The 72089-nt window shown below is 32.7% G+C and overlaps 2 protein-coding genes and 1 long non-coding RNA gene across 4 annotated transcripts; 1 reads left to right on the top strand and 2 right to left on the bottom strand.

Moving 5' to 3' along the window:
• Positions 1 to 12485: 12485 nt before the first annotated feature.
• Positions 12486 to 15784, top strand: LOC102618969 (uncharacterized). Its single transcript, XR_372127.4, has 3 exons — positions 12486 to 12772; positions 13987 to 14033; positions 15578 to 15784. It is a non-coding gene; the product is annotated as an uncharacterized LOC102618969 (long non-coding RNA).
• Positions 15785 to 20473: 4689 nt separating this feature from the next.
• Positions 20474 to 23484, bottom strand: LOC107175369 (uncharacterized). Its single transcript, XM_052434920.1, has 4 exons — positions 23218 to 23484; positions 22626 to 23119; positions 20895 to 22488; positions 20474 to 20764 (listed from the first exon to the last, which is right to left on the bottom strand). Exons 1-4 carry the CDS (start codon positions 23482 to 23484, stop codon positions 20474 to 20476), a joined length of 2646 nt encoding a protein of 881 aa, XP_052290880.1.
• A 6016-nt stretch (positions 23485 to 29500) lies between these two features.
• LOC102619273 (uncharacterized) lies at positions 29501 to 34791 on the bottom strand. 2 transcript variants are annotated; one of them, XM_006491582.4, is made up of 4 exons: positions 34500 to 34782; positions 31531 to 31719; positions 30716 to 30934; positions 29501 to 30048 (listed from the first exon to the last, which is right to left on the bottom strand). In XM_006491582.4, the coding sequence occupies exons 1-4, from the start codon at positions 34701 to 34703 to the stop codon at positions 29707 to 29709; spliced, it is 954 nt and encodes a 317-aa protein (XP_006491645.1). In that variant the 5' UTR covers positions 34704 to 34782; the 3' UTR covers positions 29501 to 29706. The 2 variants fall into 2 exon arrangements, with proteins under 2 accessions (XP_006491645.1, XP_006491646.1); XM_006491583.4 differs by lacking the exon at positions 31531 to 31719 and having other exon boundaries at positions 34500 to 34791.
• Between the last annotated feature and the right edge of the window lie 37298 nt (positions 34792 to 72089).

Below are 72089 nucleotides of genomic sequence, written 5' to 3' on the forward strand. Positions count from 1 at the left end.
ATAATATATAGAAAAATAATTAAATAATCTTAACGCATGGCTTTCCTAAAATGGAAAAAATACATTAACCCTAAGCCTAATCTTTATTGGGCTTCTTGTCAATGTGCATCTCCCATAAGCTTGTCTTTGTTAATGGATTAGGGAAAATTGGACTTTTAAATTTATTATTGGTCCAATTTTAATTTTGAAAGAAAATAAATAAAATCTTCTTTTAATAAAAATTTTGGATCAAAAATAAATTTAATGTGTTAAATTTTATCTATGCATTTTAATCCATTAAGTCCAAATTCAATTGGGCCTAAAACTACGATTCATTAAGCCCAAAAATGTTTTTTTGACTTAAATGCATAAATTTAAAACTTAACTGTCAAAAGGAAAATACTATTGAACCATAGGGAACTCAATGATAAAAACCATTGAAAAACCTCAAAATCCATATTTTCCTCCCCAGCCGCCGTCGATACAAAGTCCAGCCTTCGTTCATGATTTTCTGACTTCGATTTAACTGCCGGCGCCTCACTAAAAAGTTCCCAAATGTCTCACGACGCCTTCCAACAGCAGCTTCCGTACGCAACCATCTTCGCTCGCGTTGCTAGGCACATTGCTTGCTGCTGCAGCTGCTGGCAGCGTTGCTTGCAGTGATGGTTGCTTGTAGCGTTTGTTGCAATGCGCGCAGCTGGCAACAAGGGCCGCACGCGCTGCTGCAGATTCCAGTAGGTTTCCACTATAATTTCCAGCAGTTTCCAGTAAGTTTTCGCAAGTTTCTAGCAGTTGTAGCGCGTGTTTCCAGCAGTCTCGTGCAAGTTTCTATAAGTTTCCAGTGATTTACAAATTTCCTAAGCCAATTTTGGCTTACAAAACTTCTATAACAGTCAACTAAATCAAGAGGGAAATATGATGATAAAAGACTACCCCTCTTGTTACAAATCCAAAGAAAAAATACAATAGAGAATCTAACAATGAATTAAGACAAAAACTAAGCATGCTTTATTTATATATTAAACAAATAATATATATCTGAATAAATTGTGCCACTCTAATTAGGGTTGGCAAAACCCCGGGCCGAGTCTGGGTATTGCAATGACCGGACCCTGCCTGGATGCAACTGGTCCGGGTCTGGGTTCGAGCCCGGGCCGGGTTTTAATCGAGTACCTGAATTTTATATTTTTTTTAATATTATATGTGTATATATTTTTTATTTTTTGGTAATTTTATAAGTTTTAAATTTATTTCAATAAAATTTGACATGAAAATATAAACTTTAAGTGTTTAAAAGTTTATATATGTATAATAAATTAGTCAAATAAATATAAATATTTAAAATAATATATATTTTATAATATTTTTTTAATAAAATCTGGATTATGGGTTTATCAAGTGATGCGCAAGACCAACCCAGCTTCATACCTGGGTCGGGTAATACCCGGCCCACAACGTCCGGGTACGGTCCGGGTCCGGACCGGACGGGTATTTTTGCCACCTCTAACTCTAATACATAAATATCAATATTGATTTCATACGAAATTCTTATATATTAATATGAGATGGCTCTGATACCAATTGTTAGAGGAAAATTAATTTTTCTTAAAATAAAACTTTTTAGGACCGATCTTATGCAATATATAGGAATACGTAATCCATAAAATCATACCTTGACAATCCAAGAAGATGAACAATCTTGACTTTTTCCGCTAAAGTGATTTAGACTCCCAGGTCATGATCTGTCACCACCACTCCTGTTAGATCACGATCCGCTACCAAATAATCTTCCAGGCTATGACTCAAGTTTGATTTGCACTTGACGTATGGGGGCCTTTATCACCACTAAAGCAACTAGCAAGAGAAATTTTTCCTCTCAATTTTAGAGAGAAAAATTATTTTTCTCTGATATGTATATTGCGGCTCTATCTTTTTTCTTTAGAGAAAATAAGCCTTTTATATCTCCCTTTAGTGAAAACTCTAGGTACCAAATAATAAAAATCAAAAGTCACGTTACTTGCTTTTTCTAGGGAGCCCACCTTGTAAAATAACATAAGGCCCCTTGCACACAAGCATATTAAATGGAGCCTCCCACTAAATGAAATATTTAAGCTTTTGACCCAAATAGCTAGTTATCTTGCTTATTAATCCGGTAGTGGTGCAGTCAATTAAATGAGCTAACCCGGGGATCATTTGGGTACATACAATACTGTCTACAATAATTAGGCCTGTAATTAAACTAGCACAATTATTTAATTCCAAATCTACTCCACTAAAAGATTGGAACTGACCTCCATAATTGTATGCTCGAATAATAATTCATCCCAAACCACATTGATTTCTTTACTACATAATCTTTTGTACCACATCGCTAATTAAATCGATATCTCAACTATCTAATCGATTTAATTACATCTTGTTCCTTGATACTTACTGGTTTTCTCTAATGATCATTTTCAACATACTAAATATGAGAATTCTATGATCAAGTGCCGAAAACCTATCAAGAGATGTATTGTACAAATTCTATATTGTTAATCTATAACTCCAATACTCATAATTGCTTCCACCAAGATTCCGGGTAATCTTGACTACAAGTATGTGTCGTGCCCATTGGTAACTCAAATGGAATAACTATTACAATCATGAAATCATAACTAACTCAAGATTAAGATTACAGTAAAATCAATGCCTATGAAAGTTAGTAAGTCTGATAATTATTATAAAGTTAATTAAATCTCATATGTGATCCTGTTCAATGTAGTCGTACTATTTAATAAATTAATACATAATTAAGACAAATCATTCAATGAATTTATTACAATCTAAACATAAATAGAGCGCCCAACTCTATTTATCAATTGCGAACTTAATTTATTTAATCATAAGATAACTTTTATTTATGTCTTCTATGAATCCATATGATGATCACATACATACATATAATATGATTAAATGGACCTTATTCAAAATATTTATGCAATTGAAAATATCTTAAATATTTTATTAATCAGAAAATAAATAAATTAATATGCTTTAAAGAGCATATAATCCCAACAGAACTACAAAACAAAAAAAAAGAAAAAAGAAGAAGAAAATGAAAAGAAAAAAAAGAGCACTCTACAACAATTCGAAAATAAATCAAAACAAGAATAATTACAGCACCAGCAACAATTTTGAGAGTTCACACACACACACAAAATTATGCAGCTCAGACAATTCTAGCAGCAAAAAAAGTATCACACACAAAAAAAAATCAACAACAATGCCACTGGAATTGTATCACACACACAAAAATCAGCAACAATGCTGTTGGAATTGTATCACACAGATAAATCAGCAACAATGTTGCTGGCATTGTATCACACACATACACACATACACAAATAAACAATAATGCTTCTGGAATTGTATAAACAATTCCAGAAGCAACAATTCCAGCAGTAAAAAAAAGTATCACACACTCAAACACAAATCCTAATCAGCCAAATTATCACACACACACACACACAAAAATCAGCAACAATGCTGCTGGAATTATATCAACAATTCCAACAGCAAAAAAAGGTATCACACACACTCAAACACAAATCCCAATCAGTCAAATTATCACACACACACACACACAAAAATAAGGAACAATGCTGTTAGAATTGTATCGCACACAAAAATCAGCAACAATTCCAACAGCAACCCTAATTACAACTCTAAAATAATCATTTCCTAATCAACCAAAATCCCAAACAACTAATTTCACAACTCTAAAATAATCATTACATTACCTTAGGTGCAAAACTATCTCGTTTGTTGTAGTTGTTGGCTGTTACGTGATGGCAGTGGGGAGTTGTGGCTGGTGCCTTGTGAGTAGATAACGAGGGCCGTTTGTGTTTGCTTTGTGAGTGCCGACTGTTGCCTGACTATTAGTCATGGCAACGGAGACCTCGCGTGATAGCTTATTGGTTGTGGTCTGTCGTCTGTGAGCGATGGCAATTGTGGCTGGAGAAGATTTTATGGGTGATGGCTAGCGTGATGGCAATTGTGGTGGCTGGAGAACTCGCGTGAGAGGTGACTCAAAACGGTTCATTTGGAAATTAGAAGGAAACAGATCAAAGCGAAACAACGTCGTTTTGGGGGGTTTTCGGGGTTTGACTCAGGGTGAATAGTAGCGCTATAAAATCTTAAAGGATTAATTAAAGTAGATTAATTATCTAAATTCAAGTGCACATACTAAATGATTACAATGTATCCATATGGAATGATCACATAGAATGATTGTAGTAAATGTTTACGATATTATTTACACTATATTTTTAGCACAACTTTTGATACTATTCACAACAAATGTTTATTAATACAAATCGCATATGCTCATCCGATATAGGATAACTCTATTCATAGTAGGAGTATAAATTTAATTTCTTTTTTTTCTAATTTGATTAGAACTTAATTTATATTTTTTCCTGTTTGAGTGATATTCCGTTACTTATGAGGAATCATAATTTTATTAGAAATAAGATAATCTTAACTAGTATAAATACGTTTATTATGCTTGTTTTTTTCACAAGCTTTTCATTAATAACATTCAATATTTTTGAATTAAGATATTTTCTCCTTTGTGAGAGTCCCCTTCTTGAGTTTTCAAAAAGTACGCTATAATGAAATCTAGTATCACTTTGATGCTGCGTCATCATCAATACAGTTATACAGAATTTGAATGTTTATCTCGTGATGCGAACCCAGAGTAAAACTTTGATATGCATGTTCAATTTAAAGTTTCAAATAACGAAGACTATTATAAAATGATTTAAGGTAAATATAAGCCTTAACCCAATAATTTAAGAAAAAAATTGAACCAAAGATAAATAAATCTTCACTTCATGTTTAGGAAAACACAAACCAAAGATTAACAAATCTTGACCTAAATACTTTTAATTGAACAGAAACCACAAGTATAAAAGAATGATATTGATGACACACTCAACACAGATAAGAATATGAGTGATAAGTAAAAATTGGAAAGTCATGAGAATACAGTTTTTGATAAGTTCATTAGTTCTCAAAAAAAGTAAAGTAAGAATTATCTTTCTATTCATATAACTATAATCATCTTCAATATTTATTTTGCAAAGCATGGTAGATTGAGTTTTTATAGGCTAATAAAAAACCAAGTTCCTAAAGTACACTTGAAAATATTGAAACAATCCTCTAAGTACAGGTTTAGTAAAGAAAATCTTTCAAATGACTAGACTAGTCAACCAACATTAATATTGGAAGAGAGGAGTAATAAGATATACTTTAATAAATACTTTATATACATACCAAGATAGAAACTTATGTACTTGTGTATGCTTGCCCACATACACACCATTTTTACCTCTTTTGCCTCAAAAAATATTCTCCAATAATCCATGTAATCTAATCTAATAAATATCCAAGACTACATAAATTTCCAACATATAAATAAATAAATTACAATATCAATAATAAAAGCTGAAACACATTTTTGTAACACAATTGGTTCGGGAACCCATTATGGATTATAAGTTAGTATCAATAATAAAAGTTTGTAACCAACTATCAATAACTAGTTGGAATTAGCTGAACCAGCCAAAAGGTGAAAATTTTATTCTTATTAATTTAATTTTTTTTCATATTATTATTTTAATACTTTGAAATCAATAACATAATCAAAGTAATTACGAGAGTGGGAGAAAAATATCTTTGATATGAATATTTTATTATTTGTCATATAACATGACTGAAAAGTGATTTATAACTCCTAAATATAAGAGTGTCTTGTTATAAAATAAGTTGGTGAGTCCGAGATTGACCCACAAGAAAAAGGTTTGATTTGTTAATTTCCTTTAAATTATCTACGAACTAGAAATATAATTCAAATACACTATTTAATTAAAGTGAAAATATGAAAATAAATTAGTTAGGGCTATGGATCTACTCTTAGTAGTACGTATAATCTAATAAATTTTTTTATCATTTTTATTTAAATTTATTGATTAATTACATAAATTATCGTTATTTTCTCATTAATTTTATTCTGAATTAAGTACTTAGTGTGTCAAAATTCAACTTGACTACAATAAGTTGAAATGTCATTTTACTGTACTCTATGCTAAGGTATTAAGAATTTATTGCGCCAAACTCCCTTATCTGTCTGTAATAAATCAAAATTTTAAAATATAACATATGGATAAAATTAAATAGAAAATAATTTAATTTATATAATTAAAAAATAATTTAGTTAAATCATATTTTTTAACTAAGAGTTTCACCTTATCCTAACTATTATTATTAGTTAAGCATAATTAAAATAAAATAATTTTTAAAATTAAAATTACAGATAATTAAAAATACAATAACTAAAATCGAAAATAAAGCTAAATTTAGTATGGAAATGATTTACAAAATATTAAAGAAGAGTATTTAGAAGAGATAAGGAGAAGAATTTGGAGAGAAAGAAGTGAAGAAAGGTGTAGAGAAATGGATGGTAGCTACATACATTTATACTAGCTCATGATCAATCCCCACCACACATGTATCATGTCTATACATTTGTTTCACTAACCAAACATAAATTTAACTCAATCCACTAAAGCATGCTTAACTTATTTCATTAACAACTCTCACACTTAACATCATAAATAAGTTTTACTTTCATAACAAAAGGCGTGGGTCTACCTCGATGACCTTTGGAATCCATATGTGACATTCATTTATCTATTTGGAGCCGTGAATTACGTGAAATTATTATTTTATCTAATAAACATAAAAAATACAGAAAATCAAATATTTAAAAGCATAATTAATAATTCATAATATATTACATCAATACAAATATAAATTATAATAAAAGCATAATATAACATTTTCACCCTTAGTAAATATACAATTTTTAACATTAATCATCATACTTACCCACATGTAGTTTTATTTATTGTATGTTTTTTTTAGGGCATGTTGGGTAGGGTTCGCATAAAAGATCGGGTCAGTTCAATCTTCTACATGAGGTCATAGACAAGGGCTTAAGGAAAAAAAAAGTCATGCCAAGCCCAACCCTTTATTTTTAAAAAAAATAAACTTATAAATTAAAACCTAAATAATAAAAAGAAAAATTTAAATCCTTAATTTATAAATCAATAATGATTCAAAAAACTTAAAATTATAATATTAAGCTCCCTCTTAAGCCTTAAATATGTAATTTTTATAAAATTATAGTACTAAAAATTAAATATGTAATTTTTTTTGCTTCATTTTCTTTCTTTATTATTTTATTTTGAAATAATCATTTGTTTTAATCATTATTGATTATAATAAATTTTTTATAATTAACTCATTAAAAATTTATGACCATTTAAAAAATAATAAAAAATATGTGAAGCCTAGGCCCGACCCTTATACTAACATGTACTTGCCTACAATTTACCATTTTTAATAGTGATGTCAATGGGGTGGGTTCAGGGCAGGGATCATAATCCTCGTACCTGAACTTGATTTAGAAGCAATTCTCCAAACCCGCCCCATACCCAAAAAATTATAATGGGGAATAGTTTGGGTATGTCCCCGAAAATCTCCGAATTGAGGGGGGATTAAAGCGGGGACCCGATCCCCATTTCTTTAAAAAATAATTTCTAAATATTTCAATTCCTTTTTTTTAAAATAATAATTCTAACAACCTCCATATTTAGAAATAAAATTACAAATGATCAAATTTCATATTAGAAATAAAATTACAAGTGATCAAAATTTTAACAACTTCCACATAAATAAAAACATAATAATTCTAAACCTTCAACATAATTACAAATGATCAAATTTTATATGACAAATTAAAATAATTTTAAGTCTTCAACATAAACTTATAGCTATCACCATTGATGCACGTTCTAAGATTCTTCATATACCTATAACAACATAAACAAAAAATAAATAAATAAATAAATACATGTTTTAACAATTCAACTTAATAAATACTTGACAAAATAATATAAATTAAAACTATATACCTCTATCTTTTAAGTGTATCATAAAAAAATGAAAAATGAAAAATGAAAATATAAGACAGTAGAAAAATGAAAAAGTAGGGAAAATCTTGTACAAGAATGCTTATGGGTGACCCCATTTATTTTCTTTTAGTTCAAGCTGGTCTATGTTAAAAAGTTTCCACATTGGTTGGTCTATGGATGAGCATCTATCCAACAGTTTCCCCCTTTTCCCTGTTAAGAATATGTTATAATTACTATTTATTATGTGAAATAGTTTGATGGAACTCTAATGTCTAATATGTTAAAAATCAGATTGCATAGCTTAATTTCCAACCTCATGATTTTCTCCAACTTGTCTATTACTTCTGCAGCAAAAGAATAGGATATAGAAACAAAGGATTCCAAAATTTCAAGAAAACCAAACATAGTCGCATCAAGTATCAATCAACTCCAGGTTCTAAAACTCAAAATCATGTGTGTGTATGTGTGTATGCTATATTCATATTTAAAAAAAAAGTAGCAAATCAATAATGATTTATTTTAATATAATATTAAGGACATATGGTAAAATCTTCCATTTGAAGTAAACAAAAAATGCAAGTGACAGTGGCAGTGTAACATGTTAAGGCAGAAACAGAGAACAATTATCAAGGAAATGAGATTTTATAAATTTGAATTGAGGAACTTGAATAGAGATGTAAAGTCAGCAAATTAAGAAGGAAAAAGAAACAAAAACTAAAACAAGACTAAAAAGTATGGAGCCCAACTGATCTTTAATTCTTCTTTTCACCTTCAACTTTCTTCTTAAGATGATTGATTGTATAGGTGATAAAATATTCCAGATAGCAACACCCATAAATAAAATGTGGCCAACAATTGCATTGCATTGTGATAACCTTGAATCCATTGAGACCCTTCTCCGAAAATCGCAATAGGAAACAAATACAACAACGAGATTATAGTAATCCATCCGTACAAATTCAATCCATTAATCCAACCAACAGGTAAGTGCGACTACTTGCACTAGATAAATCGAAGCTAGTCCCCAAAGGAAGTGCTAAAAATGACAGTCAAATGCAACTCAATGACTCATTACTGATAAACAAACATACGCACAAAGACACCATGCCAAAGCGTCATCTTACAGATTGAAAATATTTTTTAGATTGTATTATCAATCTTAATTTCTTTCAATTAGGTTAATGTAACTTCATATATTTATCTCTCATGCGACCCAATGAAATCTCACCTTTATTAGGCCCAAAGCATGGTTTTCGGTAACTCAAATCATGGCTGCAGCCTCCGTTTCAGTGAGCTCTGCATGGCTGCAGTTTGTGCTTCAGGCTATGTGACTGAGAATGAAAACACACAAAATGTAAAATTGACTCAAATCAATGAAACCAGATGCAATTTGAAAGAAAGAAAGAAATAAATAAAATACGAAAAGCTAAAACCTTGCAGTAGGAGAACCAATAGCGTGGCTGAGTGTTGGTCGGTGACGATGAACAGTGGCGACTAACTAGCTGTTAGCGACGGCGGCGGCGACTGACGAGCTGTTAGGGTTTCTTTTGGGGGAACGATCGATTCAATCCAAATGAATTGAGGAATAATTTTTTTTTGTTTTTATTTTTGGGTCGGGTTAGGGGGCCTGAAAAAATCCCCAAATCCAAACCTGAAATGTTTTTGCGGCTTAGACCCATACCTGAAACGGACCTGAATTCATTTTAATATTTTTCTTGGGCCCCATACCTGCCCTAAATTAATCGGGGCCCCGTGGGTATTGCTGCCAACTCTAATTTCTAATGCTAGGCTGTGAGAAAAAAAGAATAGGATAGGATTATTTGACTAAATTATATTTTGCTCAAAATAAGCTAAAAAAGTAGTAAATTGAAGAAACAAAAATTATAAACTATGTAATTGTGATTGTCTTGGATTGGGTGTGCAACTCTCTTAGATTCACACTCAATACATCACCATGGGTTTAATATTCCTTTTTAGTTTCAACTAAGTTATGAGGAGTATTTCTACTCCTCATAATCTTCAGTCTAGTAAACATGGTATCAAGCACTCATTGTGTCAAAGGGTAATGATCTTCTGCTAAATGCGATGTAAAGAGCATGTTGTGCTAGATGATAATAATCATTCTATTGAAAAAATGACAAGACCATCCACTAAATAGCTTAGATGCATTCTCTGTCGACAATGAGTCAAGATGACCCACAAAATATTAGAGGAAAGTTTTCTCTTTAATAAATATGGCGCTAAGTGCTCATCGTGCCAAACAGTAATGATCTTTCACTAGGGAGCCAATAAACCGTGCAAAATCTAATTAAGATACACTGTCTGTCGACAATTAGTCAAAAGAACCACTTAAATTAGAGAGATAGAGTAAATAAACTTACCAAATTAAGCTCATGGACCATGTTGAGGCTTCACCTTCAATATAAGCTTGAAGTTAAATTAGCTACTCATTTTTTAACTAGGGAAAAAATGAAATTTTTATTAAAATACATGGAAAATATAAGATGGAGAGAGAATTACAGAAAATGAAGCTAAAAAATGAATTAAGATTTGTTAAATTGGGGGTGGGGGAGTCTCTTATTTATATATACAATGGATAAATCATGGGCGTCGAATGAAAACAACTCAGACGCTCAGGATTGCACCGCGTGGCAAGTTTTGATTGGCTGGAACACATCATCAATCAACGCCACATTAGTATTTCAGTTTAATAATATGTTGTCACATCGTCGGTCAATGCCACGTCATTGTACTATATATGTGAACAATATCGTATATGTGAACAGTACCGTACATGTAAACAATACCACAGACCCTAAGGTCACTACTACAAAAAAGAAAAATAATGACCCATATGTTATGATAGTTTTTATTAACAATCATCATTAAAAATAAGGAAATTATCATTGCACCACCTTTATTTTGCCTTATGTTCATCTAACACCACCACAAAATTCTAACATGTTCTTTGCACCACCTTTCTTTTTAAATTTGTATCAATTAGCCACTTTTGCACTAACACCGTTAAATAATTTAAACAGGATGATAATTTTACCTCTAAATAAATTGAAAGACCATTTTATTTTATAAAAGCTATGAAAAATAAAAAAATTATAATTATAAAAATACCCCTAAATTTAATAAAAAATAAATCCCAAACAAAGGTGTTCAGCTGATTTTTATTAAATTTTGATTTTGTAAAATTTTAATAATTATTTTTATTAAAATTTATAATTTTTCAAAATTTTAATTAAAAACTGAATTTATTTATTAAAATTTATAATTTTGCAAAATTTTATTAAAATACCTAAATTTATTGATTAAAAAAACCCAAAACTTTAATAATTTAGGATATTTTTATTAAATCCCAAAATTTGCAATTGTTTTTATAATTATAATTTTTATTAAAAATAAAAATTCTAATTTTGGGATTTATTTTTTATTAAATTTAGGGTATTTTTATAATTATAATTTTTTTTTATTTTTCAAAGTTTTTATAAAATAAAATTATTTTTTAAATTTATTTAGAGGTAAAATTGTCATTTCGTTTAAATTATTTAACGGTGTTAGTACAAAAGTGGCTAATTGATACAAATTTAAAAAGAAATATGGTGCAGAGAACATGTTAGAATTTTGTGATGGTTGGATGAATATAAAGCAAAAGAGAAGTGGTATAATGATAATTTTCCTTAAAAATATTTGATGACGTTTATTATAAAAAGGTCATAATAGATAATATTTACAACGACGGTTCTATTATATAACCGTTATTAAATATCATTCTTACTTTTAATGATGGTTATTTATAAAAACAGTCATTCAAAGTTTAAAATTTATAATGACGGTTCTATTATATGATCGTCATTAAATGTGAACTAAAATATAGTTTTACTTTTAGTGACGATTATTTGTAAAAAAAACATTAAAAGTTCAAGGTTTATAATGACGATTCTATGATATAACCGTCATTAAAAGTCAAGCTATTACTTTTAATGACGGTTATATCACAGAATCGTCATTAAAAGTCACTACTACAAAAGTACAAAACAATGACTCTTATGTTATGACGGTTTTTCTTAACAGCTATCATTAAAAGTATTTGTTGGCCGTTACAATATGAACCGTCATAATATCTAACTTTCACAATGACGATTCTATTATATAACGGTCATTAAATATCAAACTAAATATAGTCTTAATTTTAATAACAATTATGTATAAAAACAGTCATGGAAAATAATCTAATATTTATAATGACGGTTCTATTATATAACAATCATTAGGTGTCAAGCTAAAATGTAATCTTACTTCTAATGACAGTTATGTGTAAAAATTGTCATTGAAAATAATCTGACATTTATAATGATGGTTATATTATATAAGGGTCATTAACTGTAAAAGAATTAAACAGCAACATTTAAATTAAAAAAAAAAAGATTTCTCTTGAAACAAGAAATGACATTGTTTAGAATAAAAACAAAATAAAAACGCAACCCTCTTCAGTCTTCACTCATCATTTTTTCCCCTATGTCTCGTCACTCTCTGTCTCTCGTCATTCTCACACTCACAAAGCCCTTCTCACTTTAAATCCTCACACAAGCACCGAACTATTACCGACATTCTCTCATTTATTGCTGTCACCATCAAATTCAAAAATGTCTCTCATTTATACGAAGTACCCACCAGATGTGTGTGCTGCCACCATCGAATTCAAAAGCCTAATTAAGACTCACTCACCACATATAGAGCAACCAATCATTCGAATAATACAGGTAAATCATGTTTTAGTATGGTGTTTGATGTCAATTTTAACGTTCTTGTCAAATTCAAACCCTAGACATGTATAGACTAGATGTGTTCTTGTCAAATTCGAATCATAGACATGTACAACCTAGATGTGTTGTCAAATTCGAACCCTAGACATTTACAGACTAGATGTTTTCTTGTCAAATTCGAACCCTATACATGTAAAACTTGAAAATCTTACATGTGTTCTTGTTAATTTGGATCTATTTTATTGGTTTTTCATGTTTATTTATTTGAACTTCTAATGATTTAAATACCTGCTTGTGACCATACCTAAAGCCATGATTGGCAGAACATTGTGAAACTCAAGTAAAGGAATTATATGGTCTTGTGTTGGAGCAAGTATTACCAAAACATGTGGATTGCTCATTTTTCTGTTTAATTCTTTTTTCTATCACAGAGTTTTTGCAACTATAAATATTACTAAAAGGATTACAGGAAGGGCAACTCAAGCCAAAGCTTGGTTTCCAATCTTCTTTCTATATGCTTTTATTATTATTGTTGCTGTTGTTGTTTTCTTGGTTATGTAACTCTTTTGTTTGTTCTTTCTTTTTTTTTGTTTTGCAATAATTAAATTTCTTTTGGCTAATGTTCTTGACTTTTGTTGGTTTAGCAAGCTGGATGCTAAATATTTTTAATTTGTTAATGAAATGTAGGTGTCAATGTTATTATATGATATTGCCCAGCATTATGCAATCTACCATACTGATTCTTTAATTTTTTTTTTTAGGTTATAGTCTAAAATCAAATTCTTTCATTCTAAAAAATCAAACCAAAAGACAGAAATAACTTATATATATCTAGATTGATATTAGAGTTAGAACAATTTGTAAAGACTTTAGTAGTGTATATATATACTATGCCTTTAGTGGTATATATAGTATGCCTTTACAATCATAGCCATCCCAACATACGAAACAAAGAGCTTGAAAATTTTGTTGGAGTCCCCATGGCCAGTTTCTTTGATGCAAACCATTATCTTTATATTGTCCATCAATCTTGATCAATAGTTTTTCGATTTTTTTTCATCTTGCATTGACTGGAATCATATGTAAAGGTTCGTACATAGTTAACTAACGGAGTATAAAAGTACTCCTCCTTTAACATATACGCATATAATTACTATAATTTTATTGTTAAATTTGATTTAGATTGTAAAGATTTTTGCTAATTTTATCAGGACAGGTGTTGGGATATTGATTGGTGTTGTAGTTCAAGCACTTGCCAGTAAGTTGAATTTCTTTGGCTTTTGTTTTCTCATTTTGAAACAATTTAGTGTTATTTCAATTTTTTTTTTCATATTCTTAGAATTTCTCAATGGACTGCCGATTTTTGAATCATGTAAATTATTCTTGTTCATGACAATAATATTGTGTAATTTTAATCCTTTAGTTCAAATCTTTTTGGTTTCTGCAAGTGTAAGGTATAACTCATCTAGTCATAATTCATTGCATATTGATTGGTAGACCTTCAGGACTTACCTTTTCCCACCTTTGTAACTGGCTTACTACACTCCTTTTGTTAATGCTAATTTGATTGATTTTTAGCTTATGATATTCCAAGTTTTCTCTAGTCTCCAAGTATGGATTTTAAGGATTAAGTCCTATATACATTCTTTTAACAACATTTTAAATATTTAATCAGAGTATGAATCATCAGCTTGCCATTGAAACTTTTATATGTGTTCATACATATTTAGAAGGACTAACAGTTAAAAAATGATTGAGATTGCACATAAGGTGGTAGGAATTTTCTGTATGATCTATCCTATCTTTAAAACAAGCAACTTAAATATACAAATAAAGTCTCAATGACACTTTGGTATTTGAGATTATTTCCCTCTTTTGTTATGCAAGTAAGATTGACAATTTTTTTTTATTTATTCTTCTGCATAATAAATGAACAAGTTTGTTGGTCCCATGTCTTAAATAAAGTGTCTATAAACATAAAACTGAGGTTGAACCAAACCTTTGCATACTTGGTAGAAAAACAGCACTTGGGAGTTTGTTGGTCATATTTCACTACTGTTTATGCAGAAAAACAACACCTAAAATGTTGTTGGTGCTTTTTAGCTATTGTTAATCAGTAAAAACATTACCTAGAACTTTCCAAGGGGTGTTTTGCAGTTGTTTTGTAACTAAAACTACACTTGGAAATTTTGGGTGCTGTCTTGCTATAATTTTACTGCTAAAAGTGCCCCTATCAAGTGTTGTTTAAATGTTGTTTTGAACCTTCTTTTGTTGTTTTTGTTATGTCTAAACTCAATCCATTTTTTTCTTTGGTAATTAGTAGGTCCAGCTTTTGCAAAGTAATATCCAAGCTTACTGATAATTCTTTGGTTAAGAGGTAGCAATCTAAATTGTAGGCACTAATTATTATTTTCCAGTGCGTAATTGATAGGTAGTGGGTGTCATATGGATGATGTAGTTAAATCCTTTTTTATTATCTCTATTTTGGAAAATGTATTGTCATTTACTATCATATAGTTATTTTGTATTTTTATTTATTAACATATACTAGTTCGAGCAATGGGGAATGAAAGAATTATTAAAATATTTGTTTGATAAGCTAGAAAGTGATAGAAAATTAGAAGGAAAATGTAACTAACAAAGAAAAAATAGTAACTAAAAAATTTTATAGGTGTTATTTTGTAGCTGAAACAACGCCTTAGAATTTTCAGGTGCTGTTTCCTCTTTTTCTACTTTTTATTTCTATAATTTTTTTCCTATTATGCACATACTAATTCCCCCCCTCCCTTTTGTAATTAACAGATTTTTATAAGACAGCATCTAAGCACGTTAATTCTTTGGTTACGAGGCAGTAAATTTCAGGCTTGAAATGGTAGAGTTATGGAAATTTTGATGTAGAAACTAATTTGTACTCTATTGTAGGTTAATGACATTAATGTTTTTTTTGTAAAGTTATCATTTGTACATGAGACACTTAAGTGAATTTAATAGGAAATTGCAATTGAAACAGAGGCTTCAAATGGTTCTTAAATTACAAATTATTATTATTATTATTATTATTATTATTATAAAACTGTCATTAAAGGTACCATTTTAATGATGGTTCTTTAAAAAATTGTCATTAGAGGTACATTTTAATGACGGTTCGTTAAAAAATTATCATTAAAATGGTATCTTTAATGACAATTTTATGCAAAAACAAATCGTCATTAAACCTTATGTAGATACTGTAAATAATGACTGTTTAGTAAAATAACCATCATTATTAATACACTTTAATGACGGTTAATAAACCATCATATGATAGTTTCAAAACCGTCATCTTATATTATTTAAAACTGTCATTGTTGACCATTTTTGTAGTAGTGGCTTTTCAGCTGTTCCAAGTTAAAAAAGGGTATCCATTTTGCCATTTGATCACTCGTTAATTGTAAATTAATCAAAATACCCCTAAAATACATAAAATTCTTAAATTACAATAAAACAAACACAATTAAAGTACAAGATACTTAAATACATTAAAATAGAGATGTTAGTGAGAGTTAGAATACAAAATGATGATTTTACCCTTCCTAAATATACATTCTTCAACACTCAACAAGTGTCAATTTGTGGTGGTTGGCTGGCAATGGCTCGACAAGAAGCAATGATGTCTTTGTACGTGGCTAGTTTGCTGGTGGTTGGCAGGCGGTGATGCAAGCGGCTGTAGATTCACTCAGTTTTGACTTAGGGTTTGTAAGTTTGTTTTTGTGTTTTGAGATTGAGAGATGTCCCGACTCCTGTGTGAGAGTGAGTGTGAGTGTGAGTGTGAGTGTGAGTGTGAATGTGTGAATTGTGATGAATATGTGTGTTATATCGTTACGACATGTGCGACTGTTTTGTGCTCTCTTTTTTTTTTTTTTAAGTTTTAGGGTCAGGTTAGGTCAGGACTGGATTCTGACCCAAATTTGATCGGACCCTAATTTTTTGTCCCTAACTTGACCGATGACCTGAGAGTCAAAGCTTGAAAAATTCAGACCAGGTCAATCGGGCCAAAATTCAGGCCCCATCCTTTTGCCATCTCTAGCAATGAAACAACAACTAGGTTTAGCTTATTTTTAATGGATTAGGGGCTAAATTACGGAATGGATTTGTAATGGTTTAGCTTATCACATTCACATTAATTGGTTTTCTTCGATCTAAATGAATAAGTTACGACCACTAGGTAATGTATTTAGTGGAAATGGGAGAAATTAGATTTAGCTTATTTGTTATTTACATTATTTATTTGGGTGAGACTATTTGAATCAATCAAATATTTCTCTACATCTATTTATTATATGTACCTATTACAAAAAATAATTCATTTAAATTTTTACTCTAAAAACTTCCAAAACCCTAAATTAGCCTTAACAAAATATCATTTTTTTTTATTTTGATAATGTTTTATAAAAGGCCATTTATATTGCCGTCTTTATCTCCATCTCTATTAGCAGCCATAAAATATTTTTCGAAAAATACCAAACTTAATCTTTCTTCATTTTCTTTTCACAAATTCCAACCTTAGCGAAATTCTCAGATGAAATCTGAAGAAAAACCACCACTTACAGTTTAGAAATTAAGAAATATTTTATTAATGAAGAAAAGTTCTACAATTGGTTTTTTTAATTTAAAGTAGATTTTTTTTTTCCTTAGAAAGTTCTACTTCCCAAATTGTCTAAAAAATCAAATTATTTTTTACATCAAATTCTCATCAATTGGGTTTCTGAAATTTTTTTTCCTATCTCTCGAAATATGGATGATTAGATAATAAAAGTAGGCTGATTTCTACGAGTCCTAGATTCTTTAAACATGTATTGATTTGTTACCCTTTAAATTCAAACATATATGGTTAAATGAGTAGCTAATCGTTATGTAAATTTAAAAGATAGTTTGAATATATGATAAATATGTGTAAATATCATGTCTTTTGTAATAATTTAATAAAAGGATTTTGTCGTAATATAATTTTTTTAATTTTAAAATAGGTTTAAAAAAATGTATGGCTTCAAATAATCTTATTTTATTTCTTTTTAATGTGATGATTTTGTCCCAATCCGAATTGGGTGCAACACCAATCGAAATCTGATAATCTCTCGTCGAATCGGCTAAAATGGCTAGCCCTTTACGTGATAGTAAGATTTACAAAAAGAGCAATCAAACGACAAATCCATACTAAAGTTTGAGTGTCTATTTTTGAAATCTTGGTGGTCTACATCTGATTTGTAAATTAAGACAAACTTTAAGATCTTAAAATCCTGAAAATTGTGGCCCATCTAAACGTGGCTGTCAATACAACTAGCAAATCACGCTCAAAATAAAAAGAAATGGGACAGCTTCTTTTTTAATGAATTTAAGAATATGTGGTATGACTCATTGGTTATTGTAAAAAATTTTAAACGTGATTGAAGGTTGGTGCCACAGAGAAAATGATTTTGATGATTTGATCTAGGGATGGCAACATTTCTGTGGGGCCTAAACTCGCGGGCTCCCGATCAATTCAGGTTGGCTATGAGTTCTCGAAAAACTTTAAAATTAAAAGTGAGTTTATTTCGGGAATAAACTCAAACTCCAAGTATATTTTGGGTTTGTATTTGGGGATTTTATCAGGTCCCTGAACCTGAATCCAAATTCGAAATATATATATATATATATATATTAAAATGTATTTTAATTTAACCAATAATTATAAAAACTCAAACAACAAAAAAATAACAAAACCCTAGATCTAAACTTACGGTCTCTCTCAAAACGCTAGACTCTACCCATCGCCACCTCCATGTCTTCACCGGAGCTTCCCTTTCCCGGCTTCCAATACGAGAATGGTGAACTGTTATGGGCTCCGATGTGGTCGCCATTATGTTGAGTTGAGTTGACTCGGCAACTTGGAGCCTTGAAGAAGCGAATAAGTAAGTGAGGAAAAGAATAGAACAAGGAGGAGAAGAAGAAAAGAATGTGTCGGCAACCTCACATGGCTTGATACACAAAAATAAAGAGCATTGTTCAAATTTTTTTATTCAATTTTTTAAATTTCTTTAATAATTGGCGCTTTATAGATTTGGCAATGACAAGATTGTTTCTTCTTTAAGGCAAAGAGAGTTGCATTCTTTTTAAGGCAAAGAGAGAGTTGAGAGAAATGTGAAGAAGATTTCTCTAATAATTGGTGAGAGATTGAGACCAATCAATTTTTTTTCTTTTTTTTTAATTTTTTTGTTTGGTTATGTCCAGGTTTTGAAAATTGGATCGTTTGTCACTTTATTTTCAAACTTTTTTATTATTAATGTTTTAAAAAAAATTAAATGGAGATCATATTTTATTATGGGAAATTATCATTCGTCCACCCTAAGATTACATCGTTATCAAAATTACTACAAAACTTTGACAGTGTATCAGCCGTCCACCCTTAGATGACAAAACATATCTCCCAACCACCATTCCGTCAACTGCTGTTTACAACTTAACAGAATTGAAACAAAATGACGATATTGCCATTAAGCATGAAATTAATGTTAAAAAGGCAAAACTGCCCTAAAGATGAAACAATGCCAAATGTAGCCGTTGGACTCAACAACGGTAACAATTTTGGCTATATAATGAGCCAAAAACAGCAGCCTCATTGAACAACAACAACAACACACACCTCATTCCTCAACAACAACAACAACAACACACACCTCATTGAAAGAAAGCAAAAATTAGCTACTCCTCAACAACAACAAATCGGCACACACACCTCATTGAAAGAAACAAAAAAATTGCTACTCATTAACAACAATAAATCAGCAGCACATTTCCTTGAAAATGGCCTCCAGTGAAGCATCGAGTTCTGGTGTCAGTGGATTTAAAAGATATAAAAAAGTGAAATGTCAGCCAAAATATTGCAAGTGTGGCGTGCAAGCAGTGGCCATGGTGTCAACTACATTGCAAAATCCTAATGCAGTGTTTTGGTCATGCAGGTGGAAGCATTGTGGAGTGAAGCACTGTGATTTTTGGGAATGGTTCACTACAGAATCTCTTATATATCCTACTACTAATGATGAGATGGCATACGAGCAAAACCTGAAGCTAAATGATGATGTGGTGAAAATAAAAAAGAGGCTGAAACTCATTGAAGGAAGGCTTAAATATATCTTAATTCTGCTGGTGTGTGTATTTGTAACTGTTTTTATGAGAAAGTAATATGGCTTGTAATAAAGTTTCAACAGTAATGGTTTAGCTCATGTAATGTTCCTAACAAAATATATCCTTAACAATACTGTTGTCAATAATCAATTGAAACAGTGATAGTGTAATTAATTAACATCCAAACCGTGCAAATAACATATCTTCTTCAGTTCAATAAAAATCCAAAACATGGTTTAGCTCATGCAAGAGCATAGTGAAATAACATAACCAACATAAGAGTTTAGAAATCTGAAATTGACAAAATTCAATAACATAACCAACATAAGTGTTTAAGAAATTGAAATTGATGACATGTTTCCCAACAAATTGAGTATCAAACTCATTTTAAAGCACCTGTTACAGTTGACGACTATGATGGATTCTGGAATTGGTTAGCTTGGGATGTGTTGACATCTGTTTTCCTTTTCCTTCCTAAATTACAAAAGAAAAAATTAATCAAACTCTTATGTATGCATTATGAACTGTGAATTATATATTAAAACAAATTAATGAAACTCAACCTCTTTTACTGGTTGTTCCAGCAACTGCAGTAGTACTTTTATTTTTTCTTTTCTTTGATCCAATATTGGAACCCTCGCCTGGCCCACTTGCTTGTACTGTCTGCTGAGATGGTTGGCCTGAAAGACTTGCTGGCTGGCCTGAAAGACTTGTTGGCTGGCTTGAAAAACTTGCAGGCTCGGCTGAAGGAGTTGGTAGTTGGCTTGAAAAACTTGCTGGCTGGGCTGAAGGAGTTGCTGGTTGGCTTGAAAAACTTGCTGGCTCAGCTGAAGCATTTCCATCTGAGAACTGTAAACAATATAAATAGTCAAGTTAAGCATTTGCATACTGCTGATCAGCATGCTTAGTTAGCGTGACCTTTAGAAAAATGCAATGACTATTATGTTAAATAATAATGAAAACAATATAAACAACATACTTGAGAATTAGTACTCCTTGCTCGTGCTGCCCGTGCAACAGAAGGCCTCAATGGACAAGATCTTACATTGTGGTTAGAGCCACCACAAACTGAACAATTGACAAAGAATCTCCTGCTGCGTTTCTGAGGTTCAGTTGCTGCTCTCTTCCTACATTTCTTTGGCCTCCCAATCTTTTTTTGCACAATTGGGGGATCAATTAGTGGCCTTTCACCACGGTCCCATGTACGCTCATCCGGAATTGGACTAAACATAACCGAGTACGTATTAATGTAAGCTTGCTTGGTGAAGCAAAATGGTATGTACTCCTCAATTTCGTGTCTCGCATAACCTATGCAAGCCATGGCGTGAGAGCAAGGTAAACCGGCAATTTCCCAATACCCACAGTCACACGTTCTGTCCTCTAATTTCACAACAAACTTCCTAGCTGGATAATAAGATTTATCCATGACTTGAAAATTCAAGTCTCCCGAAGGGTGCACGGTCATTTTCTCTCCTTTCTTGTAAGATGTATCCAGCTCTTTATAAATCCTCGGAGTAACAGATTTTGCCCAAGCTTTTGCTTCATTTTTTCTCTTTGTGAATCTTTTCATAAGTCTACACCTAATCTCCTCAAGCATCGATAGCACAGGCCTATCTCTGTAAGGCAAAATCCAGCTGTTGAAACACTCAGATGCATTATTGTTAGTTCTCTCAACTTTACAATTTCTGTCATATGCATGCATCGACCAAGTGTACCCTTGCAGTTCTCTTTCCAGCCAATTATAAGCCGCTATCTTTTCTTCTTTAATCAATGCCATTGCCTCATTAAAGTCGTGCCTGTTACTGCTCTTGGCTGCCCTCCAAAAAAGATTCCGCAACTTGGCACCAGCATGGTCTTTAGCAAAGTTAGCATACACATGCCTACAACATGCCCTATGATAGGCAGAAGGCCATGTGTTTGGAATCGCATTCAACAGTCCCTTTTGCCTGTCACTAATGAATGTGACCTGCCTTCCATCATCTAAATAGTTGTGCAAATGTTCAAGAAACCAGGTCCATGTTTCAGTATTTTCAATTTCGCACACACATATAGCCAATGGGACAATCCCTTTGTTAGCATCTGTAGCAATAGCAGCCAATAACACTCCTCCATATTTCCCCTTCAGGTGGCAGCCATCAATTCCAATGAAGGGTCGGCAACCATTGAGGAAAGCATTTTTTTGTGCAGGAAATGCGACAAAGAATCTTTGAAATAAACATTTCTCGGGATAACTCGCTGTATCGCATAATACCTTGCAAATAGCACCTGGATCAGCCTGATGAATGGCTGCAGCATACTGAAATAGCTTCTCATAGCCCTTAGAATGATCACCGTACACCAAAACCCTTGCTTTTTCTCTAGCCCTATACATTGTTAGCTTCTCAATCTTCAATCTAAATTTTTCCTGCATATAAGTCCTAAGAAGAGATATCTTGACATTAGCATCAATAGCAACATGCCCTTTTATCATTTCAGCAATCCATGTAGAAGTAACCTTCACAGATTTCTTAGTAAGCCTGCACTCATGCTTTTTGTGGTATCCTCGCAACCAAAATCCATTTCGGTCATTCAATCTCGCACCATTAACAAACCATGGACAACCAGGCTATTTACAAGTTGCATAATATCTCCTCGGTTCACTATATTTGATGTTAATATTGAACCCTTTCCTAACCATCACCTCATGCAGCACTTCTCTGAAATGACCTACATCCCTGAACACATCACCACCCTAAGCCTATGTACTCCATCACCATCTAACTTATACTCATGCTTTTCTAAATAATTTCTAAACTGCACACTGCCTAAATTCATGTCCTCATCTGAAGAATTAACAGCCATTTGGAACTCCCTAGTATCATCATCCAAAAAAATATCTGCATCGCTATCACTGTCATGTTGGTTTCCCCTACTGCCATCACTGTCATCACTGTCCTCTACAGGCGCGGTATCATCAACAGACACAGTAGGTGGTGGTTGCTCACCATCACCCTCTTTGCCATCATCATCATCATTACTGCCAACCCCTTTGTCTGACCATTCTGATAGCAAATCATCTTCAACAAGCACAGTAGGTTCCTCACCATCACCCTCATCATCATCACCACTGTCTAATCTCTTGCCTGACCAATTTGATAACAAGTCATCTTCATCTTTAGTTGGATGTCTAACTTTGGAAGTACTCTGATGCTCTGCTCTATTAATCTGATCATTCAATGTAGTTATAGCTTCTGAAGGCAGATGTATCCCTAAGTTGATTGCAGTAATGGAGAATCTGGATATTGAGGGTATAACACTGGTACCACTTCAACTTCAAATGTGTTTAAACCCATTGAGTTATGAATCCCGAATAATCTGTTTAACCCAAAATCAGAATCCACCACAACCTTCGCTTTGTTATCTGGATTCATAACAGTTAACAAGATTTGTCCAGCTTCGTTTAACCCATGTACTCCTGTTATCTTTAATGCTTCAACCCTTATTTTATCAACAGAACAACTTTCAGGGTAAATCAAACCTACACAACGTTTTTCTCCTTTGAAATGAATCACTAACTCCATTGGAGACATGCTGTCATATCAAATGCAAAAAAGAATAACCTAATTAAATCCAAACTCAAGCTTTTTTAAAAACTAAAATAGGAAATTAATGAGATTCTACAGCAAAAAGGACTTCAATTGACATACAAAACTTTCCTCACTATTTCGTTAGTTTCTACAGTCTAGGGTTTCTAACATTAGTTAAAAAATGAGAAATTCAAATAATTTCTCACAAGTTCTTACATATATTGATTAAATAATAGATGCATTGCAAGAAACAAGTATCATATATGAACATACCTAACAACCCGATCCTTGACTTGTTGTCTTCAAGCGTTATCAGCTTACGCTTTGATTCAACCTCCACAGATGTCAGTTACACTTGTTTGATGGTTAAATATTGAATGTATTTGGTGAAAAGAGAACAGAAATAAGTAGGAATGGCTGGTATGCGTGCAAGTTATCTCTCGATGAAGGAACAAATTTGGTGCGTGGCTGCAGCTGCAATGAACTTTTTGATGGTGAGGAACAAACGTCGTCGTTCTTTTTTTCCCCCTAAAACGACGTCATTTTGCATGGATGAAACGACATGTCATCCCATAAAACGACGTGTCGTCCAATAAAACATTCAGTCGTTTGGTAAATGGCTGACATGTCATTTTTTTCCCATAGCTGCTTCTATCTTAAAAGACCATATTACCCTTATGACGTCAGCGCTTGTAAACGGCAGTTGACGGAATGGTGGTTGGGAGATATGTTTTGTCATCTAAGGGTGGACGGCTGATACACTGTCAAAGTTTTTTAGTAATTTTGATAACGATGTAATCTTAGGGTGGACGAATGATAATTTCCCTTTTATTATTAATGTTTTTTAAAAAATTAAATGGAGATCATGTCCCCGATCAAATCTCTGCTCAATTTAGGGGTTTTCGAGAACATACATGAACTATCATCAACTAACATTTTTTCAAATATAGGACGAGTTCGGGGATTGATTTCAAGACGGATTCAGGCTTGGGGTCATGGTCCCCGCCCCGAACCTGCCCTATTTTGATCACTACTTTGATCACTTGGGGGGTCCAATGCAAGGAGCAAAAGTAGTAGAAAGGGTTTCCTTTGAAGAAGACCAGTTCTGCCAAAAATAATTGCGTATCCTTCAAATGGCCGTGGTCCTATTTCGAAGTTTCGTGAGCTATTGTGTTTTAAAATTTATTTATTGAACCTTTCAGAAAAAAAAAAGAAAAGAAAAGAAAAAGTTCATTTATTGAAGCTAAATTGAATCGAGTGGGTCCAGTTAGGAATGGCAGTAAAATTCGGGTTCGGCTCGCATCCGCATCCGCAAGGATCCAGAAAATCCGGATCCGCATTTTTAAAAATGCGGATCTGGATTTGAAAAACTCAAATCTGCACGGATCCAGATGCGGATCTGGAAAATTGGATATACAGATATGTTTTTTTTTTTAAATCAAAAAGTATATTAACTTAAATAAAAAAAGCCTAATCCCTAATCGTTTCTACTTTCTATTAGTCTCGGTATCTACTCTCTCATTGCCTCTCTTCCTTCACTCAACTTTCCCACACACTCACCTCACCAGTAGCCCGCAGCCGTAAGCCTCGCTTTCGACTAGTGGCCGACTCGCTGTGATGCCGTCTTCCTCGCAGCTTGCGAAAGCCTCGCCTGATCTGTTGTTCAAGCTCGCCTCGCCTAATCTATCGTTGAAGCTCGCCTGATCTGTCGAAGCTCGCCTCGCCTGATCTGTCGTTGAAGCTTCACCGTCCAAGGCTTGCAGTGGTCATCGAAGGGTTGCTGTGACGCTACCATCCAAGCCTCACTATCCAAGAAATTAATTTATCGGTAATGATTTTGTTCCCTTATTTCAATTACTTTTCTAATTTTTCTATTAAATACATGGCTTTTTCATGGCTTTTAATTTTTCTATTAAATCACTTATTTTATTTATTCATATATTATTATATTTTTATATTTTTGTACTAACATAGCACTTAATAATTATTTTTTATCTTTTCATTGTTAGATCGTGAGCTGCTTAAATGATTTGTAGAATAAATTATGAATGCTGAAGGAGTGGAGGATCTTGACGATTGACGATATCGTGGCATGACGTTTTGGATTGGAAGCTTGGAAGCTTGGAGCCTGGGAATCTACATGGATTTGTAATGTTTTTTATTTGTGGAGTTTAATGGCTGTGTACTTGAATTTAGTTGTGTTTTTTATTTGTGGATTTTTGCACTTGACTTTAATTATTTTTTATGTTTGATTTATGTTGTGATATTTTTATTTTGTCGATTTATAATGATGTACGTTATTTATGTTAAATTGTTACTCGTGGATTTTTATTTGGGGATTTTAATGGTTGTGCATTTGAATTTAGTTATTTTTTTTATTTATGAATTTTAATAGTTATGCACTTAGAATTTAGTTATTTTTTATGTTTGATTTATGTTGTGATATTTTTATTTGTAGATTTATGTTGATGTTATATGTTATTTATGTTAGATTATAATTGAATTTTATTTGATGTTATTAATTAAATTTTGAATTTTTAAATTATATTTTTAATTATTTAAATTTAAATTTTGTGGATCTAGATATTTAAAATATCTGCCCGGATCCGGTGCGAATTTTACTCGTATCCGGATCTGTAAAAAAATTTACAGATCTGAATATGAAAATGACAATTCAGATCCAGATTTTGCCAACCCTAGGTCCAGCCCAATATGACGAGCATTTACATTTGATAATTTGAATAATATTAATTTTGTAATAAGAAAATAAAGAACACACACTCAATGCAATATAATTTTTTCTTATTGTAAAATTACTTTTTGAATAATATATATTTATTCTCACCTGAACACCCAGACAACATATTTTATCCACATCTCAAATACTGACCGTTGGATATAATATGGAGCTGAGATTCATTTGACATTGTTTTATTCTTTTCAAAAGCGAACACTTGCCCAATGCCCGTTTTAACAATTTAACTAATATTACTTTGCTATTAACAGAAGACAACTTCCCATTACGTCTTGTCTCTTTTAATTACCCGACTTCCGATTCTTATTTCTTGTGTTTGTTATCTTTTCTTTTTTGCAGGTGCTCTTAAAAATTAAATACAAGGTTTTAAAGCAAACCAAAAGTAGGTGACATATTGTCATTCCTAACATTATCACATTATTCATTAAAAAAGAATAATTATTTAAGTTGAAAAATAATCACTTTATGTTCTGTTTGGTATTGAGGTGTTGTACCTTTTAAACTATAACTGTTGTCGAAAAAAAGTTATAACTATAAAATAAAAATTAATAATATGTAGTAAATATAAATTTAAAATAATATTTTTGATAAAATTATTAACAATATAATAGATTTTCTATTATACAAGTGAAAAATTATATCAATATATTTTCCAAAATATAGCAATTAATATTTAATAAACACTTTAGTATTGTACTTTTTAAGATACAATTGCCTAACCTCAGTTTCAAACGCACCTTTACTATAACAAGAAAAGAACAATTGAGACAGGCGCAACAAGACTGCAAAGTTAGGTTAATTCATAGATTGAAAATAAAGCTCCTTATCAAATAGTATTATTTTAAGGACTCTACTACCTTGCAACATTTGCAAGATACTACCTATTTTGTTTTTTTTTTTGTAATTTCAATATTTGACCATTGGATTCAATGAAAAGATAGTTTCAAAGGTAGATATTTGTCTATTTGAATATTAACATTATACTCCTTGATGTTTAACAAAAACTCAAAAAAGTTAACGAGTTAAAACTTTTAGTACATAAGTCTGAATTTTTCCAAATTTATGCTGTTTAATTAGTAGTGATTCTTAAAAAATAAATTTTATTTTAATATTATATATTTTATTTAAAAGAATTAATTTTGAATATCATTTATTTTATTAAAAATAAATATTATTTAATATTATTTATTCTCATTTTATTTTAATTTATTTAGTGATAGGCTTGTTATTATATTTAATCTTTCAAAAAACTAAAAAAATTTAAATAAAATAAAATAATCAGTAGTGAGCATTAAAAAAATTAATATAAGAATTTTTTATTTTTGGTTTATTTAATGTTATTTGGTTATCGACTTATTATTATATTTTTCTTTAAAAAACTTAAATAATATAAATAAAATAAAATAATTAGTAGTGAGTCTTAAAAAAATAAATATAATTTTTAATTAATATTATTTATTTTATTTAAAAGCATAAAATTTTAATATTATTTATTTTATTAAAAATAAATATCGTTTAATATTATTTATTTGATTTGATTTAACATTATATAGTCATAGGCTTATTATTACACTTATTCTTTCATAAAACTAAATAATGTTAAATAAAATAAAATAATCAGTAATGAGTCTCAAAAAAATTAATATTATTTTTAATATTATTTATTTGATTTGATTTAATATTATTTAGTCAAACCTTATTATTATATTTATTTATTCAAAATTAGATAATATTAAATAAAATAGAATAAACAATAGTGAGTCCTAAAAAATAAATATTATTTTTAATATTATTTATTTTATTTGAAAGAATAAATTTTTAATATTGTTATAAAAAATATTATTTAATGTTTTATAGTCATAGGCTTATTATTATATTTATTCTTTTGGAAAGTTAAATAATATAAATGAAATAAAATTACATTTTAGAAGGTCATCAACCAAAGCACATAAACTTATTAACAAATGTAAATTAAAAAAGTAAATAATATTAAATGAAATAAAATTATATTTTAAAAGCCCTTCTAAATTATATTAAATAAAATAAAATTATATTTTAAAAGGTCACCAGCCAAAGCACATAACATTTTCAATAAACTGTAAATAAAAATGAAATTAAGAGGTTCAATGAAATTTAACATTACAAAAGATAAAAATTAGTGGTACTATGCAATTGGTGCAAGGTAAATGGATCGTTATTTTAAATAGTTATAATGGGCAAGTTCTTTTAATAATAAAATAATATTAGTTAAATTATTAAAATGGGCAAGCGTCCAGCTATCTATATTTGAAAAGATTAAAATAAAACCAAATGAATCTCAACCCATATTGCATCCAACGATTACTATTAAAAGTAAAAACTAAATGAACTGATCTTCCCCATCGATTTCTTCATCACTGCTTTTTCAAAATCTCAATATCCTCGTCATTTCATTCTTCCAATGACTTCAAATTTCTTCTCTTTTTACTCAATTCCAATTGACCCATTTGAGTTTTTAAAGATCGGAACCGAACCGTGGGGGTTAAAGATCGGTTCTTTTGCGGCTTTTAAGGCTTCCTTTTAATGTTTGGATCTGGATAGGAGGGGTTTCAACGATTGGGCCACACCGACGCTGTGTGATCGCTGATGAGTTGAGAGGTGGCGAAGGGGCCGATGAAGAGGGAAAGGGAGAGCCACAGGAGAAGGGATTGGAAGGGCTCGCTGCTTTCGAAGAAGAAGAAAGCGAAAGAAATGAGAAACGAAGAGACTGAAGGTGAATAAGCGAGAAAGTTTTGTGAGTTTTTTATGGATGTTGATGCCTGACTGGAGTCTAGAGATCCTTCTCCAGCACTTCTCTATAGTTGCCGGTGAAGAAAACTCTTTTCTAATTAGCTTTCGAATGTATTGAGCAAAGATCACCTGATTGATTTACTAAAATCAGATGGATCATGAACGCATTGTTTTTTATGCTCTTAATATTAATAAAATTACAAAGTTTGTGATAAACAAAAAAAAAAAAAAATTACGGCAACATCGTCAAGAAATGGTGACAAAATAGAAATCAGTGTGAATTTGTAATCATCTGCTTGTTTTACTTCTTTTTTCACCCTTCATTTAAGTTGTAGTTTTTGAAAAGTGGAAATCCCAAATGGTGATTTGTGAATATTAGTTCTTTTTTGCTTGAATCAAATGATGAAGAATCCAGTGAGGGAAAGATCAGTTTTCTGTTTAAAAGCAGCTTTACTTTTTATATTAAAAATTGTAAAAGTATGCATGTGGGCCCTATGTCGGAATCAATTTTTGAAATAAACATATAAGTTGCCGTTGGATTCGATCCAATGGCTACATATTGTCTGCCGGATTATAACCTACTGGATTGGAAAACTGCCCTCTGTGTGTGTGTGTGTGTATATATGTATGTATGTATGTATCTCTTAATGAGAAGCTAGAACAACATATCTGGCCTCAAAGACAGTCACTTATACATAGAATTAAGACAAAAATATAATCATCAGTATCGAGGCATTGTACAAGGAATGTATGGCAATGGAAGAAATTAGATTGCCTGACCAACAATACGAGCTCCCGAGCACGCACCCGATGATGAACAACTGCAGGAAATTGTCGATGGAAAAATGAGCTACACTGAAGATTGCTGAGCTTATGACAACTGCATTTCGCCAGCTCATGGTGGAAGCAAGAGATGTCAATAAAAACCCTCTGTAAACAGCTTCCTCCAGTAGGGGAGCGATGATGCAATTAACAAGGACGATAGCAGTTGCTGATATGTCGCTGCTAAGAAGGATCTCCCTCACTAGTGGATTATTCGCAGCCTAAAAGCATAATGAAAAAGGAAAATAAAGAAATCACTACCACCAGCTCTGAAACATTAGTTTTACGGAGTCAAGTTTTGAATAATCAACATATCCAACAGGAGAGTAAATATGAGTTGTATGCAACTAAAAGTTCTTCAGTGTTACATGATTAAAATAATTATTTGATGCAAATAATTAGAGTAAATAACAGAGTTGGTTACTTCCCAGGAAACATTTACTAAATTGAGAGTTCTCTTCTCACATGCATGCAATGTATAATTCATTCTGAATTCCATGGAAAATGTTATGAGTTGTTTCAGATGCCAAGCAAAAGATAAGCAATCACTCAGATTTCCAGTAAGACCCCTTTTTCAGTTATTTATAACTCAATAGATGGCTTAATTGCGTTATGTAGCCTTTTCAGTAACAACTTCTCTTTCGCCATGGACCGATATCAGAGCCAATGATGGGCAATTTACTCTCATCACAATCATGATTCAGTTTCACGGCGAAAAGATGGCGCAAGTGAACATTAATTTGGACTCCTAGCTAAAACAAAGGAGTTTCAAACTTCATATTTTGTACAAGAATATTAAAAGCACTAAAGAGGGAAAGAAAAAGAGAGAGAGCAAGAGTGAAGACACAGAGAGACAGTGAGAGAGAGAAGATAACTTCGTTAACAAACCTTAGCCCCAAATAGTCTGTCAGCAACAAGGGATGCAAGGAACACCAATGATGTAAGAACCGCAAAACCCAGTGCAGATGCCAGCAGCCAGTTCCTCTCTGCTGGTGACTTGATAGTTTTGAAGAAGTTCACAAGGTCGTATTCAGGCTTAATGGTCCTGCTTAGTAGAAATAGGGCTGCACTGAGTTCTAATACCTGGAACAAAAGCAGGGAAAGTGCCTGCACTGAAGAAATATCAACATCAGTGGAGCAGGTGCATAATTTTTTTATTGTTAACCTTACTAATCTGCAATAAAAATGATCTCTAACTTTTGCTTTGTTAATGGACCACTGGTACTTTCAAGCCTAAGTTGGCACACCACAAATCAAACAATGCATATAAAATATTTTTTATCCTAAAGAAATGCCAATGAAAATGACATCCATAAAGTAATGCATAGAGAAAGGACTCAGAGAGCTCAGTTTTAAGACTCAAATGATAACAAAGGAAGAAAAATAAAAAGAAATCATGAAGACCACGGAGTAAAAAAAGATTCCCAAAAACAAGATAAGGTTGAGTCCATGAAAACATCAATTGTTTACTCAATAAAACTCAGCAGCTACATTTGCAAAAATTCTGGGTTAGTACCCTTACATCCAGGCCGAAGCTACCCAAAACAGATCCCATTTATATAGTCTACTTGCGCCAAAGAAAAGAAAATGCATCAGAGATATAGGATACAATGGGAATCCCTCTAGCACAATGAGTGACAGGCTCTCTTCCTATTTTTCATCATTAAATATTAAATATAATAAAGTCCAAAAACTACACTCACTTGAGTCTGAAGATCAAGAACAGGTTGATGCAATGTATAGGCAACAATAGACAAGCCCCCATAACCTAAAGGAATGTGCAAATTGAACATATAGAAGATCATCGTGCTCCATACATTCTCGCTCTCCCATGGAATGTCTGATGCCAACACCGAAAAATCATCTTTAACCATAGAGAGCAAATCAGTTTTCTGCAATTTAAATAAAAGAAAAAGCACAAAAGAGGGAAAATAAATTTAAAAAACTACTTTTGACATAATCATGTGTCCTGTTTACACAAACTAATAAAATCCCAATTGTCCTTGTATGATAATAATCCATCAATGTTGGGAATTTTCTATAATTCTAAACCCTAACTTGCATTAACTTTAATCTCTAAGATTATAGAATATCGTGATTTTCACATCACCATAATTGAGAGAAGACATACCTTTATCCCCAGCAAGTTTTCTTAATCAAATTTCACAGCAAGAATTAAAGGTTAGCAAAATTGATCTCTCTCTCTTGACCCCTTTAGAGTGACTCATTCTCCGATGGAAAGAAAATTAACATGATATCTCTCTTATTCTCCACTTTCCTTATTCTCCAACTTCCTTTCAAAGTAGGCAATTAGTTTTCCCAATTAATCAATAGGATTTCAACCCATTATTTATTTTAAGATTTCTCTATAATACTGTATGAGTTGTTACAATATTAATAATGGAATTGTTATGGAATATTAGATTTAACTGTTTTAATCTCTACCATTTATTTAGTATAGTGGATAAAATTAATTAATAAAAGAATAACAGGTAACCTTTAAGCTGCAAGTAAATAGATTTTTTTAATTTTAATTAATCAATAAAAGAAAGTTTCTATTATGTTAGGATAAATATTTAAATAATTGATAAAAGAAATTTTCTATTATGTTAGGATAAATATTAGAGTCTTCACCCTTAATTTAATTTTAATGGATAAGTAATTATGTAATTAGTAGTTTGCAAGTTGTGGTATTTCTTCATCCTTTAAATTATTTTTTATCTAATAAATTCATAATTTTTTTTAAGTCACCAAAAAAATAAAAAATAAAATAATTTTTTAAAAATTATTATGTATTATCTATAACTTTACAATTTCACATTTTCTTATTTTACATTTAGTATTTTATATATATATGTATGTGTGTGTGTGTATGCATGTATGTATAGCATTAAAATAAATGTGATTAACACGTAATGTTATTTCAATAATATTTTACATAAAGTTATTTCATAATGCCTTATAATAATTTGTATTGTATGAATTTAATTATAGAACCATTAATACTTAAACAATAATGATCATAGAAGGCAGAGTAGTAAATTATTTGATCTATGATACTATATGAGTCACAACAAATATTTTATTCAATGACTGTAATTGAAAAATATATGTGTGTATATAACTACATGATGGCTTGGATATATACTTTTACAGTTAGATTATTTCAACTTAAATTTTTAACGGCAAATATAAATTATTAATTTCATGCAATTTAGTGGTAGATGATATAATATCATAAAAAGTTTTTTTTTAACTTTCGGTATCAACCATTAGATTGTGAGAGTAAAAATTTAAGTTAATATCCCAAACCATGTTTTTACAATGAAAATATAAAAATATTTAAAGAATGTTTTTCTTATTCTTCCCTATGTAAATATTATTGGAGGTAATATTTTATTTATTGCCACCATTAACTATCATAATAAGAGTAATGACTCTTAGTAACATAAAATTCTACAATTACAATAAAAGGATATCAATAAAATAATTGTCATGATTCATAAACTAAAACTAGTTACAAATATATGTTAGATTTAACTTTTATAATAAAGTGATATTTGAACATAAAATGAAAATACATATAATTGTGAAACTTAAATTTTATAAGGCTTCAATAATTTTCTACCATATAAGAATAGTAATTGCAACACAAACCATAATTTCATGGAATAGGTATACTAAATTGGTGTTAAAAATAATATATACCTTCCGATCCACAACAAAATGCTCCTTAATAGTATACTAAATAATGGGTTTTTTAATATCCGATATGAAATCTACTAAACATGACTGATCAAGTATTTTTTAAGTTACAAATAATCTCACCATGAGTTTATTGATGTAATTTACGACATTCACTTAAATATATGTACTTAGTCATGTCGTTTATTGGTGTTACACCATATATAGATTTTATAATTACAACTTATTTATTTGATTTGTCTTAGATAAACTACTAAATATTATATCTTACACTTAATAGATTTTGAAACATTTATGTTAATATTATATCTTACACTTAATAGATTTTGAAACATTTATGTTAAAAATAAAAAAATGATCACATTACAAATTTAAAGAAGGAATGAAAATAACTTTTAAATAAAACATACTATTTTATAAAAATTCTCTACTCCCTTCAATTCTTAACAAACCACTTATAATTATTTTTAAATTATTTAAATTTTTTAAATACAAATATTGTGTACTATTAATTAAGTCTAGTGATACATAATTAAAATATTATTGATGCTGTAAATAAATTACAATATTATAGAGAGACCCTTTATTTTATTATTTAAACCTCAATTATAACCCATTCAATAATGTAGCATGTGGTCATTAATAAAATACGCCAACAATATCAAGCTGATAATGCAAATTAAACCACTATACATTTTGTATAAAAGTTAAAAATTATATATTTTTCATTTCTACTGTTGAGTTTATTAAAAAAAAAGCAAAAACCCTTCATTGCCACAATTTGATATAAAACGCATATAACTGAACTAAACAAATTAAACCCGCTAAGCATTCGATCAGTATGCTACATTTACAAAACTAATTATCAAAAATTCAAACTTGGACCAGTTTGAAAAATCGTTGCTGCTCAGTTCAATCAACATACAAAGACAGAAATAAAATTTGGACTTCATTTAAGAGAACATACCTTGACTGGTTTTTCTGTAATGTTATTTCTGGGTAAATGACACTTGGGAGAAGCTTTAAAGCTAAAACTGGAGTTGAATATGGAGGAACACAGAGCATTCTTCCGAGATAGCAATGGAAGAGATAGTGGTTCGAAGAAATTGCCGTCAAATTTAGTGGATAGAGGATGTAATGGGCTAACGGTTAGCGAACGCGATCGATTCATCTTCGCCGTGCCCTCTTTTCGCCTTTAAGTTTGTTAAGGGGCCGTCTGTTGTACAACGCTATATCTCGTACAGCCGCTTGTTCTTATTCGTTTATATTGCGGATGTAACCGGCCACCGAAATCAACTGTAAACAAGGCTATTGCTAAAGGTGATTATTGCTACCCTCAATTTAAGTAAATGTCAAAAGAATCAATTCGAACTAGAACAGTACCAAAAGAACCCCTCAATTTAACTTGAAAATATACATTATTTTTAAGAATATGAAACTATATGTAAAATAAACAGGACTTCTATCCTAACGAGAATAATATTAAATATAGTTAATAAATAAAATTGATCATAAATTAACTAAATTATCTTTTATATTACATTATAATTTTATCCATTTTTTAATAGTACCATGCACTCTAAATATTAGACCTATATTATTTGTATACTAGACAAATATAAAGAATCTAATGTTTGATATTTTTAAATAATATTCATGAAAAATTTATTATGCAAATTAATTCTTACAAACTTTTGTGAAATTAATTACTATATTTATCCTTTTATGCAGTATTATTTCTACAGTTACATTTATTCATTATTTTCAAGTCATAATAATTTCTATAAATACTTATAATAGACATTTATGTTTGTAATATACATATTTGATCTATTACTGTTAGTGGTATCATGATTAATGATATTATAACCTTAAACTTTATTTTTACATCTTTAATAACCATAATTGTTAGCAATATTTATTTGATTAAACTGAACTCAATTATAATACTTATTATAAATATTAAACATTTTATTATCGGAATGTATATATGCTCTATTTGTGACATTATTTTTTAATAATAGTAATAAAGGTAGGATGTGGGAGAGCTAAATATATTTTTTGACTAATATCTGCTACAGGAGTTCAACTTGGTTACTTAGTTAAACAAATAGTCTAGAAGCCACTCGGATGCCTCATTGGTGTTGAGTAATATTACTACTTATAATTCCAATTTTTATTCTTGTTATTTTGTAAATGATGAGGGAAACGAGAAGAAACGCACATTTAGTTTGGCGAAATGATCCCAAACACCATCCTCTATTTTCATAAATGATCATGTATATCTCTTTTGGACAATTATATCACTTTATTATAGTGACCTAGGTTATTTCATCCATGTATAATTTTTCAAAAATATATGAGTGACACATGTAATTTTTCTTTTTTAAATTAGGTTTTGAATGTTAGGATCCTAGGTCATTGAAAAAATGCTTGTGATAATATCAAATTAATTTATAATAATATAAGTAAATTTAAATGGATATGAATTATTTTTCAATTAGGCCAGCGAAATTAGTGCCTAAATAAAAATTTTTTAAAATCTTATTTTTATTTTTAATCTATTTAAAATTAAAGATTTTTTTAATTTTTTATTCAAAAGTACAAAGTTGTCAATTTTATTTTCACGCTCTAACAATTGCTCAGCCCTCACTCAGTCACTCTCATTCTCTTAAATCCTTATTGACCACCAGTTGAGTAGTTGTCACCATTCTAAGCATAACTGTCAAGTCATCTGACGCTCACACACATTAAACCTTCACTAGCCAAGCAATAACTGTCTCTCTCTATTCCAACGCTGCTAGGTTATTTATGCAAAAATTGAGCTGTCTACTACTTGAGAGTTTTATATTCACTCTTTTTTTTCTTCAACGGCATGTAATATATATAGTTTTATCTATTCAACAACTATGCATATGAAATTTCATTTTATTTTATTTGTAATATATATATATCCAATCTAGGATCCTGGACTTTATTAAAGTTTGAAAAAGCTATTAAACAACACGATTCAATGGCTTTTCCTGTCGTTACACTATTAAACCACACAATTTAATAGCTTTTCCAAACTTTAACAAGTCCAAGGTCCAATACTTTAACAAATCCAAGGTCCTATATTGGAACACACACACATATATCTATTGTAAATTGAAATCTCAAATATTTTCTATTTGATCAAATGTCTATATCAGATCTTATATTTCTATTTTACAGTGGTTCAAAATTGAATTTGTTGTGCAAAATGTTAGAATTATATGTCTTGCTTTGTTAATTTCATTTGTATTAAGTCCAATAATTTTATGACTATTAGTATGTAATTTCCTTGCATAGGAGGCATGTGTTTTAGCAGGTAAGAGGATATTTGGTGTATTGATTGTTTGAGGAAGAAATGGAAGACTAATAGAAGAATGCCACATTTGTCAATGAAACTTAGAAAAAGAAGAGTTACCAAGAGGAAATTAACTTGCACTTGGTATATCAAACATTCAAATAGAAAATGGCTTCCAGCATATCTACAGCAGAAAGACCAAAAAATTATCCAAACCAACAAGCACGTGAATAGTCATTATGATCAAAAGGAATGTTATTTCCTCAGTTGAAAATTGTTAAGTAATGGAGAATGTATATTTGTATAAGGTAAAATTGTCATTTTATGCTCCAAGTCTCAATAATATTTTCACTTTTATGTGGAAAACCTTAGAAGGAGCATAAAAGGTTATTTGGCATTGTTCACGTATATGGTATTATTCACATATATGATACTATTCACAAGCACGACACTGTTCACATATACGGTATGATGACATGGCATTGACCGATGATGTGGCATTGACTGATTATGTGGCGTTGACTGATGATGTGGCGTTGACCGTTGATGTACCAGGATGCTATTGGACCAAAATACTGATGTGGCATTGACCGATGACGTGGTAGCATCTTATTGGTCCGAAATGCTGAAGTGTTTCAACTAATCATCTGATGTCCATGATTTATTCATTGTATCTATAAATAGAGGGATCCCTCCTAATTTGACACCCATGAATCCATTTTTGAGCTCCATTTTGTATAATTCTCTCTTCATCTTGTATTTTCTATGTATTTTAATATAATTATCAATTTACCCCTAATTTAATTATGAGTGGCTAATTTAGTTTCAAGCTTAGGTTGAAGGTGAGCCTCAATATGATCTATGGGCTTAATTAGGTTTTCTTTTGCTCTCTGATTTATATGGATGTTTTGAATCATTGTCTACAAATAGTGTATCCTATCTAGATTTTGCAAGGTATACTAGCTCCCTAGTGAAGGATCGTTCTTGTCTGGCACAGTGAACATTTAACACCATATTAATTAGAGAGAAAATTCCCTTATAGTATTTTGTGGGCCGTCTTGATTCAGTGTCGATAGAGAGTGTATCTACGCTATTTAGTGGATGGTCTTTGTTAACATCCATTGGTTAATTGAAGCCAAAGTACAGTTAGCAGGGGAATTACCTCCTAAATTTGTTGCCTACATGTCTGGTTGTGGGAAAGGAAATTATACAAAGAAACAAAGAGCTGCACGACTTCTAGTTTCTTGTCATAAATGTGTTAGAATGCAAAAAAAAAACATACACTCTGGGAATGGTGTTCGATAATAGGGAAGATAAGATTAAATTCATTAGGGATGACTTGAATAAAGAGTCATTGGATGATATCATTTTGTCTCTTGAAACGCATCCTAGTAGGTATGTATAGAGAGCAATTTCCCAATTATAGCCATTGTTCTAGAAAGAATGTGCACGATACAGTTTTGGGAATCTGACTATAAACAATCATGTTTGTCAGTTTCTAAGAAATCCGGATGGGAAGCATATCATCGACCCATATGGGGTGTTCAAACCGTTTCTAGACGTAAAACCAGAGGAAGATGTGAGCCACAATCACAACTACTAGTACATATCCTTTTGATTTACTATTTGCTTTATTGCTTCTAATAGTGTGATTTCTATCTAATCATTGCTTCTTCTTTTTTACTGTTTGCTTTTGAATAATTGAGCCACAAGCTTTATTTGTGCTCCTACTGCTAATAAGTTACTTGATCTTTTAGAAGCTTATAGACCATAGCCAAATCCCAAGACTCTTACATTGGATTGGTTGACTGATGACAATATTAATAGTAGTAAGAAGTATAAATTAGATTTATCTCTCCGTTTGTAAATATTTTCTATTGCAGTGTTCAAGTGATGTCTTCTAAACTCTACTTCTTTCCTTTAAGACATTAAGGACAATGTCTCGTTTTGGTTGGGGGGATGGAATAATTGACAAATGTGGAATAAATAATAGTTGTCTTGTATTCTTATTAACCCTTTCCAAAGATGGCTTAGTAAAGAAAAGCTTCTTTTCAAAAGATAGCTGAGTAGAGAAATGCATATTTTCAGTCTTGGTAATGTTTTACTATCTATTTTTGAATTTTTGAGTCGAAGATGGCTGAATATGGAGTTTGGTTACTCTAGAAACGCATCTTCTTAGTCTTGATGTTTAGTAAAAAAAAGAATTAAAAAAAACTAAAAAAATTGTTGAATTTTTTTCGATATTATTAACTAACCCTTTTTATCTACCTTGGCCATCTTGAGAGATTTAACAGACCAGTCTAGACACACATACATGACAAGTGATAGTGGTGGTAAGTTGAGATTTTGTAATACTTAATCCTTTCATTTTATTCGTGAGCAACAACTAACGGTAGTGATCATTATACCCAAAAAAAATAATAATAATAAGTGACACTCTCACTTAGTAATTGGGTCTCCTGCCTCAATAAGCAGGGAGTATTCGCATCAAACGGTGAGAGATGATCAAAATTGAGAGAACTATTACTTAGTAACTGAGCCTCCTACCTTAGTAAGCAGAGTGTGTTCACGTCAAACGATGAGAGTTTGATTTGTTTAACTCAACTTTTTCTTAGTAATCGGGCCTCTTGCCTCAGTAAGCATATAGTGATTGCGTAAAACGGAGGGAGTTGTCATTTTATACTCCAAGTTTCACTAACATTTTCACTTTTACGTGGTTAAATCTTCTAAGCTTTTATTAGGTGTGTTTTAATATAATTTAAGTATTTTATGTATTTAAGGAATATTTTAGCCATTTTACGACTAACGAGAAGTCGTACAATGAAACATATGATATTTTTTAACTCAGGACGGTTGAAAACCTTAAGAGAACCATAAAAGGGACATATACGGTACTGTTCACATATACAGTATGATGACGTGACATTGACCGATGATGTGGCAACATCCTATTGGACCAATGATGTGGCATTGACTGATTATGTGGTGTTGACCGATGATGTTGCAGGATGCTATTGGACCAAAATACTGATGTGGCGTTGACTGATGACGTGACAATATTTTATTAGACTGAAATGCTAATGTGGTGCTGACTGATGATGTGCTCCAACCAATCAAACCTTACTATATAGTGCAATCCTGAGCGTCTAAATTGTTTTCATCCAATGGCTATGATTCATCCATTATATCTATAAATAGAGGGCTCCCCCTATTTTTATACCCTTGAATCTATTTTTGAGCTCCATTTTTTGTAATTCTCTCTCTATCTTGTATTTTCTATATATTTTAATAAATTATCATTTTACCCCTAGTTTAATTGTGAGTGGCTAATTTAGTTTCAAGCTTGGGTTAAAGGTGAAGTCTAGGTTTATTTTATTTTCCTCTCTGATTTATGTGGTTTTTTGACTCATTGTTGAAAGACAGTATATTATGTCTAGATATTGCATGGTATACTAGCTCCTTAATAATGAATCATAACTGTCTGGCACAATGAGCACTTAGCACCATATTAATTGAAGAGAAAATTCCCCCTAGTATTTTGTGGGTCGTCTTAACTCAATGTCGACAGAGAGTGTATCCAATCTATTTAGTCGATGGTCTTGCCACGTTATTGAGAGAAGGATTATTATCGTCTAGCACTGCATGTTCTTGACACCACACTTAGTAGAAGATCATTCCCTCTGGTACATCGAGTGCTTGATACCATATTTATTAGAGTGAGGATTATGAGGAGCGGAAATACCCTTGATGAATTAATTGGAACTAAAAAAGAAATATTAAGCCCATGGTGAATGTTGGGCGTGGATCCAGAGACTCAAGTGTTTCATTTGCATTGATTTCATCTTTAATTTATTCTTGCCTTTTTATTTTAAATCTTAAGATAAAAAAAATTACTTCCAACCAACTCACATTACACCTAGAAAATTAACCATATGCATAATTTAATTTATCTCCTTGTGGGATCGACACTCGTCACCACAAAATCTATTTTACAATAGATTCGTGTGCTTGCGAGTATAATAAAATTTACACAATAAAAATAAAAAAGCCAATGAGAAAGTGACCTGTCAAAAAAGTGGAAGCAACAAATTGCCATGCTTATAGAAGCCGTTGACGGAGTCAAGACCATTTGGCCCCATTTGACATGTCAACTAATGCATGGCTTCTTTTACAGAGGTAGTTGAACTACCCTGCTAGATTATAGTACATGAATAATACGATGTACTACAAACTTAATGGCTTTAACGATCCTTCATTAAAGCACGTCTTCGTAGCATCTCGGATAACCGTCAGAGGCAAATCCATGGATGGGAATGACCATAAGCATAAATGGACAAGAGTATCCTTACTCGGGGAGGAAAAGTGCCAGTAGAATAATGTCAGGTGGTATGGTGATAAAAATACCCCAAGTGCGCTCTGTATATAAACGCTCAAGTATTCTCTTTCTAACCAAGCAATACACAAAAAAAAAAAAAAAACCGAAGGCTAGTCTTCAACTTGGAGCTAACGCCATTGTTGAGGGTTAGCAAGCTCTTAACACCCTAGAACAATTCTAAAACTAACTTGAGTATCAGAGTATAGTCGCTAGCCATTGCTGGCTCCACTCAAATCACTTCCCTTTAGACCCACAATCTTTCTAGCAAACTCACTATTCTTATTCTTTCTCGAGCTCATGGAAGGTTGAAACAAGTAGCACACCTCAATTATGCTAGGCACAAAACCCCATCACTTATAATTTTTTTGTGTTTAGCTAGATTTGCCACTTACCCAAAATCTAGTTGAAACAATTTGCACCATCTGGGTGGGAAGCACAAAAGAGGCCTCCACAACAGTTTCTAAACTAGTTCCTAAGTGTGCTTTCACAAAGATGGCACTAGAAACACCCTTCAATGATATAATTTAGATGTGGAAAGAATTGAATAATGAAGCAGTGAGTTTGTTGATGATTCAACAAGAAAAATAGCTACACTTGACAAGAGTAAGTCATCTAAGTAGTCTACTAATATCCAATAAGGTAAAGAGCCCATTTCTCAATGGTACTTTGAAGACCTTGCCCATGCGATTCTCACGGTAGTGGATTCTTGGGTATAAGAGTAGAAAGTCCCTCCCATTGCTCAAGATACTTTGCCAATGCTAGATGACAAATATCATCCAGCGATCGAAAGTACCTAAAGAAAGCAAGCCAAAGAACGAGTTGTTAGGTGCACACTTCAAGTTTCATTCTGCAGGCTCTAGAGATGAACGCTATTGACATAGTAGTTAAGGTATCAAGTGTGATAAGTGCATATTTTCTCTATAATTTACTATTAATTTCTCCATTTTTCTTCTTCTTTTGATTTTAAATATTCTCATTATTTTAATTAATTTTCATTTTAGTTAATTTATTATATTATATTTTATTATGTTAATTTGTATCTGTATTTTTACATTTTCTTATTTTAGGTATATTTTAGAATCAAAGAGAAATTAAATCAAAACATTCAAGAAGAAATTTGCTTAATAGATAAAGAATTGAAGAACTATTGTTAATTTCCTTACACATGCACGCCTACAAGGAAATCTGCACATAAAGAAATCATAACAGAGGGCCAAGCAAAATCACCTAATTGCCGAATTAATCTTGCACATGGAAAAAAACGGAAAGCAATTAAGACTAAAAGTGGCTAGCATGTGATCAATTAATGGCTTTATTTGGCTTGTACATGTGGGCAAATAATTAGGTTATATTTGGGGAGTCATCTTACAGTGCAGCGCTGTATCTTATACAGCCGCTGCCAAAAACTAGAACAATCGGTATTTTACCGGTTGTTCATTAAATAATTTTTAAAATTTGTTTTTAATGCTTAAAAAAATATAGTAAAATGAAAAAATATGAAAATTTTAAATCTAAAACATAAAAAATCAATTAAATGAGAAAAATATTTTAATTTTTTTAACATAAATAAATGTTAAGAAATTATAAAAATAATTATATTCCAATTTTTTTGGTTAAATACCAATTTAATGGGTGGATGTTTCAAGTTTATTTTGTATGTCTCTAATTTCGGTTAGTCTTTCTCATTCATTGGTTCATTTATTTCAATTTTTCAATCCACTAGTTTTGTGTTTAATGTTCCAACTAAATTCATTAAATACTAATATTTTCGGTTAAATTACAAGTAAATTTCATTTCTCGTAGGATGAGTTCCTAATTTTGGTTAAGCTTTCTCTCTTATTGGTATAAGGGTTTCAGCTAATAATTTCACTAGTTTGGTGTTGAATGTTCCCATTATCTAGGTAAGATTTCAATTATTTGGGTTAAGTACCAAATTACTTTGTAGCGTTTAATTTTTGGTTGGATTTGTATCAAATTTTGGTTAAACTTTCTCAACTTAATGTTAATATATTTCAACTTTTCAATCCATTAGTTTGTGTTTATTATTCCTACTAAAATCGTTAAAAATCAATATTTTGGGTTAAATTCCAAGTAAGTTTCATTTCTCATCGGAATAGTTCCTTATTTTGGTTAAGCTTTCTCCATTATGGATTCATATATTTCAACTAATAATTCTAGTGATTTTGTGTTGAATCTTCCTATTATTGAGGTAAGATTTCAATAATGTGGGTTAGATACCGATTTTACTTTGAAAATTTTATTTTTGGTTCTATTGGTTCCTGATTTGGTTAATCTTTCTCAACTATAGCTTTATTTGTTTCAACTTTTCAATCCACTAGTTTTGTGTTTAGTATTCCTACTAAAATCGTTAAATACCAATGTTTTGGGTTAAATTCCAAGTATATATTATTTCTCATTGGATAATTTTCCTGATTTTGGTTAAATTTTCTCTCATATAGGTTCATTTATTTCAACTAATAATTCCACTAGTTTTATGTTGAGTGTTCCTATTATCTAGTTAAGATTCCTATAATTTGGGTTAAATACTAAATATACTTTGTAAGATTTTATTTTTGGTTGGACTAATCCCTAATTTTGGTTAATCTTTCTCAATTATAGGTTAATATATTTCAGCTTTTCGATCCGTGAGTTTTGTGTTTAATATTTCTATTAAATTCGTTAAGTATCAATATTTTGGGTTAAATTATAAGTAAATTTTATTTCTCGTTGGACTAATCCCTACTTTTGGTTAAACTTTCTCCTTTATTGGTACATGAGTTTCAACTAATAATTTTACTAGTATTGTATTGAATATTCTGATTATTTATGTAAGATTTTAATAAATTGGGTTAGATACCAAATTTACTTTTTAGATTTTATATATGGTTAGATAAGTTTCATATTTTGGTTAAACTTTCTCACTTATGGGTTCAATTACTTCAATTAATTAGTTCACTACTTGTGTGTTTCAAGTTCTCAGTGCCTACTTTATGTTTCAACATTATTGGTTAAATTCCAAGTTGATATTATAAAATTCAAAGGTATCTTTATTACAAAAAACAAATAATATTATTAAGGTGAATCTCATTTTACTCCTCTTATTTCAGTAAATATCAACTTACAACAATATATTAAAATTTCACTATTGTAACCCCTATTCAATTTTCTATAAACTACAATCAACATTGTAAGTTAAAAGATTAGGAACTTACCTAATCTAATTATGTTGGAACATTTTGTTTTTCTTTTTAATTTTCTTGACTTCATGAGATTTCTTAAACTCAACTTATTTATACTTGAGCTTTTGATCATTATAGATATGCCTATTTTATTAATTCAAATTAATTGTACTCATTTTCTTTCCAAAATAAATTCTTTGATATCTCATCACTTCAACCAAAATTTCATTTTTAACAATTGCATATGCAATTTGTACAGCTCAAATTTTTATTTTTCAAATGTTTAAGATAAAACAATTATTTTTATTTATTATATGATTATCAAAGGAATAGTGAAAATTAATTTTTATATGGAAATTTTAAGATTTGCAAATTAGCATTTACTTTGAATCAAATTCAACTAATTCACCATTTATTTATCTTTAATTAATGCTTTAAGCACAGTAAATGCATTTCAAACTAAACAATATTTTGTATAAAAAAACACATTAGGAAATTAATGCAATCAAGAAAAAAGAAAAATATATTAAAACATTAATTTTGCTTCCTCAATTAAGTATTAAAAGGAAATTTTCTCTTACAGATAAATTCAACATAATGTTGACTACAATTTTAAAACTATTATTTGTTTCTCCAAATTGCAATAGTTTTTTATGAGTCATAAAAATTAAATTTATTTAACATTATACTTATATAGTTGGATAGGTAATTTATACCTTAAATGATGTTGCCTTATTTTCAATTATTATATTTTAGTGATAGTTTATTTCATTGTATACTAATAGTGTAATAAATTTGTAATAATTGATTATACATCATATTTTTCATTGATTACTACTCAAATTATATAATATCTATTTTATAAGTGAGTATTACTCAAATTAATATATTATACTTTAAAATTTTAATTATTATACTTAAATCATATAATCACATATGCAATTAAGTGTAAATAATGAAAATGTCACTTCCCAAGGCTTGGGAAAATGATCATGTAGATCCCTGAGTTACACTAAAACCCCTTTTAACTATAATGCTTTTTGACTTTATTAATTCAAAAAAATTGACTCTAAAGTTTTATAATAAGTAGAAATATAATATTAAAATAAATGTAACAATATATACATTTTAAAATAATTAATATATAAAAAATATTTTAGTACTTTACAATCTTATATTATATTAAACTAAATTTTTTTAATAAATAGAAACATAATATTAAAATAAATATTTAAAAATTTAAATTATTTTCAATATTGTATACAAAATTTGAATACTATTAATACATGAGATATATTTTATTAATTGTAAAATCTATTTAACCTAAAGATTTATTTAAAATTTTCTAACAAATATTATTATATAATTAAAATAAATATCATAATTTACATTTTAAAAATTATTTTATATATTAAAAAATATTTTAATATTATTAATTTATTAGACAAATTAAACTATTTAAATTATATTTGTACTTATTAAAAATCTAAAAGTCAATTTTTTTGAATCAATAAATCCAAATTGTATTATAGTCAAGGGGTCTTAGGGTCCATGGGTGAAAACATGGGGTTTTATATGATCATTTTTTCAAATCTCGGGGGTGTAGGTATCTTTTTCCCTAAATTATTTAATTCTCGGTGCTGCACTAAAATTATAGTTTTCTAGTTACATTGTTAATTTAGTTAAGGGTGCAATACAATGTCAATAACAATTATTGTAATAATACCTAAAAAATTATGCTTGATATTATTAAAAATTTAATTTTTAACAAATTGTACCTTGTTGACTTGATTGAGTGGTTTTCAAGTGGGGTTAAAAAATAAAATCAAATTATACACACTTTACAAAAACACATTCAATTGGACTATATATATAAACATTATTAAAACTTTTATTATTATAGAAAATAAAATCATATAGACTATACAAGACATTTCATTAAAAATATATAATTTCGTAAAAAATATCATAAGCTGAATTTAGTTTAATCATAATAATAATTACTATAATGACAATTATTAACAATATAAAAAAACAAAGATTATCCTTTGTTGTTTAGAAAAATTAAAAACCCTCTCATGTTTTAAAATAAGTTCAAATTCTACTGCAACTCTAACTGTGTTAGCTTTATATATCATTGTACTATTTGATACATGGTTTTGATGTTAGCCATAAAATTTAAATATTTTTAGAGTATAAATAAAGTGAAATGACTTATATAACCCTAATGATTAAATAAATTTAATAATAAATTATCGAGAAAAATTACTTCACACACACACACACACACTGTGGATATATATAACCAAATGTTATTCCAATTTAAATGGATAATTTACAACTATTAGGGATATTTACGACATTTTCCCACTTATAATTTTTCTCTATAATTTACAATTTATTATAAAATAAAATTTGATCATTAAGGATATATAAGTTATTTTACTTAATTTGTATTTTCAAAATATTTAAATTTTATAGCTAACAGTAAGATTAGGGGTAGAATAGTAAAATGATATATAAAGCTAACGTTATTATAACTTTTTGGGGGGGGGGCAGTAGGAGGTAATTCTCATTTTCTCTTAACTATCATTAATTATAGTACTAGTAATAATTCAAGATCAAATATGTTACATGCGATAATTTAATAATGTAGCAAAATAAAAAATTAAACAAAGTATGCAATAATTTAATTAATTTGTGATAAATTTGTATGAAGTAATTTGTGTAAGAGAAACTTTGTGAGTATAATCCAAATATCAAATATATGGTACATTATATATGCCTTGTATACAGTACAAATTTATACCATTAATATTAGTCACTATTTCAACTGATATTGAGAATACCAATATTTGATGATTAATAAGGATATTTGGTACTATGAATAATTATAATTATTTGAAAACTATCCAATAGTTAAATGGAAAATAAGAAAAAAATATACTTAGTTTACACTAATATAAATATTATTCTCACTAATATAGACATTACATGTTTCAAAGTAATTTTTTCAGCCATAAGAAAATGCAAATTTTTCATGCTGAGGAGGGTGTCTGTTGAGTGTTAGAAAATGCATATTTATAAAGGAGAAAACCGTCATTTTACATTTCAAGTCTTACTAACAACCCTTACTTTTATGTATTTAACCTTCTTGTGATTTAATTACATGTGTTTTATTTTAATTAAGTATTTTATGTATTTTAGGGGCATTATAGTCATTTCACAATAAAGGAGAAATCAGACGGCAAAACGGACATCACTTTTGAACTCAAGACGGTCAAAAACCTTAAGAGGAGCATAAAAGGAAAAATGGCACTATTCACGTGTACGGTACTATTCACATGTACGGTACTGTATACGTTACTGTTCACGACACTGTTCACATAGACGGATGATGATGTGGCATTGACCGATGATGTGGCATTGACTGATGAGGTGTCACGATCCTGTTGGACTAAAATTCTTATGTACTGTTGATGGTGACGTGGCAGCATATCAGTGGACGAAAAATCTCGCGTACGGTGCATGCATCACACAGGATTATTTTCAACCAAATCGTGTTACTGTTCATCCGGGTCAAACCGTGTTACTGTTCATCCGCATGGTCAAACCGTGGACTGTTGACTGATGACGTGGCGCAATCCTGAGCGTCCAAACTGTTTTTAATCCGATGGCCATGATTTACTCCATGTATCTATAAAAAGGGGGCCTCTCCCCCCTAATTTGATATCTCTGAATCCATTTTTGGGATCCATTTTCTATAATTCCTTCTCCATCTTGTATTTTCTTCGTATTTTAATAAATTTCCATTTTGCCCCTAGTTCAATTATAAGTGGCTAATTTTCTTTCAAGCTTGGGTTGAAGGTGAAGTCTCAACATGTGTCATGGGCTTAATTTGGTAAATTTATTTTCTCTTCCCCTCTAATTTTTGTGGATGTTTTGACTTCTCGTCGACAAATAATAATAGTCTTGTCTAGATACCGCCTTGGTTACACCGGCTCTCTAGTATAAGGTTATTATTATTTGGCACGATAAGCCCTTAGTATCATATTGATTAGAGCGTGGTTCATGAGGTGTGGACTCCCCCCTCATGATTTAATTGGCATTAATACGGATTATTTAGCCCATGATGTATGTTGATACGGATCCAGATACCCAAGTACGTCAATTTAATAGATTTTCTCTTCAATTTATTCTCTCCATTGCAATTCCAATTTTAGAATTTATTCTTGCCATTTTAATTTAAGTATTAGCATATTCCAAATCATTTCCACCATAAATCCAACTACCCATTTACAAAATTAATTCTATATATAATTAAAATCCACCTCCTCGTGGGATCGACACTCGTCACCATTAGTCTATACTACAATAGATTCGTGCGCTTGCGAGTACATTAAAATTTGCACAACAAGTTTTTGGCGCCGTTGCCGGGGAGGTAAGTAATTTTAATTCGTAAAATTAATTTTTTGTGAATAATTTCTTTTATTTGTTTTCTTGTATTTTTTTTATTATTAAAAAAAAAGTGAATCTACATTTAAAGGTTAGTATTTTTTTTCTCTTCTTTAAAATTCTGCAATTTAATTTTCAATTTATTTTTCTTTGTAATTTATTTTATTTTTATTTTATTTTAATTAATTTAATTTTTAGTTAATTTCTTTCACGTATTTATTTTTGTGTATTTTTATAGAAAGGTTGTAATAGCGCAATAAGGTTAGTATCGTAATTTCTCCCTCTTCTTTATTTTTATTTGTTTTGTTCCCATCTTTATTTTTATTTTATTTGTTTTGCATGCATGGTCGTAGGTCATTATTACCCAATCTTGAACCTATAGACCTTGAACTTGAGAAAACACTTCGCACACACAAACATATTAAAAATAAAATGGATTTGCAACCACAGGAGAGGCCATTTAAGGACTACTTCAGTCCTTTAGCTAATTTGAGCACATCATGCATAAGATACCCTAATGTAGCTGCTAGGAGTTTTGAACTAAAACCTAGTGTGCTAAATTGTCTCCCCACATTTTATGGCCTAGAAAATGAGGATCCATATAATCATCTGAATGATTTTCATGCCATTTGTCAAACTTTTAAATATGAAAAATTTTCAGACGATGATGTTAAACTCAGATTATTCCCATTTTCTTTAAAGGATAGAGCTCGTTCATGGCTTAATACATTGCCTGCTAATAGCATTTCATCATGGGAACAAATGGTAACTAAATTTTTGAATAAATATTTCCCAGTACATAAAACTAATGCTATTCGCAGGGAAATCTCGGAGTTTACCCAGAGAGAGGACGAGCAATTTTTCGAAACATGGGAGCGATTTAATGGGCTACTCTTGAAGTGTCCACATCATGGGTACGAGAAATGGCACCAATGCCAATACTTTTTGGAGGGATTATTGCCGAATGTGCAAGAATGGCTAATGGCAACAAGTGGAGGAGAGCTAATGTCAAAAAGTGCATCAGAGATTTGGGAATTCTTCCAGCGACAAGCGGATAATTCCCAACAACGGAGTCGATCACTCAGGAATACTAGAAGAATTAAGGGAGTAAATGAGGTTCACATTGGCGAGTCAAGTTCAGAAATTAAAGAAGTCAAAGCGATAATTGAAGGTCTCTCTCGACAAATAGCATCGTTATCGACTGCTAAATCAACAGAGCCACATGACCATGACTCATACTCAGATCAAGCCAATGCCATAGGTGTAATGAGAAAACCATCGAATTACAACCCATACTCCAACACATATAACCCTGGATGGAGAGACCACCCCAATTTTTCATGGTCTCAAGGATTCCAACAGAATGGACCAGCAGCTCCAGCTCCACCAATGCAACCAATTCCACAAAATCCTCAAGCCTCTCAGCCCCCATTTAGACCATACAATCAGAACCAGAACTACTCTCAACCCAGACCATGGGAGGATGCATTCCAGAATTTCAAAAATCTTACTCACTCCACGATTGAGCAACAGAATCGCACCATTGATGGACTACGAAATGAGTTGAGAGCAGGCTTCAACTCACAAGCTCAATCAGTTTCAAGCCTCGAGAAGATGGTGGGACAACTTGCTTCTTCAGTTCAGACCTTGGCAATGACCGTTGAGAAAGGTAAGTTTCCAAGTCAACCAGTGCCTAACCCTAAAGGAGTGCATGAAGCAAGTACCAGTTCACCACAGTAGCATGGAGAGGTCAAAGCAGTCATGACCTTACGAAAAGGAAAAGAAGTCGACAACAAAGTGGAGATGCCGGTGACAAAAGAAAATCAAATTGTACCTGTGAATGTCGAGGAATCATCACCGGAGGAGAAAGAAGAAATCAACCCACGAGAATACGTTCCGAAAGCTCCATTTCCTCAGAGGTTAGCGAAAGGAAAAAAGGGAAAATCCACAGGTGAGATTCTTGAAATCTTCAAACAGGTAAGTGTTAACATCCTTTTGCTTGATGCTATTAAACAAGTTCCATCTTATGCCAAGTTTCTTAAAGACCTTTGTACTAAAAAGAGAAATATGCATGTTCAAAAGAAGGCATTTTTAACAGAAAACGTTAGTTTTATACTCCAACATAAAATTCCTTTAAAATGCAAAGACACAGGCTCCCCCACTATCTCGTGTAGTATAGGGAACCACACAATTGAGAATGCTTTGTTGGATTTAGGAGTTAGTGTAAATTTGTTGCCTTATTCTGTATTTGTGAAACTTGGACTTGGAGAATTACACCCAACTCCAGTGGTGTTACAGCTTGCAGATCGGTCCACAAAAATACCTCGTGGTATTGTGGAGGACGTGCTTATTCAGGTAGACAAGTTTTATTTTCCTGTTGATTTCATTGTAATTGACACTCAACCTATACAGGATTCAAGGAAGCACATTCCCATTATCCTAGGCCGACCTTTCTTGGCAACTGCGGATGCTCACATTCAATGCAGGACTGGAAATATGCAGTTGTCTTTCGGCAACATGACTATGGAGCTGAACATCTTCAACATTGCCAAACAACCTCACAATGCAGATGATGAAATTGTTGATGTGGATTTAATTGAAGCATTAGTTGATAATACTTTTCTTTCAAACCTTAGTGATGATCCTTTACAAACATGTTTAACTCACTTTGGTTTGGATTTTGATATTGACAGATCGGTCGATGAGGTCAACGCTTTACTTGACTCAGCACCATCCATGGACACTAATAAATGGAAGTCAAGAGTTGAGCAACTAGCACCATCAGAGAAGCAACTTATTCCATCATCAGAATCACCACCGAAACTCGAGCTCAAACCATTGCCCAACACTTTGGAATATGCGTTTTTGGGAGAAGAAAGTACTCTGCCGGTAATCATCTCATCATCCCTAAATGACGAACAAAAAGGTAAGTTGTTGGATGTTTTAAAAGAGCACAAAGGAGCATTAGGATGGACCATAGCAGATATAAAAGGTATAAATCCAGTAGACTGCATGCATTACATTCACCTCGATGAAAATGCTAAATCTACTAGGGAAATGCAACGTCGGTTAAATCCTAATATGAAAGAAGTTGTTAGAATTGAAGTCCTTAAGCTATTAGATGCAGGTATCATTTACCCAATTTCTGATAGTTCATGGGTAAGTCCTGTACAAGTCGTCCCCAAAAAGTCAGGAGTCACAGTAGTTACCAATGCTGATAATAAATTGATACCAACTAGGGTAACTACAGGATGGCGTGTATGCATTGATTATAGAAAATTGAATTCTGTCACACGTAAAGACCATTTTCCTTTACCATTTATTGATCAAATGCTTGATAGATTAGCAGGCCATGAATTTTATTGCTTTCTAGATGGCTACTCAGGATATAATCAGATTCCCATAGCACCAAAAGATCAAGAGAAAACTACTTTCACTTGCCCTTTTGGCACATTTGCATATAGGAGAATGCCATTTGGATTATGTAATGCACCTGCTACATTTCAACGATGCATGTTGAGCATTTTCTCTGATATGGTTGAACGATTCCTTGAAGTCTTTATGGATGATTTTTCTGTTTTTGGTGACTCGTTTGATCAATGTTTGCATCATCTAACACTAGTTCTGCAGAGATGTGTCGAGAAGAACTTGGTCTTAAATTGGGAGAAATGTCATTTTATGGTAAAACAAGGTATTGTTCTCGGTCACATCATTTCGAGCAAAGGTATTGAGGTTGACAAAGCCAAGGTGGATCTCATTTCTAATCTTCCTCCACCCAAAACAGTCAGAGAAGTAAAATCTTTCCTTGGGCATGCTGGTTTCTATAGACGATTCATTAAAGATTTTAGCAAAGTTTCTAGACCCTTATGCAATTTACTTGCTAAGGATGTACCTTTTATCTTTGATGATTCATGTCTTGTTGCGTTTGAAAAATTAAAGCATTTGTTGACATCATCATCCATCATTCAGCCCCCGAACTGGAGCTTACCATTTGAGCTTATGTGTGACGCATCTGATTATGCAGTAGGAGCAGTATTAGGACAAAGAGTTGATCGAATTCCCCATGTCATTTACTATGCTAGTATGACATTGAATGATGCACAGTTAAACTATTCAACTACTGAAAAAGAAATGCTAGCAATAGTGTTTGCATTAGAGAAATTTCGATCTTATCTCATTGGTTGTAAAATAATTATATTCACAGATCATGCAGCTCTTAAATATCTTCTCATAAAGAAAGATGCAAAAGCTAGACTAATTCGTTGGGTGTTACTTTTGCAGGAATTTGACTTGGAATTCAAAGATAAAAAAGGCACAGAAAATGTTGTGGCGGATCACCTCTCTCGTCTCCATTTTGACACAACTACAGAGCCATTACCATTAAATGAGTCATTCCCTGATGAACAATTGATGAATGTGGAAGTATTACCGTGGTATGCTGACATCGTGAATTATCTTGTTACAGGTCAACTTCCAGAGCATTGGACCAAGCAAGATAAGGCTAAATTCTTTGCAGAGATAAAGAATTTCTTTTGGGATGACCCGTATTTGTTCAAGTATTGTACAGACCAAATTGTTAGACGATGTGTCCCAGAAAGTGAAATTCAGAATATCCTTTCATTCTGCCATGAACAAGCTTGTGGAGGCAATTTCAGTGCTAAGAAAACCGCGACTAAAGTTTTACAATGTGGTTTTTATTGGCCAACTATATTTCGAGATGCTTACACTTTCTGTTCTTCATGTGATAGGTGTCAACGAATGGGGAGCATTACGCGAAGGAACATGATGCCACTAAATCCAATTTTAGTGGTTGAGATTTTTTACGTATGGGGTATCGACTTTATGAGACCCTTTCCCCCGTCTTTTGGTCATCAATACATATTGGTTGCTGTTGACTATGTATCAAAATGGGTAGAAGTAATTCCATGTAGGACCAATGATCACAAGGTGGTGATAGCATTTTTGAAAAGCAACATTGTTTCACGCTTTGGATTCCCTCGAGCGATAATCAGTGATGGTGGTGCCCACTTTTGTAACAAAGCATTCAAAGCTCTTTTGACAAAGTATTCAATCACACACAAAGTGGCAACTCCGTATCATCCGCAAACCAGTGGCCAAGTTGAGATATCCAATCGAGAAATAAAGCACATATTAGAAAAAACGGTGAGGCCAGACAGGAAAGATTGGTCATTAAGACTTAATGATGCATTATGGGCATATAGAACGGCTTTTAAGACCCCGATTGGGATGTCACCCTACAGGCTAGTGTATGGAAAAGCTTGCCACCTACCTGTGGAGCTCGAGCATCGTGCGTATTGGGCCATCAAGAAATTCAATTTTGACATGCAGCAAGCCAGCTCAGAAAGAAGATTACAGCTGGCAGAACTTGAAGAAATTCGCAATGATGCATACGAAAATGCCAAGATTTACAAGCAACGAATGAAAGTCTTCCATGATAAGCAAATTATGAGAAAATCGTTCACTCCAGGTCAGAAAGTGTTTTTATTCAATTCTCGCTTGCACCTATTCCCAGGTAAGTTACGCTCTCGTTGGTCTGGCCCATTTATTGTTCATACTGTTTTTCCACATGGGGCAATTGAAATTAAGGACCCAAAGAACGGTGTCACGTTTAAAGTTAATGGTCAAAGATTAAAGCCATATTTAGAATACCAACCACATGGAGAAGACATCGAAATAAATTTGAGTGACCCACCAAATTTGAATTGATTTTTTTTTTTTAGTGATTTGATTTTTTTTCTTTTTTTCTTTATTTTATTCTTTTGCTAATTGAAATTATTTTTGCATAAGTGTGTTTGTTTAACTATTAAGTTTTCTCTTATTATTTTTAATCATGAGTCTCATACTTAGACCATTCCTCCTGAACATTCTTAAACCACTTCAACGTGTCAAAACTCATCTCAAAAGGCAGATTCAATTTTGTAAAACACAACGCATTTGGGCTCTACAACCACCAGAGTTAGTTGCCTATGTTGAGGGTTTAGAACGCCAACTCAGAGACATTGAGAGAAGTGTTTACGACATCCAGTTGGAGCTTGAGGTAAATTCAATAAGAGGACGATTTTAATTTTCTTTGTGTGTTTTAATTTGTTTTTCTGTTTGTGTGCTTTAGTTTGTTACCCCGGTGAAGTGGCGGATAACGGTACTCCGTGACAATCAAGTCGGTTACTTCAGTTTCCCATAATAACTGATATTCTGAGGCGAAAGTATGGACAGAAACGAGACTCTAGCGAAGCTTCACAAGCGATTCCCTTCACTTCCTCAGAATGCCCTCCTTACGATCTATAAAGCTCGGTCCGAACGCATGCGATTACTCATGAGGAATAACATACCTGCTGATATCCGTTGGTTAATTGAGGCGAAAGTACGATCGACAGGTGAGTTACCTCCAAAATTTATTGCATTCATGCTTGGTTGTGGTAAAGGAAATTATGCAAGAAAACGACGAGCTCAAAGAATTTCTGTTGCTTGTCATAAGTGTGCTAGAATGAGTTGCAATAAAAACCCATGTTCTTTAGGAATGGTGTTTGATAACAGGGAAGATAAGATTCAATTCATTAGAGATGGCTTGAATAAGGAGTCATTGGATGATATCCTTCTGTCTCTTGAAACGCATCCCAGTGGATATGTGCAAGGAGCGATTCTCCAGTTATGGCCATTATTCCAGAAAGAGCATGCACGATATAGTCTCGGGAATCTGACTATAAACGACCCTGTTTGCCAGTTTATAAGAAAACTGGATGGGAAGCCTATCCTCAACCCATAGAGGGCGTTCAAGCCGTTTCTGGACGTAAAACCAGAGGAAGATGTGAGCCACAGTCGCAACTACCTGTAAATATCCTTTCACTTTACTGTTATTTTATTTCACTATTGTTTTATTGTGTGTATTATTGTCCTTAATAATTTTATTACTGTTTGCTTTTTTCTTATTACTGTTTACTTTTTCCTTTTTACTGTTTCCTTTTTGACTCGCGAGCCACGTGCTTTACGCGTTATTTGACACTGACATGTTACCTCATACACAACTGTGACCCACTGTCACCAAGACTCTTAAATGTGATTTTTTTTGTCAAGCACTCACAAATTATTTTTCGAGAAGTATCACAATGGCAGCTACTCTAAATAGACAATTCAAGAACATTTGTGTGCTTTCTGGATTTACCTATGGCAAACATAAAGAGTTCGTTGAGGCAGCCATAGATCTTGGTCGAAGCATAGCAGCGAGAAAATTACACTTGGTGTATGGAGGAGGTAATCGAGGGTTATCAAAAATGGTCTCAGAAGCAGCTTTTATCAGAGGAAGTCAAGTGTTAGGCATCATCCCAAGAGTCCTAAAACCATTGGGCAGTTCGTCTGACTCATCAACTGGAGAAGAATTAGTCGTCTCAGGTATGCAAGAAAGAATAACTGAAATGCTTAATTATGCTGATGCTTTTATTTTCCTTCCAGGAGATCTTGCAACACTAGAGGCATTTATGACACTAGCATCTTGGGCCCATCTATACATTCACCAGAAACCCATCGGTTTGTTAAATGTCAATAACTTTTATGATGGCTTTATCGCATTTCTTAACCATGCAATAAAAAACTATTTCATTCCTTCTAATGTGAAAAAACTCTTTATTTGTTCTCACACTGCTACTGAGCTACTTGATATGTTACAAGCTTATAAACCGGAGCCAGACCCCTGGACCTTTGTGTTGGAGCGACCAAATAATGATGGTAATAGTAGCCGCAGTAAGAAGTACAAATTAGATTTAACTCTCCGCCTGTAAATATTTTCTTCTGTGTTGCACCACCCAGGTGATGTCTTTTAAACTCTACTTCTTTCCTTTACAACATTGAGGACAATGTTTCGTTCTGGTTGGGGGGAGGGAATAGTCGACAATTGTGGAATCTTGGTTAAGTTTTTACTAATTTTTTGTTGTAGAAACTAACTGTTGCTAACTTTTTGTGTTGAAGATGGCTGAATATGGAGTGTAGTTACTCTAGAAACGCATCTTCATTGTTCGAAAAAAAAAAATTCTTTTTCTTTATTAAGTTTTGATGTTCATTTTTCTTCTTCTTTTTATTTTCTCCTCTATAAATATACATTTTCCAACTTTTGAGTCGAAGATGGCTGAATATGGAGAGTAGTGCCTCTAGAAACGCATCTTCTAAGTTAAAAAAAAAAAACCATTTTCGTTTTCTATCATTTTAAGTGAAACTTTTCTAATTAGTTTTTATGCATCATTTTCATATCTCTACATACATATTTTCCTTTCATGTTTAGAATAGGTTGGGGGGTAGAATGTTGTTTAAAAAAAAAATTGTGTGATTTGTTTTAACATTGGATGACATGATTAATTTCAAATTTTAGTATTTGTATTATCTTTGGTCTTAAGTGATGTTACGCTATGTTTGCTACTTTACATGTTGATGTCGGAGACAAATATGAGTTGCTTGAAGGAATGAACATGTCATAAATAAATGCCAAGTGAGTTGTTGAGCCTATCACTTTCTTGGAGAGTAACCCTTTTGCCCATTCTCTCTACAGCTTAGCAATTTATTATTTTATACACGATCTCTAAATTTCTTTTGAGTTAACCCTAAAAAAAAAAAATATTGTAAAATAAAAAAAAAGAGAAAAAAAAATGTGTTGCTACATTAGGAGGCCCATCTAACTAGTAGACATGGATAATTATTTAGAGCCCTAAAAGACGATGGAAAGGCCATCTTTGATCCGTTTGAGCCTTTCTAGCCATCCCTTTTATTAAATATTCATAGTTACCCATTTTGAGCCTTTAAAAAAAAAAAACCTTTTCTTTGTCAACTTATCATCTTGACCCACTTCGATTTGGAGTATTACCCGATGTCTTATAAGTTCCATCACCTATTTATGTTTGAGAAAAATATAAATAATTATTTTGTTCAGTGAATTTATGCCAAAAAAAAAAGAGAAAAAAAAGTTGTTGTTTCAAAAGAATAAAAATAAAAATAATAGGTGAAATCCACCTTGTAACTTCTAAAAAAAAAAAAAAAACATTCTCTGCATTTTTTTCAAACATACACTTTATTTTCCTTATTTCCCTTCTTTGTTAGCCATGTCCCTAGCCTACGTTACGTCCTAATAAAAGTCTTTCTTGATTTTAGGGAACTATAGTTTGAAGTAGAAGCTAGTTATATGGGCTAAAAAGATGTAGTGATGCATAATTAAAAAAAAAAGATAAATAAAGTGGGTTGACTTACATTTTATTTGACTTGAGATCGTATTATTTCTAAGCTGAGGGCATATTTATTTCATCTTGGTGAGAGCATGTGATATCACTTCTTTATTATTTTCTCTCTCAATTACCATTCATTGGAGTGACTATTTTTATTGGGTTTAATTTATTTGTGAGAGTGTCACTACTTCCAGTGAGATTTTGGGGTTTGACATGTCATTCTTGAAAGTAGCTATAACAAAGTCTACTGGACTAATTCATGTGGATGGTTGATGTGGGTGTGATGTTGCTTTAGACTGGAGATAATGCTTATACTTTTATTTGATTGCTATCATTAATCTGATTGAATAAACACGAGTGTTTCTAAAAAAAAAAAAAAATCATTTTGAATTTGAATTTTGTTTTCGCTTTATTTGCTAGGGACTAGCAATAAGCTGGTTGGGGGGTGTGTTGCGTGTTAGAAAATGCATATTTATAAAAGAGAAAACCGTCATTTTACATTTCAAGTCTTACTAACAACCCTTACTTTTATGTATTTAACCTTCTTGTGATTTAATTACATGTGTTTTATTTTAATTAAGTATTTTATGTATTTTAGGGGCATTATAGTCATTTCACAATAAAGGAGAAATCAGACGGCAAAACGAACATCACTTTTGAACTCAGGACTGTCAAAAACCTTAGGAGGAGCATAAAAGGAAAAATGGCACTATTCACGTGTACGGTACTGTATACGTTACTGTTCACGACACTGTTCACATAGACGGATGATGACGTGGGATTGACCGATGATGTGGCATTGACTGATGAGGTGTCACGATCCTGTTGGACTAAAATTCTTGTGTACTGTTGATGATGACGTGGCAGCATATCAGTGGACGAAAAATCTCGCGTACGGTGCATGCATCACACAGGATTATTTTCAACCAAACCGCGTTACTGTTCATCCGGGTCAAACCGTGTTACTGTTCATCCACGTGGTCAAACCGTGGACTGTTGACTGATGACGTGGCGCAATCCTGAGCGTCCAAACTGTTTTTAATCCGATGGCCATGATTTACTCCATGTATCTATAAAAAAGGGGCCTCTCCCCCCTAATTTGATATCTCTGAATCCATTTTTGGGATCCATTTTCTGTAATTCCTTCTCCATCTTGTATTTTCTTCGTATTTTAATAAATTCCCATTTTGCCCCTAGTTCAATTATAAGTGGCTAATTTTCTTTCAAGCTTGGGTTGAAGGTGAAGTCTCAACATGTGTCATGAGCTTAATTTGGTAAATTTATTTTCTCTTCCCCTCTAATTTTTGTGGATGTTTTGACTTCTCGTCGACAAATAATAATAGTCTTGTCTAGATACCGCCTTGGTTACACCGGCTCTCTAGTATAAGGTTATTATTATTTGGCACGATAAGCCCTTAGCACCATATTGATTAGAGCGTGGTTCATGAGGTGTGGATTCCCCCCTCATGATTTAATTGGCATTAATGCGGATTATTTAGCCCATGATGCATGTTGATACGGATCCAGATACCCAAGTACGTCAATTTAATAGATTTTCTCTTCAATTTATTCTCTCCATTGCAATTCCAATTTTAGAATTTATTCTTGCCATTTTAATTTAAGTATTAGCATATTCCAAATCATTTCCACCATAAATCCAACTACCCATTTACAAAATTAATTCTATATATAATTAAAATCAACTTCCTCGTGGGATCGACACTCGTCACCATTAGTCTATACTACAATAGATTCGTGCGCTTGCGAGTACATTAAAATTTGCACAACAGTGTCTTTGACATTTTCCTAATTTAAATTGATAGTTTTGATATTTAGATAAAATTGGTGTAGCTATGTGATAATTGCTACTGATATTTGCCAGTTCCCACTTCCAATTCTTTCGTTCGGTAGCAGGTTTCATGCGTAAAAAGGGAATAGGTTTCAAAATAAAAAATAAAAACGACTGTATGGCATGCAGTGGCTGTATTATAAGCGGACCCTATATTTTTGGGGGCCAGGCAACCTAATTCTACATGGATTTGACCGAGCATAATAAAAAGCCAATCTTTGGCTTTTGAATAGGGTGTCGCCAAAAGGCGAAATACGGAAGACAGAGAGACGAGCAGCAGTAGAGAAGCAGAGAAAAATAGTTTTGAGGAGAGAAAAAGAGAGCAAAGTAAGTGGAGATTCGAGAAGGGTTGTCTGTGCCCAGAATGTTTCACCACTATTGTTTATCTTTGGAAATATGAATGTCATTACTTTGTATTTTTGCTTTTAGTTTCTTTATTTTTTATTATTTAATTAAAATTTTATGGACTCTCCTTATTTATAGTTGGCATTTTCTTTGGTTAAATTAATTTATATTTTTAATTATTAATATTGCTGTTGTTATTTTATTTTAAGTCTTTGTTTTACAGTTGATAATAAATACAACTAGTATAGTCTTTGTAGGATCAATATTTACTCGCTCTGTACTAGTTGCTTATCTTATTAGTAAAGTTTTAAATTGGGTGCACTCTATACTAGCAAATTCTTTTAGTGCCCTTACCAGGTACTAGCGTCTAGTTTGTTTATTATCACTCTGTTTTATTTATTTATTTTACTCATTTTTTACTCATTTTATTTATTTATTTATCTTAATTAGTTTATTTTCTGTATTGTATTTAGACTTTCTTGAGTATCGAGGACATTTGACTGAGACTCGAACAACTTAGAGCAACCTCATCACATCTAGAACTTGATTTTGCCGTCCACATTGCACTTCAGAAGATATAGCCAAGTTGTCTAGAACTCGAATTAATGGCTCAGAACAACAATCGAACACTTAAAGCAACCTCATCACATCTGGAACTTGATTTTGCCATCCATATTCCACTTCCGAAGATAGAGCAAGTAGTCCAAAACCCGAATTAATGGCTCAGAACAACAACCAAACACTTAAAGAGTTGGTGGCTCCTAACTTGGACCAACAACCACTATGCATTCAAAATTCGAAGTAATTTTTGAACTCAAATTAGGATTGATTCATCTTCTGCCTATTTTTTATGGACTCTTGTAGGAAAGGATCCAAATAAGTACTTGAAAGATTTCCATATCGTATCCTCCACAAGGAAACCGGCTGGAGTTTCTTGAGCAAGTTAAGCTAATGGCCTTTTCGTTCTCTTTGACGGACTTAGCTAAGGAATGACTTTACTATCTTCCTTCCAGTACTGTCACCAGATGGAATGAGATGCATTGGTTATTTTTGGAGAAATACTTCCTAACATTAACAACCGGTAGCATTTAAAAAGAAATTTGTGGAGTTCGACAATACAATGGAGAGTCACTCTATAACTATTGGGAATGATTCAAAAAGTTATGTGCTAGCTGCCCCCACCATTAGATAAGTGATCAACTCTTTATTCAATCATTTTTGAAGGTCTAATGCCCACGGAAAGGAGTATGATTTATGACACCAGTGGAGGAGCACTCATGGATAAGACACCACAAGCAGCCCAGAATCGCATTGCCAACATGGCTGCTAATTTTGAACAGTTTAACACTAAGAACGATCCACTACCACAACTTAAGCGAGTCAATAAGGTAAGTACTTCTTCTTTAGAACAACAAGTATCAAATCCTACTTCTTGGTTAAAAAATTATCTCTAAGCCAATAGATGAGATCATTAGCGTATGTTCCATGGTCAGGCATGACTGATATTTGCCCTGCTCTCCAGGAGGGTTCATACGAGCAAGCTAACGTAGTTGACGGGTTCTTAGGCCAACTAAGACAAAGATATGATCCCTACACTAATTTTTACAATGAAAGTTGAAAGATCACCCTAATCTTAAGTACAGGTCATTCCTAATGTGGCACTAATTCGATCACTGAGGGACCCCTAACAGAGAGAGGGTTCAACAACCTTACTAAGTTTAACCACTTCCACCTCTTCTGAATATATATATAACTAAAAGAAATAAAAACCAAGACTCACTAGGTTATATTATAGCAAGACACTCTTATACATAAGAGTAATCAATACTTTTGAGTTGTGTCACTTTATCCTAAAAAATAGAGAAAAAAGTTGGAATTGGGCCAACAACGATTGGTGATCAGATGTTGAGTACTGAAGAATACATATTTATAGAGGGTAAAATGTCAAATCCATGTTCAAATCTTTCACAAAGATCCTTAACCTCTGCACTTTGTCCGAATTCCCACCATCTTACCAAGATATCTCAACCAAGCTCCTAAAATATTGTCTAGAATTTCATTCTAAATTCATCCACCCAAATCCTTTGTGGAAAAACAAGTCTTTCTTTATTCAGTTACCTTTCAAACTGAATGAAGATTTTGGCCATGGCTTTTTGAAAAATGGAGGGGGCAGTTTTCAAGCCAAAAGGTAAAACTGTCCATTGATAACTTCATTAACAGAGAGAAGAAAGAAAGTTTAGAACTTCATGTTTAGGAAACACGTGCTTTTATTTCTTGATCTCTGATTTTTTTACAAAGGAAGAGATCATCCTTTATATAGGATGAGGAGGAGACAATCTTGATAAGACAGGACCCTTATCAAGATACTTTTCTTTACAAAAGCAAATTAAAGCAAGCTTTAATAATTTTTACTTTTACGCAATTAAGTCTGCTAAGCTTTAATTGTGTCTGTTTTGTTACAATTTGAGTATTTTATGCATTTTAGTATATTTTGGTTATTTTACAATTAACGAGAAGCCAGACAACATAGCATTTGTTTAGCTCAGAACACCTGAAAAACTTTAGGAAAGGCATAAAAGGCAAAATCATAATTTTAGGATATTATTGGGGCCCGCTGACGTGACATTAACATGATGACATGGCATTGACCTGTTGATGTGGCGTTAATTGATAACGTGGCAGCATCTTATTGGATAAAAAAATATTAATGTGGCATTGACTGATGATGTGGCATTGACTAAAATATGTGGCAACACATTATTGGACTGAAAGGTTGACTTTGTGTTGATTGCTAACATGACAACATATTAATGGATGGAAAAGCACGTGTATGGTATGTGACAACCCTAATTATGTGTTCCATCTATTCAGAGTTTGCCGTATAGCACAATCCTGAGCGTCCAAATTGTTTTCATCTGATGGTCAAGATTTACTTATTGTATCTATAAATAAGGGGCTCCCCCTTACTAGCTCTAAATCCATTTGAGCTATGTTTTCTTTAATTATCATTGAATCTTGTATTTTTTACATTTTAAATAAAATTACCATTTTACTCCTGGCTGAAATAAGAGTAGTTAATTTAGTTTCAAGTTTGGGTTGAAGGTGAAACCTCAACATGATCCACGGGTTTAATAAAGTAAGTTTATTTTCTCTTTCTCTTGATTTATGTGGGTGTTTTGACTCATTTTCACAGACAGTATATCTTGTTTAGTTTCAAGCTCCCTAGTGAAAGGTTATTACCGTCTAGCATTATGAGCTCTTAGCACCATATTTATTAGAGAGAAAACACTCCTCTAGTACTTTGTGGGTTAGCTATTTATTAGATGGACTTGCCGTGTTGTCGATAGAAGAATAATTATCGTCTAGGACAACGTGTTCTTGACACCACATTTAGCGGAAGATCATTACTTTCTCATACAATAAGCACTTGATACCATATTTATTAAAGTATTGATTATGAGAAGTTGAAATGCCCTCGTAAATTAATTGGAACTAAAAAGGAATAATTTGCATAGTTTCATTTTTAATTCATTCTTGCCATTTTATTTTAAATCTTAAGATAAAGAAATAACTTCCAACTAATACATATAAGAACTTAGAAAATTGACCCTACACATAATTAAATCTACCTCTCTGTAGGATGGACACTTGTCGCCACAAATCTATACTATAATAGATTCATGCTGCAAGTGTAATCAAATTTGCACAACAAGATTTTGGTACCGTTACAGGGGAAGTAAGTCATTTTAATTTGTAGAGTTAATTTCCTTTGTAAATATTGTGTAAATAACTTGGTGTAGAGGTTTTAAGTGTGTTTTCATAATAAGTTAGTAACAACGTGATGAGGTCAGTATCGTAACTTCTCCTCTTTCTTTTTATTTTCATTAGTTTTGTTTTTAATTTTTATGTGTTCTTTGCATGCATGGTCGAAGGTTACAATCACCTGATCTAGAAACTATAGACATTGAATTAGGAAAAAACACTCGCACATTAAGACACATTGCATTGTAATGTAAAATTAAGGATAACACTGAAATGGATTGGGCTTGAGCTGGAGGAGGTTGATTGGTTGTAGAAGATTCAGGCATCTCTTCTTCAACTTCTGAGGGAATATCAACATATGGTTCTGTATGAGAGGTTTGGCCTTGAGTAGGTTGATCAGGTTGGGCCATTAAGATTCTGGTGATATCAGCATAAGACTTTTCAGAGTCACTAGTGGATACTGAGGAGTCTGTGTCGGTCTCAGTATGGCTATCTGAAACAGCTAGATTTGAATCAGAAGTTTGGTCATCTGTAGTAGAGGAGTGGTCGACGGTGTGGGCACTAAACTGATGCATTGGTTTTTATCCTTGGATTGAGGAGGTGGTTGGGATACAGTTGGTGGTGGAGGTGCTGGCGGCGATGCCGGTGGATAACCAAGGGATTGATTTCCCGGTATAGAAATGGATGATGGAGGAATTGTGACATGTCGTGGTTGAGGTTTAAGCTTTGGTTTAGGTTTAGGTGGTGGTGGTAAGGGATTGTCTCTGAAAAGAGTATGAGTCATGCCAAATAACTTGGAAGGATCATACTGTTTGATGGAGGAAAGCATAGAGGCAAATGGATGATAAGTTGGACCGATGGAAGGGATATGAGGGGATGTGGTAAAAAGGGTAGTTCTTTGTTTTTCAGATTCAATTTGATCAAGCTCAGCTTTTAAATGTCGAATTTCTCTTTCCTTTTGATCAAATTCTGGGCCATAATAGCGCTGGGCAAGCATAGTTCGTAACTCAGAATCGAGTTGAGTAATTCTGGATTTGAGATTTTGATGGATCTGCTGCATCTGTGCAGTGATAGAATCAACTTTTGTCTTAAGTTGGTCAGTTTGTAAACTGATTTTCTCAACTTTTGAATTGATATTTAACAAAGTATCATTCTAGGCTCTGGCATTTTGAGTTTGCCAGTTGAGGACTGATTCAAAAGGTTTGGCAGGTTCTAGGTGGCCAGTAGAGGTAATGGCTGAGGGAATAAAAGGTTTGGACACAACATTGCGTTGGGAGTCGGTGTGAGGTTCTAAAGGAGGAAAAGAGGAAGAGTAGTCTGAAGAAGTAGATGAAAACATCATACAAGCCAATGGTGGTGTTGGAAGTGGGATTGATGATGGAGTCTCAGATTTGCAATGCGTTGCAATCCATTTGAGTTCCTTTTTGTAAAAGGGTAATGGAGCTGGTGGAGGTGGAGGATCTTGTGGTGGTTTGGGGTCACAGTGGTGACATGAGACTGGAGATTTTTTCTTTTTGGGTTTCTTTTTCCTTGTGGTGACATAATCATCGTCCTCTTCCCAATCATCCCAGCAGGGACAATTTGGGTCACACATGCCAGAGCCTGGGACATCCCATAGGAAATGGCCATTTTGCTTTGCTGGATAAACAGGGTAGCCATTAGAATTAAACCTTGTAATGGGCAGGTTTTCTTGGGCTGTCTGAACAGCTGTGATCATTGAAGAATAGGTAAAAAAGAGCCGAGGAGGCTCTTGTGGAGCACTTGGAGGTGGTTTAAAGGTCATTCGGACTGTTCCATCTTGGCGTCTTTCAAACATGCTTTCAGATGTCTGAATTGGAGCTGTATTGTTATGGAATTGTTCATAGTTGGAGATCCATTCAAGAGGCATAAGCTTGATGAGCTCATGACGGGGAATTTGTCTTAGGATTTGGATTATGGTTGGGATTTGGTCAGACTCGACTAATACCATGAGGGTATCAGAATGGTGTTCTGGAGTGGGGAAATCTAAGGCATGATTTTGAAGCCTATAGACCAATTGGTGGTGTAAGGTGGCAATTTTGGCAGAAGAAATTTGTTCAGCACCTTGGATCTGAACTTGGACTTTCAGGGGTTGTGGGCAAATTGGGGTCTTGAAGAGAAAGGTTAAAGTTTGGGTAAAAGGTGAGTAAAACACTTCCTGCATGAAGAGTTGTGAGGACAGTGCCAATAACAGCATCTTGGTACTGTTTAAACCGGGTATCAAGCATAGCAAGGCGAGCTGTAACCGGTAAACCTTTTCTTCTATGAAGAGTAAGGATTAATCGGATGCCTCCAAGATGAAGATGAGTATAACCTTCTCGTTTCCAATTGGAAAGCAACTCGGAGGGAATCTCCAGAGTGACATATTGCTCAGCAGAGGTGGCTTGAAGAGCACACTGATCCAGGTGGGAAGACTGGATATATTCTTTAGGGTGAGGGCGTCTGGTAGAGATGAGGGTGCGTATACTGCGGGTAAAGGAGCTAGGTCGTTTGTACAACTGATAAGGGCTGATAAGAGGGTAGGAGGATTCACTAATTTGGGTAGATTCAGGGATGTAGGAATATTCAACAAGGTTTTCGATCTTATTGGCGGTATGAGATGTGCAAGATTTGGGTAAAGAAAGAGTGGAAGAAAGAGTAACAGGAGTTGAAGAGGAAGTGGAAGCCATGAATGAGAAGTTCTCTCTCTGCGCCTGAAGACGAAAGATCAAAACAGAAAAAGACTTAAATTATACCATTTTGAGCATGAAAAATGAAAATTGAGAAAACAGAAAATTTTCAAGGACGGGTATGGTTCCGATACCATAAATGTACGTGGCGTTGTTCTACCAAATCTACGACAGCACAAAGTCTGTCCTTAGGGCTAGTAGCTCGCAAGTTCTGGTTTCCAACCGATATACATATAGGTGTAGTAAAACCTAAAACGCTTCTTTAGAGGTTATATAACCTAGAACAGACTTTCTTTTGTCTTTAAAACAGGGTACCAAACCGTTCAAGAAATCATCATAAGGTTTCTGATGCACAGGATCCTTGCTGGAAGGCAAGTGCAGAGCATACTTCCTTAAGTTTTCAAAATGAACAAATTCAATTCTTTATTCTTTTTCTTTCTTTAGATCTTCATTTGCAGAGAGAGAGAAGGGGGTTTAGAAATTCATGGTTTTATAGAAACACACGAAAGTTTATTTTTGGAAAACTTCTCTAGCTTACAAACGATGGGAGAATCCTTTATATAGGAGAATTCTCAAGGATAGGACAGGGCCCCTATCCTTTACAAAAGCAAAAGTAAAAGATACATCATGACACGACTTTAATTATTACAAAGTGACAAAGTGGGCTTTAATAATTAAAGCATGACTTTGACAAAACTTCTTGTTGAGATTCATAATTATACAAGACAAAAGCATAAAGTGAAACATAATTATTACAACAAGACAAACTTCTTTATGGAGAGCGGAGATTCATGTAGTCGTCTTCAGATGAGCTGTCGGTTTCATCGGGATCAGTGTCACGAGAGGTTGATGGGAAAAAGGTTTTGGAGAGCTTTGGATACTTACAGTGGGGACCACGGCGAGGTGGATAAGGCAATCTCGTCGGCATCTTGGTTTGGAGGGTGATGATTGGGACTTAGGACTTGGTATTTGAGTGGCTTTGTCAACTTTGGAGGGTTGAGAGGATGATCCTGGTTCATACATGGTTGGTTGTGGAAACTGTTGGAGATGTTGGCTGAGGGGAAGGAATTCTTCCCATGGGTCTTGTAAGTCTTGGTAAAGGAAATCGGTGTAGTCTGGTTTTTCTTCTTTAATGATGATGCCTGTGGACTTTGGTTTAGATATGGCGGATGGAGTGGGGATCATAATGAGATCATGTTGTGGACCTAAGGAGGTGTGGAAGATGTCTTTGTGTGGTGGAGTTTGGTGGTTTAATTGACAAAGATAATTGTGCACGTTGGATTGGATTTCATTGTCAATAACAGCTGGGTGAGGGGCGGTAAACCATTCATATGCCTGGTCTTGAGTCCAAAAGAGATTTGTATCGGGATGCTGGAAGTATGGCTTGTGGATGATGAAAACTGAGGTAAACAGTTGTGCTTTAGAGGTAGGCATACGTTCAAGATTGTAAATCTCTGACAGTTGCTGTAGCTTCTTTCTCCACCATGGGATATGGGAAAATCATTCAAGTAATGTCAAGGTAAGAGAGGTGGCTTTGTTAGGATTAAGAAGATGTTCCAAAGTAGGAGTAATTGGTAGGACTAACTTGGTTGCATAAAGGACAGTTAGGCACCAGATGTACCATAACACATCTTCAGTGGTTTCTCTGGATGGATCAAGGGTTAAACCTGTAAGAAACAGATTTTCTGGGTGGAAGGTGGAAAATGGAAAGGAGTCTGTGACAAGGTAGGCTTTCATGAAGAAGCGAAAAATAGCTTTCCTTGCAAACTCTTGGATGGCAAAAACAGAAGAAAAGTTTTTGTCAAAGGGAAAAGCTTTTTTGGTGAGGGCTTCTGGGGGTAGTGATGTAGCCATGGAGATGATTGGAAAGTGGTATGTTGTAGAAAACAGGGTGAGAGGTGTTTCTGGTTTGGAGAGTCTAGATAGCATATCAGGGATTAGGTTCTAGGACCCCTTTATATGCTTGACCGAAAAATCATATTTGGAAAACCAATCTTTTAGTCTGAGTAACATTTTTTCGGGAACAATTTTACCTTTGAAATTAAGAATATTGGGGAAGGCTGAACTGTCCATTCGGATGAGAAAATGGTGTCCAATCAGATGATACTCAAACTTTTTGATGCCATTCTTTACTGCAAAGATTTCTTTGAACACACTATGGTAATGCTTCTGTGTGTCAAAAAATTGTCTGCTAGCGTAAGCGATAAAGTGTTCTTTTCCATTGATTTCTTCGAGGAGGATGGCACCCCATGATTCATCACTTGCGTCTGTCTGCAATATGAGCTTTCCATCAGTAATCAGCTTTAATGGAGGCGGATTTTGTGCAATTTGCTTGAGCGTAGTGACAGCAGTTGTGTGGTCAGCATTCCACTATGGGGGCTTCTTTTTCAATAAAGCTGAAAGGTGATGAGTGTAGTGATCCACATGGGGGATGAAGTCTCTGATGTAATTGATGATGCCGAGAAACTGTTGAACTTACTTTTTGGAAAATTACTGATCTGGAAAGTGAAGCAATTCTTGGGCAATGTGTTTTCTTGGCTGATAATGGCCATCTTTTATGATCATACCAAGGAATTCAATATTATTTGTAGCAATGGTGCTTTTCTTGGCCGATAACATGATTCCATGACTTTGGAAAATATCATAGAATTGAGTTAACAGCTGGCGATATTCCTCATGTGATCCTGAAAAAAGCAAGATATCATCAATATAAATCAATGCATGATGTAGGATAGGCTGAAAGATTTGGACCATGGATTTTTGAAAAATGGATGGGGCAGTTTTGAGGCCGAAGGGAAGGACTGTCCATTGGAAATGGGCATTTGGGATAAAAAAGGCAGTTTGGAGCGCTCAGAGGGTTCAATGCCTAATTGCCAAAAACCTGATTTTAAATCAAATTTTGAAAAGATCTGGGCGTTGTTGAGAAAAGTAAACAGGCTTTATCGACGAGGCAAAGGAAACTTGTCATCTTGCAAAAACATGTTTAATGGCTGATAGTCAATGACTAGGCATTTTTTTCCTCGAACAATTTCAGAATGCTTTTCAACATAAAAGGTTTGGCAAGCCCATTGAGAATTCGTGGGTTCAATTAGACCTTGGGCTAATAATTGGGAACATTCCTATTGGGCTAGGAGTAAGTCAGAGGGACTCATTCTTGGGTGAGTAGTTTTGGTTGAGTTAATGTCTTCAATGAGTTTGAAAGGTAACTTAATGAAGAAAGACTAATTTTTCCACAATGGGTTTGGATGGGTGAACTCAGAATGGGACTCGGGACAGAAACTCAAAAGTTTGGTTGAAATATCCTGGTAGGACTAGGGAGTGTCAGGCAGATTGTAGAGTTTCAGAATGTCTGTGAATGGTTTGAACATGGACTTGACTCGAATTCCAGTGGGAATGATTTGGAGGTGTTTGATCTGGTGAAGGATGTCAAAACCTAACAAGATATCCTTATTAGGAAGGGTTGAACCGATAATCTTGGTCCAAATGACAATTGGGGAAAATTTAAATACCAATGGGTTTTTTGGTAATCAGAGAGGTGGTGAATAGTTTGCCATTGACAACTTTGAAATGTTCTTCATATTCTGTCCAGTATTATGGGGGAAGAATATGTGGGTTTAACATACTGCGTTGGGCGCCAGTGTCGATGAGACCAATGGCTGGGACGGGCCTTTGGAATTTTGAGGGTAAGAGCTGAAGTTTGATGGAAGGTATAGGAACAGTAGTGTCGAGGGACAGTAGCTGTTGGTGGAAAATCACTTGGGATTGGTCACTGTCTGAATCATCAGAGGAATTTTACAGTGCGAACACAGTTTTATCATTGGGGTCATCTTGTTCAGAGAAATAGAATTCTAGTTCATCCTTCTCTGGAGAATAATTTGTAGTGGCTTGAAGATGCGCAACTAGCCGAATAGATTTTTCTCGTTTGTTGGGACAATCTTTTGCAAAATGACCTTTTCTCTTGCAGATGAAACATCTGCTTGATTTTCTCCGCTTAAAGTCTCTGGAAGAAGAGGACTTCTTTTGGAAGAATCTGTAAAGTTTTCTGGATCTGCGAGGTCTGGATGAAAATTCTGGATTTTTGAATTTCCTAAAATGCTTTTTCTTCTTAGAACTGCAATCACAATCCTTTTTCTTCTGACATTTGATCTGCAAATAAGGCTTTTTGCAAGCACTCCGGAATGGTTCTTTATCTTTCAACAGTTCTTTGAAAAACTGTTTCTGCTCACAAAGTTTGTCAAGACAAGTTTTGGCTAGCTGGAAGATTTTGCCAAGGGAGATGTTATCAAGAACAAGATTGGATGCGGTGAGTTGCCTCTGTATGTCTAGTTGGAGTTCTTCAGGAAGGAAGGCCAGAAAGATATGCTTTAATGTCGGCTCATTGAATCCATTAAGCTTATAGAACAGCAGGGACATTCGCTTGTAATGGAAGTTAAGATCTTTAGCCTTGAGTGAACAGCATTTCATGTTGAGATAGTCTCGTCGTGCAGCTTCAAAAACTGCAGAAGGGTCTCCAAGAAATTGATCATGGATAACCGCAAGGGCACTTGAGACTTCTGGTAATTGAACAAATTGTAATTGTCTGTAGTGGCCTAAAGAATCAAACCAATCTCTGAGAGCACTCGTAAATTGAGTAGCAAATTCTGTAAGGACTAATTCAATTGTGGCTCCTGAACGTAGCATTTAGAGGTCAATCCAAGCAGACATTTCATTAAGGCGATCACGCCATTTAGAAGATGGGAGATCATCAAAGGTGAACCATGGGCCATTTGACGATTTGTGGTTGGGTGGACTGGTTTGGGCTTGAGCTGGAGGAGGTTGATTGGTTGTAGAAGATTCAGGCATCTCTTCTTCAACTTCAAGCACAAGCACCACAAGAGAGGCCATTTAAGGACTACTTCAGTCTTTTAGTTAATTTCAGTACATCATGCATAAGACACCCAAATATAGTTGCTACGTGTTTTGAGTTGAAATATAGCGTACTAAATCGTCTGCCATCATTCTATGACTTAGAAAATGAAGACCCATAAAATTATTTGAATGATTTTCATGTAGTTTGCCAAACTTTTAAATATGAAAATTTTTCAAATGAAGTTGTTAAGCCTAGATAGTATCACATCATGGGAACAAATGGTAACTAAGTTTTTAAATTAATACTTCCTAGTACACAAAATCAATGCTATTCGTAGGAAAATCTCAGAGTTTACTTAGAGAGAGGACGACCAATTCTTCAAACATAGGAGCAATTTAATGGGCTACTCTTGAAGTGTCCACATCATAGGTACAAGAAATAGTACCAATGTCAATACTTCTTGGAGGGATTAATGGCAACAAGTGAAGGTGAGCTAATGTCTAAAAG

This window comes from Citrus sinensis, chromosome 2, assembly GCF_022201045.2.
Source record: "Citrus sinensis cultivar Valencia sweet orange chromosome 2, DVS_A1.0, whole genome shotgun sequence".
NCBI classification, from domain to species: domain Eukaryota; kingdom Viridiplantae; phylum Streptophyta; class Magnoliopsida; order Sapindales; family Rutaceae; genus Citrus; species Citrus sinensis.

Excerpts from the sequence above, each read along its gene's own strand:
- LOC102619273 (XM_006491582.4), bottom strand. The coding sequence starts at position 34,703 with ATGAATCGATCGCGTTCGCTAACCGTTAGCCCATTACATCCTCTATCC. Across the intron at positions 31,720-34,499 it reads TTACAGAAAAACCAGTCAAG|AAAACTGATTTGCTCTCTAT; the intron begins GTATGTTCTCTT and ends TTTAAATTGCAG. Across the intron at positions 30,935-31,530 it reads TTCTTGATCTTCAGACTCAA|GCACTTTCCCTGCTTTTGTT; the intron begins GTGAGTGTAGTT and ends TCTTCAGTGCAG.
- LOC107175369 (XM_052434920.1), bottom strand. The coding sequence starts at position 23,484 with ATGTCTCCAATGGAGTTAGTGATTCATTTCAAAGGAGAAAAACGTTGT. Across the intron at positions 23,120-23,217 it reads ACACATTTGAAGTTGAAGTG|ATTAATAGAGCAGAGCATCA; the intron begins GTACCAGTGTTA and ends TTGAATGATCAG. Across the intron at positions 22,489-22,625 it reads GTGGTGATGTGTTCAGGGAT|ATTGAATGACCGAAATGGAT; the intron begins GTAGGTCATTTC and ends TAATGGTGCGAG.